The sequence below is a fragment of the Pyrus communis genome, chromosome 7 (assembly GCF_041283825.1).
Source record: "Pyrus communis isolate YQ-2024b chromosome 7, ASM4128382v1, whole genome shotgun sequence".
In the NCBI taxonomy this organism is placed as follows: domain Eukaryota; kingdom Viridiplantae; phylum Streptophyta; class Magnoliopsida; order Rosales; family Rosaceae; genus Pyrus; species Pyrus communis.
In genome coordinates this window covers 7,916,540-7,968,105 of record NC_142571.1, presented here as the reverse complement: position 1 = coordinate 7,968,105, position 51,566 = coordinate 7,916,540, and the positions used below count along the sequence as shown (strand labels likewise).

The 51,566-nt window shown below is 36.4% G+C and overlaps 5 protein-coding genes across 8 annotated transcripts; 2 read left to right on the top strand and 3 right to left on the bottom strand.

Annotated features, from left to right (window-relative positions):
• The first annotated feature begins 8,426 nt into the window (after window positions 1–8,426).
• Window positions 8,427–10,181, top strand: LOC148695625 (cyclin-U4-1-like). The gene is made up of 2 exons (XM_088696689.1): window positions 8,427–8,859; window positions 9,683–10,181. Exons 1-2 carry the CDS (start codon window positions 8,525–8,527, stop codon window positions 9,966–9,968), a joined length of 621 nt encoding a protein of 206 aa, XP_088552815.1. The 5' UTR covers window positions 8,427–8,524; the 3' UTR covers window positions 9,969–10,181.
• A 2,593-nt stretch (window positions 10,182–12,774) lies between these two features.
• On the top strand, window positions 12,775–14,866 carry LOC148695624 (uncharacterized). Its single transcript, XM_088697917.1, has one exon. The coding sequence runs from the start codon at window positions 13,509–13,511 to the stop codon at window positions 14,589–14,591; it is 1,083 nt and encodes a 360-aa protein (XP_088554043.1). The 5' UTR covers window positions 12,775–13,508; the 3' UTR covers window positions 14,592–14,866.
• A 300-nt stretch (window positions 14,867–15,166) lies between these two features.
• LOC137734167 (uncharacterized) lies at window positions 15,167–18,605 on the bottom strand. 2 transcript variants are annotated; one of them, XM_068473479.2, is made up of 5 exons: window positions 18,042–18,604; window positions 17,315–17,413; window positions 16,571–16,615; window positions 15,941–16,078; window positions 15,167–15,761 (listed from the first exon to the last, which is right to left on the bottom strand). In XM_068473479.2, the coding sequence occupies exons 1-5, from the start codon at window positions 18,423–18,425 to the stop codon at window positions 15,429–15,431; spliced, it is 999 nt and encodes a 332-aa protein (XP_068329580.2). In that variant the 5' UTR covers window positions 18,426–18,604; the 3' UTR covers window positions 15,167–15,428. The 2 variants fall into 2 exon arrangements, with proteins under 2 accessions (XP_068329580.2, XP_088554044.1); XM_088697918.1 differs by lacking the exon at window positions 16,571–16,615 and having other exon boundaries at window positions 18,042–18,605.
• A 5,244-nt stretch (window positions 18,606–23,849) lies between these two features.
• Window positions 23,850–30,412, bottom strand: LOC137733702 (uncharacterized). Of its 3 annotated transcripts, none has more exons than XM_088697916.1 (12): window positions 29,728–30,381; window positions 28,294–28,850; window positions 28,120–28,209; window positions 27,787–28,026; window positions 27,058–27,279; window positions 26,648–26,948; window positions 26,230–26,558; window positions 26,016–26,125; window positions 25,842–25,936; window positions 25,671–25,747; window positions 25,486–25,579; window positions 23,850–24,417 (listed from the first exon to the last, which is right to left on the bottom strand). In XM_088697916.1, the coding sequence occupies exons 1-11, from the start codon at window positions 30,044–30,046 to the stop codon at window positions 25,487–25,489; spliced, it is 2,433 nt and encodes an 810-aa protein (XP_088554042.1). In that variant the 5' UTR covers window positions 30,047–30,381; the 3' UTR covers window positions 23,850–24,417; window position 25,486. The 3 variants fall into 3 exon arrangements, with proteins under 3 accessions (XP_088554042.1, XP_068328960.2, XP_088554041.1); XM_068472859.2 differs by lacking the exon at window positions 23,850–24,417 and adding an exon at window positions 24,652–25,283 and having other exon boundaries at window positions 29,728–30,412; XM_088697915.1 differs by lacking the exon at window positions 23,850–24,417 and adding an exon at window positions 24,857–25,322.
• Window positions 30,413–39,558: 9,146 nt separating this feature from the next.
• On the bottom strand, window positions 39,559–45,284 carry LOC137735267 (uncharacterized protein At1g28695). Its single transcript, XM_068474681.2, has 3 exons — window positions 44,898–45,284; window positions 44,398–44,805; window positions 39,559–40,442 (listed from the first exon to the last, which is right to left on the bottom strand). The coding sequence occupies exons 1-3, from the start codon at window positions 45,228–45,230 to the stop codon at window positions 39,891–39,893; spliced, it is 1,293 nt and encodes a 430-aa protein (XP_068330782.2). The 5' UTR covers window positions 45,231–45,284; the 3' UTR covers window positions 39,559–39,890.
• Window positions 45,285–51,566: the final 6,282 nt, after the last annotated feature.

The following is a 51,566-nucleotide window of genomic DNA, read 5'->3' as shown; positions in this document are numbered from 1 at the left end:
TGAGAGGTGGCACCGGAGTCGACAATCCACGAAGAAGAAGGATTGGAGGTGCTAGCAGCCAAAGCCGATTGAGAGGACTTGGTATTATAGTGAGGATCCATGCGATGAGGACAGGCGCAAGCCTCATGATCAGATTGGCGACAGATTTGACAAGAGAGTTTCTGGGTGGATGAAAAATTAGGGCGAGCACCACGATGGAACCGCTGATTATTACCTCGATTAAATTGGGAAAACCTTTGAGGATTAGATTGCCTGAAGTTACCTCGATTATAATGATTGCTCCGATTAGAATTGTGATCCAGTCCACGACTGGAATTGTTGAAAGATGAAGAAAACTGAGCAACAGGACCTTGAGAGACAGAGTTGACAGGCAAAGGTAGAAGACCAGTGGAGGTGTTGTAAGCCTGAAAGGAAGATACAGGGGTACTTTGCTTGCGACTGGTCAATTGAATCTCTTTGCTGAGAAGCAATCCATGTAACTCATCAAGAGTTGTAGAGCCGAGACGAAATTGGATAGCATCCACAAAAGAATCAAACTCAGGAGGTAAGCCATGAAGAACCACATAAATTAATTCAGAATCTTCAACCGGAGCACCAGCACTGGCAAGAGCATCTGCAATTTCTTCAGTGCGTTGAAGATATTGTGCAGCAGTGAGATCGCCTTTAGTAAGATTCCGAAGGCGAGATCGGAGTTCATGGATATGAGAATGGGAGGCAGTAGCAAGTCGTGACTCCAATTTGGCCAAGAGTTCACGAGCCGAAGAAACGCCAACAGTATAGGGAATTAGGGATTCAGAGAGAGTGGAGTTGATCCAGATGAGGATGTTCTGATCATTTTCATACCAGACAACATATGCCGGATTAAGAGTGCGAGCACCGGAAGAATCAGTGAGAAATTGAGGCGGCGCCACCATAGATCCATCAATCAGCCCGGTGAGATTGTAACAACGAAAGATTGGAGCAAAGAGAGCACTCCAGGTCAGGTAATTGGTAGTGGTGAGCTTAATCGGAACCATAGATCCAATGTTCTGGACCGTAATCGAAGAATTAGGGTTTGAAGAAACAATTGGGGGAAAAGATTGAGATTCTGAAGCCGAGGAGGAATCAGACGCCATGATTAGAGATACAGAAATCAGAGGAGAAGACAAGCAATAGCAAAGGATTGCAAGATCAAAGACTAGCAAGAACAAGATCAAAGAAAGGAGATCGACAGAGAAGCGGGAAAAAGGCAAAGAAAAGAAGAGAAGCGGGAAAAAAATTTGGGATCGAAAGGTCGTGAGACTCAGACGGGTGATACCATGTTAGGAAATTATATTTGTATTTCACACTTGAATAAGATTACAATATGAGTATATATACTGGTTGTGAGCCAAAGCAAATCACAACACTTTCTAACTAAGAGAAAACAAACCTATAACAAATTAACAGTTTTCCTTAGTCACTAAGTATTATCCCTTGAAGATGAATTTACAATATTATCCTTAATACCAATTACATTGTAAATTTTTGTCATAAAACACTACATATGGTTATCAAACAGAACCTATGTATTTTAGTTTCTTGAAAAGATAAAACTGGTTAAAGTATGTCATGCATATACCAAACTATAAAGATGCCTTGCTTCCTGAATTGAACAGATGAAGTGAATGAGCAACTACAAGCTACCACCACCAAATTATAAAGCCCGCAAAGGCTAACCGAAATGAGGCCAAGTCTTACCTTCTTCATCACTAGATTTATTGCACACTTGAAGAACTCAAATTTAAAATCCTGGAATTATCCCAATATAGTCCAACTATCTTTTTCTTTTGCTCCAGGCATATCTAATGATAGCAATTAAGTCAAACATTAATCTTGATCCAATCAGAAATTTCACTAATGCTTTTGAATATGTGGCTAGTTAGCAGTACCTTTTGACGATGAATAATTAAATTACCCTTGATTATTGATTATGTCAGTCACATTAATAGTTAGTGTGACTTGAAGAAGTACTTTTTGCCATGAAAGTAATAAACAAGTAAATTAGAGATGATCTGGGTCTGTTTAATTTTCCTAATGCCTATCGGATTTAGCTAGATTAGGTTTAAAGCAATATTATTAATCAATATAATACAGTACTTTTTTTTTTTTTTTGTTATAATATAGTACTTTAATTTCCACTGATAAAGTATAAGAGCAGTTCCACCATGGAAAAGGTCCCCCAGGGCTATCCACTATTTAATCCACCTAGTGAATAGTAATTGCCTTTAATGAATAGTTATTGTCTTTTGCATCTCCACCCCTACACTTGAATAGCCCTGGCAATAGGTAAGTAAAATAATAGTATTTTTTGCAACTTGCTTGGAATTTTCCTGTGCACTCTCCACTCCCTCACGTCACTCCCTCTCTTTCCACTCATCTTTCTCACTTCTCTCCATTTTTCTGAAGTTCCTCTCTCTCTCTCTCTCTCTCTCTCCCTCTCTCTCTCTCTCTCTCTCTCTCTATAGAGCTCCTAGAGCTCTCACCCACTTTCCTCTTTGAAAATTAAACAAATCAAACTCCAAAACCACAAAACCTTAATCTATGGGACTAAAGGATCTTAGCTATACCGTTGCCTGCATCATCGGACCATCACTCAAACCCAGGTGAGGTTCTCTATGCAAATCTTGTTTCATTATGTCTTAATGTTGATTGGGATAAGATTTGTGGTGTTTTTTCAGTTCGAAACTAGAGATTTAACCCCCTCCAATTTCTCTGAAACCTTGACCAGTTTTTGGTCACCTCCTCGGAGCAAACTCCGGCAAGTTTGTGGGACATGTGTCGAGGATGCGGAGGACTCCGGCTGGGCATCGTTTTGCGAAGGGAGGAGGAGGCATTGGGGAGAGTGGTCGTCACCGCCGCCCATCCACTATGAGACGACGACATTGTTCAAGAACCATGAAGGTTGAGAGAAAGAAAGGGAAGTCCAAGTCCATTCACCACGTGGCTGACGTCGCCCAGACGTTAGCCTTGCGTCACATGCCCTTCGGGCTCTCGGGTTGGCAACTCCTGCCGGGCCTCTCCCTCGGGCCCACTTGGGCTCCATCGCCAGCACACGCTGGACCAAGTTGCTCAGGCTTTCTGGCACTGTTTGAGAGCCAGTCCACCAGACTATTGCCCACGGTGGAACTGCTCTAATAGTTTATCTTAATAAAATGCAGTGGAACTCAAAATAAATAAATAAAAGCAGTGGTTTTACTTGCAAATATATATACAGTTATGCTTGTATGTATATATGGTAACCTTAACTATAAGCGTGAGAAAATTTGCTTAAAAAAGACTGACCTAAAACTTAATCTATTGAAGTTCTAAGCTAGAAACATAACATTTACAGGGCAATCATCTGATACAGTGTCAGTACAAAATAAACTAGCAGGAAAGTTTGCTGTTGAATATATCTTTGACTTATCTAGGTTAATTATATTAGATCAAGATATCGTTGTAATTCTGCCCAGGTTGATGAACGATATTGATTCAAGTGTGGGATTATGATGTTAATCACTCAATTTCTTAGCGATTAAATTTCGGTTTTTGTATTCTTATCATTTTGGGTTAATATCTAGTCGCTTAATTTCTGTATAGAATATTAATTAGGTATGCAAATTTGACGGAATAAATTTTGAGGTCTACTTATTTTGGTCCATGTAGTTTTGCTGAGATTTCACACGTGCTAATTTCTCGAAGGAAAAAAAAATAATTTGATTAGGTAATTAAGCGATTGATTGTCCTTGAGTTGCAAAAATTCCTATATTACTGGTGTTAACTTGTGAAATAAATGTAAAAAAGTGAAACTTCGATCAAACAACTGGGATCAAATTACTTCCAAATCCTTTCCAAGCCAGATAACAGCCATTAGTTGAACTTATATTGCAGATTGCTGTACAGAAAGCATGCATATGATCATGACCCATGCACATTCTGCCATTCTTACTCTAATATTGTACGTATATGGAATACACACATGATAAGGATACAAATCCAAGTACTCTATTTGATTCAACAGAAACACTTATTGAGCAGTACTATAACAGCAACTTGCTAGCTAGTGACAAAACAAGCCACGACTCTTATTTGAACAGGACGACATGCGAAAAAGTTAATAAGACTAGCACTACGATCGCGCAACAGCAATACGCAGTGGCACTGAAGCTATTTCATGCTTCTTAACATTCGAAGTAGTATAAACAAGCCCAAACTTGAAAGTCTGCATGACAAGCCCCATGCTTAGCATCCTCCCAATTCTTGCATTATTTGTCACAGTTGTTCGTGTTGCCACACCAAAAGCGCAGACTTTTGTTTCGACCATTTGTCAACTGTATAACATGACTTATATACCCATGTCAACCAATACCGATAGATATCTATGTTATTATGTCTCTATATTTATTGAAATTAATTTTTATTTTTTTAGAATAAATGACATGAATTTAAAGGAATTTCGATATGCTAATTATAGAACCTTGCATATGCATATAATACAATGCATGGTTCCGACCCACCGGCTCACCCTTCGTTTTGTATATGTCAATACTCAATAATAGTGATTTTTAGTATAATTTTAATTAACGGAAGTCCTAGATCTAAGGCACGTACCAAGGGGTTCAAGGAAGTTATTAATTTTTTCTATATACAATAATATATTTACTTAAAGAGCGAAAAATAAATTAATATCAAACTCATCATCTACGATATTCAAACTAAAATATCTCATTTACAAACGAAGAGTAACATCACTAAATTGTATTATTAAAAACAAAAGTCATATTTTAAAGTTACATGATGCCCACTACCATGCACACAAAATGGAGAACATGTGGTAGTAGGGTTGGTCTTGGTTTTCCATGTTTATTTTTCGATTGCAAAGGGATTATTCTTTTTTCAGATGCCAAATTATGCTGGCAACGATGTAAATGTAGTTTTGGTTTTTATTTTTTATTTTTTCGGAGGGAGGGGAATAACATGAACAGAACATGTGTTTGGGAAAGCTTCCGAGTAATGATCCCAATAAATGCTGAGATGTTACTTTTAGTACTAAAAGAAGAAATATTAAGGATATTTTCTTAAAGAGAGATTTTTTATGGAATTTCTACCACCGTACAGTTTAACATGAATTTTCATGTCAACATTATAATTTATTGTGCAAAAAATATGAGATGTTAAAGAGTCCATGAAAAGTCTCATTTTTAAGAGAATTTCCTATCATTTTTCTTCGCTAACATATTTTGCCCATGTTTCACTCCAAGATACTCTATAAATACACGATTCCAGCTTGGCATTTGGAAATCTTTGCCTTCTCATTTCAACTTTACTTTTCTAAGTAAGCTTAATATACAGTATTAACTCATTTCCCGACAACTTGTGGATCATACTAAAAACCTAATTATAAGAGATTGCAAGTTTGACCATATAAATGGTGTAACATTGATTGTATGATGTACGATGATTATTATGTACTTGAAATTTTACTAATAACCTAAGCAATGTTTGGGACGTGAATAAACATGAGCTCTACATGTTCATGTATAAAAAGTGGGATTAGTGGCTCAATGATATAGCGGCTGGCTATTAACTAACTGATAGTAGATTTTAATTCGTCTATTTCAGATATAGTGTGTCTTTTTTTACCAAGATTGCTCGGGAGAACTGGTCTGATTAATCCCGATATTTGTTAACAGTAATTTCAAAAGCTCAAATAAGATTAGAAATGTTATTCAAGAGGTTGGAGGAAGGTCCTAGTGCAGTACTGTAGATGATGATATGTGCTTGCTTGGTTAGGACAAAGGTATTATGTGTGTGTGTGTGTGTGTGTGTATTATATGAAGGGATAAAATGCCAGAACGTGAGAAATTAGATTGTCTACAAAACAACTGATCTTTGCTGCAGCTTGGGTTATCTATATATACAAAGCTAGCCTTTATTTTAGTATGAAACAAAATTATAATTAAGAAGAAGAAACTATATATTTACTACTGTAAATGCATATCTTATTAATGGATTCTTTTGCCAGCATTTCATTGAGTTACATTTTTTTTTTTTTTTTTTTTTTTTTTTTTTTTTTTCCTGTGTGCAATGTAATTAACATTGTAATTGTAATGACGTGAGTTGGTGTAAAAAATTCCTGTAGAAAATGAATTAGAAATTGTTGGATCCTAAACTGATTCTGGAAATCAGCTCAAGGAAGGTGAAGAAGCAGCAGCAAATCAAGAAAGCTAACGGCTAGTTTTTTTGTTTAAATGTAACGCTAGTTTAATCTAAGTGATAGTTTTTGACACATGTAAGGTCAAATTAGAAGCTCCAATGAAGCGCTAAGATTAGGATTGTAGGAACTGGGTTGGTATGGTTTTTGTCAGCTAGCTCCAATGGAGATAAGGGCTGACTAAGCTTTCCGAAACCCTCCTCAATGATATATATGTGTCAAAGAGCTGCTGTAAAATGCAGTCTCCGATAGCCGACATTCTCTTCTGAAATTCTGTGCAAACATCACCATTTTTGGTACCTTCCATCCTTTCCAAAACCAGCATACAAAATCACTATTCTATAAAACACTCGCAGAAATGGCTAGTTACAATTAATCATTTGAAATACATGTATTTAATAATTTCATTCCAAATACACACAATTTTTCATGTTCTATCACAACTTTTTTTGAAGAATCATGAATCATCACACTAATAGGACAATGTTATACAATCCAACTTTTTTTTTCTTCCTAACTTTTTACTTGGCATTTAGCATTTGAATTCTATAGCATTTTAAACTTTTTCCCTCTTCATTTCGTGCAATAATATTACTACTGTAAAGTCGACTACAAAGAGAGACAAAATTTGAACTTGAGACACATTGCAATGAAGAGAAAACCCTATATGTTGGGGCAATCCACCCATCATCTATCAGTAACGTATAAGATTGCGGGATTAGATCATTAGGGATTTCTGTAGCTATAGAAATTCAAAAGTCATGTCGTTTGGTTAATTAGGTAACTTATTAGGTCAATGACCAAACAATCGGAAATTTTATATAAGTAGACCAATTATTATAAAGAAAAAATAAACTGAGTGAAGATGGCATTGGCAAGTCTATATCTCTTTGCATATAATCATATTCTTTGTTCGGCCATATCGCTATAACCATACTCATACCTCAAGCTATATGCATGCTAGATTGAAAGTGTCCAAAACTTGCCCTTCTTCTATAGATTTTGACGTTTTGTTTTGCTTTGCTATTTGATTCACAGACAACAATCCCATGTCAATATGGGTAACTTTTAATCCCTATCAACGTATTTTTGAGGTAGTTAACCCCCATAGATTGAATCTGTGGCAAACTTTAATTATTAGAAGCGGTTGTCACTAAATAATACAACAAAGTTTCAAATTTGAAAAAATTATGGGCGTCGTTTGCTTTAAACTAATTAGTACGTATAAATACCAATGAAATGCGCATTATTTTTTTTTTGTCAAATAATGACATACACATTATTTGCTAAATACTAACGGAATCTAGCATTATTTATATTAGTGAAGCAAAGATTCGGATCATTTGATCCAATCTTAAACCCAACCTGCAGTCCCTAATTAAATTTATAATTTGAAGCGTGCTTATTGCTTGCAACAAAAGTAGCAAAATATATTATATGTGTGTGTGTGTATGCGAATCACACCACATGCAAAGATGCAAGATCTCTTATAAAATATTGGGACCCCCATTTTACAGTCACAATTTCCCCACATGTAATCACATGATGGGTATGGCATGCCATCACTAGTGTCAATTTGTCACAGCAAATAACCGGAAAATCCCACATTCACTATTGGAAAAGGACACCATTAATCCACCGTTAATTCGTCTTTCTTCCCTCTTCAAAAGGTTTGAAATTAAAAGGAAAAAAAAGGTTTGAAATAAGATTAACTAGTTGGTTAGAGCATTCTGTTTCTCTTTTGCATTCAAGTTGAAGTACTCTTTTGGTAGTTAAATGAATTTTAACGTAAATAATCACTTAGATCGGTAAATATTTGAAATGAAAAGGGAAAAAAGCAAGAAAATCATTGCCCAACTCAAAATCAGTACCTTTGAGTTTTTAAAAAAAATTGTGACAAGTCACAATCCCACTATACAAATGAGGGCACATAAAGTCATAATTCAAATTGTTGAGGCCATTTTTGTTTTCTGGTTTTTTTAGTTCAAATAATAAGAAAATGGGAGACAAAAGAAAAATAATAGTTACATGAAAAACTAAAAAAACCAGTTTTGACTATTTGTTTTGTTTGATACATATTTACCCTCCTTTCTCTTCTTTGACCTCTATCATCTCTCATGTTCCCTCCTTTCTTTAACCAAAAAAACTAAAAATAAAAAATAAAACACTAATTCCCAACTGTCCACATATATATATAACCCAACACAGGCACTGAGCACCAACAAAAATTCAAACACTTGAGAACCCAAACTTGCTCATCATCTCTTTCCAAAAAAAAAAAAAAAAACAAAAAGCTTGGTCATCATCTCAATGGCAGAGCTAGAGAACCCAACAGTGATGACAAAGATCATAACTTTCCTCTCTTCTCTGGTTCAAAGAGTGGCGGAATCGAACGACCTCAACAGTCATTTCCAACCCCAGAAAATCTCAGTCTTCCTTGGTCTAACTAGACCCACCATTTCCATACAGAGTTACCTAGAGAGGATTTTCAAGTATGCTGATTGCAGCCCATCTTGCTTAATCGTTGCATATGTTTATCTGGATCGATTTTCGCAGAGGCAACCCTCGTTGCCAATCAACTCATTCAACGTTCACCGGTTGCTGATTACAAGTGTCATGGTGGCTGCAAAGTTCATGGATGACATGTAAGTCTTGAAGCTGAATTTTACTAGCTCATGAACAAAATTTGGAAAGAAAAAAAAAAAAAATCTTTGATAATGTTACTCAAAAAGATTTTGCAATTTTTTTGGTGGCCATATCCATTCACTTGCATTGTGTTCATCAAATTGTTCAACTTGTAGATATTATGTTTCATGCATGAATTGTACATGAAAAAAGAATATGAATTCACTGGTATTTTTCCTTGATGAGTTTTACCTTATTAAGTGTTCTGTGTCTGTGGTATAGAAGTCTCACTATTTTCGATCTGGGTTTTGCTTACTTTCTTGCTTTTGTATCTTCATAAAAAGACTTTGTAATTATTTGGAAAAATTAGAGGCAGTTAACTCATACAGAATTTTGATTCCTTTAATGATTAATTTGGAAAATTTTCAGAACTAAAATGTATAAACGTTTGGTTTAGGGCTGTAAAGCTTCCAACAATGTTCTAAAATCCAACTAAGTCCAGCCATGTGATACCCTGGCTTTTCCTATATAAATGGAGTATCCACCTAGATGCACATGGTGACCTAATTTAATCAGTTTTGGTCAGTTATATAAAGTCAATAACATTTATAAGGAAATATGGCTAATATGGGGAAAATTTTTGGATGTCACTGTCGGTTGTATGCTCATACGAGTTATTAACGTAGCGATATCATCGGTGAGAGGGTAGAATATCTCTTTTATATGCAAATCATAATAAGCCTCATGGTCAAAATTATCTCCGATGTTTTGTAATGATATGTATATATATTGAAGAATTAACTAGCTTATATCCGTTTTGATTTATCTGGTGTGAAATTTCAGGTACTACAACAATGCATATTATGCAAAAGTTGGAGGAATAAGCACAATAGAGATGAATTTTCTTGAAGTGGATTTCCTATTTGGTTTGAGCTTCGACTTAAACGTGACCCCCTCAACCTTCACCACCCACTGTTCGTATCTCCAGAGGGAGATGCTTCTATTGCAACCACCTCTAGATTCTGCAGATTCTTCTCTTAGTTTAGGCAAATCACTAAAGCTCCACTTGTGCTTTGATGAGGATGAAACCTCCCATCAGCAGCAACAACAGCAGCAGCTAGCTGTTTGACATAAAACCCTTAAAGGGTGTCCAAAAAGTAGTTGTTGAGGTAGTGATTTTGTAAATTTTGTTTTTTTTGGCCTGGCAAAATGAACATTAGATTTTTGTGTAATTCTTTTCTATTCTCTTTTCTTTATGATTTTCAGATAATACTTAGCTATAAGCCATTTAATTTTACATGATGTCGTGATAATATTTACCGTACAAACATCATAAGTCGAATTACTCATTCTCTTATCATCTTCATCATCTAAGGATTATTTCTATAAATTTCATTCAATTTAGAAATCTCGTCTAGTCATTCACGGCATCTTCACGATGAATCGTCAATTTGTTTGATTCATATGGATGACTAAACCATTTCCAAATCAAATGAATTTTTAAAGAAATAATTTTTAGATGATAAAGAGAATGAACCGTTCTTATTACAACATATTACAATAAATAACAATACATCATCATGTAAGTAGGTAAAGAGCTAAATAGTGTCATATTTTTTAGTTTTAAAGTTGAGATTTTGAGTCTTTGAATTTACTGTTCGGAAATCAATGCCACTAAACTTGCTTTCATGGTTTTCGTTCTTATCGATACATGTTAGGATTCTTGTTTTAACAATAGGGTCTGCCAACATAAAAAAAAAACATAGGTGGCCATGCAATGCAAGGCAATTTGCTCATATTAATTTACTCGGTCACAATTTGGAAGGAAGATGAGTGGTGAGTTTTAAACCTAATTTGGTCACATGGGTATCATATATAGTTATACATGGTGTGACAATTGTAATTTTTCGACAGTTGTCTTGATCTTGAGATGGGAACAATGAACATGTGCATTCCCCGGGCCACGTACTGTTGGAAGAGAGAGAGAGAGAGAGAATTCCTACTAGCCAAGCAATTGACACAAAGTTGGTACAGAGTTGTACAATTTGTCATCAAACAGTTAGCATGTTATTTTGTAAGATCGTTAATTTGAATGACCGACATTTAATCGAAAATTTATTCAATGGTTAAGATGGAAAAGTTTGATTAGTTAGCTTTGAGAATGTAAGTTTGTAGTCAGAATAATATTTTTACGTTAATTAATTAATGCATTAGGCAGTTAATTGAAACGACATTTGAATAAGAATTCATTTGATCAATGAAACAAATTAATGGATTAGGATTTTATTCAGATTTCCTTTGTGAAGATTCCGAGAATCACTTGATGGTGCCTGTCCATTTGTCATCCTGTGGTCAGAAATCATTTTGAATTATTTTATTTAAAATTAAACACAAACAGTACTTAACAAAAACTTATCGCACGATATACGATAAACAAACACAATAAAACGATCTCCGAGATTCCCACAGAGAATTTGAGGAAGATCATCATCCCCAATTAATACTCTAAGTTATGCATTATGACAACATCACTGAGTCCTTTTTCAAATCGACAACTTGTTGGCGTGTGCAGGGAAAGTGCATAGAAGTTAACATAAATCAAGCGTGTCTTGTCCTCCTAGCTCTTTGTCTAGGATCTGAGGGATGAATGATGCTTGGACTTTGGCCAGCTAGTTGTATAATAACTAGAAAGTATCTTGTATTTGTTACATAACAAAATCTCAGCTGAGGTATATTGTAATTTGTAATTCCTACCTCTGTAAAAACTCAAGGACTAGTTTCAATTACACACTTCAAGTTCCATTCGTTATTATCGATCACTTTATCATTAGAAAAACTTATCTGAGATGATTCATGTCACTTTTTTGAGTCCAACTTTAATGCTACGTAACATTGATATTACGAGTGTTTTAATCGTCAGACTCAATCATAATTATTAGATCTTTTATTTTTAATCTTAGCCATTTAATATTATTCAATATTACGTGTCATTGAAGAATTTTCTCACTTCTCTCTCTCTCTCTCTCTCTTCACATAATTTGTACATATGAATAGAAGTGATATGAAACAATAACAAGTCACAAGAAATGAGAGACACATAAATAGAAGTGATGTGAAATCAGAACACCTAAGTTTGTATCCTCTACTAGCAATACATAAATTGCACATGCTGTATACATTTACAACACAAAACATTGCGACATGGACATCACATAGGTTTAGACCGCCATCCACCTAAAAAATCACGATATTTGATTTATCTACAACTAATTGTATGTGATCATGTTCATCTATCCGATCATTCCAACAACACCCATTTATGTTTGCCGCTTGGATAAAAAAAAACCCATAAATTTAGAAAGGGATAACAGCATCAAACACTGCAGAGCCAAGTCACAATCGTAGAAACAGTGGCTACCTATACCTCAAAATGGAAAGGGAACTTAGGAGTGAGTAATATACTTATGAACAAGGTATCGTGTGAACCGTGTGAAGCCGAACGGCTAGATTCTCTTCGTCTACGAGTGATAATTCAACACAATCCACTGCACAGAGAGCAACGAACTCTCTCTGCAAGTTTTCTGGAAATTCTTCTTGCTTGCTTCATAAAAATTCTTGCACAACTATTTTTAGTTATATAGAATTCAATTCAATTCTATATGAAACAACGATAGCAACAACAACAACAAAAATAACAGTAATAATAATAATAATAATAATAATAAATGCAGGGTAGAAGCCTTCTCCATCGACCATTGTCTTTGAAAATAAGAGGGGTGTTTTTTTGAAAAGTGATTCAATTGTTGGGTTGTCAATGGTAATTCCACCTTTTTTTGGGCAACAGTAGTATTTTCAGTTTCAATGTGAACTTTATTCATGTTTAATCACAAGCTTGCCCCCCTATTTTTGCTCCACACGTGTTATCCGTGTGATATAAAACAATAACAACTTCCCCCCTCCAATTTGTTGAAAGCACCAACCAAAGTCCCCGCAAAATGCTCTCACATGCCCCATTAGAACCAAGCTTTCACGCCCTAATCCTATTGCTATTTAGTACCACCACAGCACCGGCTCTTGTTCCCCAACCTCCGTCCCCCTCACGCTCTCCCACCGCCCCTAAACCCACAAGGGCCATAACCCTAAACCCACCACAACCCAAAGGCCCACTATACAAAAATGTCCACCTAATCACCACCCGCCCACCGTCACACCAACACCACTATTTTCCCAATTACAAATTTCAAATGATGACGATGATCGAAGAATGACAAGATAATGGGCAAAGTCAGACTCAGGTGGACCTGCCCCCACCTTCTCCCACCTCTCTCTCTCTCTATTGGGGTGGTGCGCGTAGGTTAACTTAACCCAACCCCCACCCTACCACCCTACCACCCCTGGCGCACGTTAGCCACCTCACCCCACACCTAAGCGGTGGCCTCATCCACCGCTCATCTCACACGCCCACCTTTAGATCTCGAAATCAGCCGCACACCCCTCCACCCACCCTCTTAAACACCCTACCCACAGCCACAAGCATGCTTCCAAACACCACTTTCTCCTCCTCCCTCCTCCCCCTTTCCTTTTTCCTCCTTCCCCTCCTCCCTCCTTCTATCCTGCGCCGCCCCCTTATCCTACATCCCCAGATCCCACCCTAAACAAAACAATATCCATGGCTTCTCCACCGTCTTCCCCGCAGGACGACTCCATCCTCCCTCTCCAATCGGACCCACCGCAGGCCGTGCCGCTTGCTCTCCCGGCCCCACCGCTGACCCTATCCCAGCAAACACAGCCGAACCCAACCCCGCCTTCCTCCCGCCGCCTCCCTCCTCCCTGCTGGTCCCACGACGAGACCGTTGCCCTCATTGACTCCTACCGCGAAAAGTGGTACTCCCTCCGCCGTGGAAACCTCAAGGCCACCCACTGGCAGGACGTGGCCGACGCCGTCGCTCGACGATGCCCGGCTGCTTCTCCCGCGAAGACCGCCGTTCAGTGCCGTCACAAGATGGAAAAGCTCCGGAAGCGGTACCGGACTGAGATCCAGCGAGCCAGGTCGATGCCGTTGTCCAGATTCACGTCGTCGTGGGTCCACTTCAAGCGGATGGACGCCATGGAGAAGGGGCCGGCAGCTGGGAAGAGGGAAAATTCCGAAAGTCCCGGCGAAGAGGAAGAGAACGAGGAGAACGAAGAGGAGGAGGATCCGGATCAGGAGCTCTATGAGGAGCTGAGATACGGGTCGAATATGAAGAGTATGAGTAAGTTGTATAGGAATGGAGTTGGGGTTGGTGGCGGAAGCGGTGGCGGTGCTGGTGCCGGAAGTGGGTTTAGGATTAGGATTCCAACTGGGGTTAGTATAGCTCAGCCTGGGACCAAGGTGTATCCGAAGATGGATCAGAAATTCGGGATGAATTCGCATCCAGGGTCGAATTCGGGGTCGGTTTATGGGAGTGCTAAGGTGATGAGAGAGGGTGGGAATTCGGGGAGGCCCGGATTGGGGAAGAGAGAAAGGGATGGGGGGGAGAGAGACCCCGTGGCGGAGATGGTGTCGGCGATTAAGCTTTTGGGAGATGGGTTTGTGAGGATGGAGCAGATGAAGATGGAGATGGCAAGGGAGATCGAGGCAATGCGGATGGAGATGGAGATGAAGCGGACGGAAATGATTTTGGACTCTCAGCAAAGAATTGTGGAGGCTTTTGCAAAGGCGGTTTCGGAGAAGAAGAAGAAGGCCAAGAGAATGCCATCCCCTGAGGCATAGATGGTGGTGCATTTGGATCATAGAGGGACTAAGTAATGTGAGCTTAATTAGTTGTAATTTCGTGTTTAACTCTCGTTTACGAGCCACTTTTTACAATTTCCTTTTGTTTTCAAAGTGTTGAGGGAGCGTGGAACTTGATCACGTTAGCTTGGTACTAGTAGAAGATTGTAGCTTAGTCTTTGTAGCCTGCAGTCTCGCGTAGCGGAAACTATGTAGATTAGCTTGTAGTCTTGTGTAGTGGAATCTATATATTCGAGAAAAATGTTCTCTTGTCAGACGGTCTAGCAGATTCTAAATCTAGCAACACAAGCATGGTATGATTGGAGAAACCGAGTAGCGATTACGCGCGATGCAGTTTGCTTGGTATCGTAAAACACAAAGCTTAGATATGTGTCTGCATTATGCTTTGCTTGGTAGTGTATCGTACTGCTCGATAAATATGATTCCTGGAATGATACCGGTTAGTGGTATGCGTTTTATTTTTCCAGTTGGCATACTCCTCGTCGTTACATCTTCATGCTTTCTGGCCATAACTAATTTACTTATAACTCGTTAGTTTCGAAAACAAAAATGAATTCAAGAAGAATACCAAACATACTTGCGCGAGGACTATAACGTTCAAAATTAGAGAATCAATTTCTGGGAACTCTCTTTATCTACAAATTGAATAGGCAACAAATCTAACTAGTAAGGACGAACAACTATAAACTTGCATTTTCTTCGCCGACATGTGCTTTAAGTAGAAAGCCCAAGAAAAGCAGCATCACACTGAGCACGATGCGTGTTTATGTAGGCATCGAACCTGGCAATGTCATTATTCCGGCGAACCTTGCAACATCATGATTCCGGCTTGATTCTTCGGAACCATAAAGCGACAGGACTCTCCAAGACGGAGACATTGATGTTGCTCCAGACCTCTTGTTTGGTCGGAAGCTGGGCAAGTTTTTCGGTGATTTCCATGTCTTCAGGAAGAACGGAACCAAACACAGTGTAAGCTTTTTTCCACTCAAAATGGTTGGCTAGGCTGATGAAGAATTCTGGACCGGAACCAATCCAGGCAACCGATCCTCTTCTGATGGTGCGAGACACCTCTGCCGGAATCTCCTTAAATACGAACCCGTGAGCTGCAAGCGTTCCTTGTATTAGCGCGAAAGGCGGGCCAAACGGAGCCTATATAGCTTACATGAGAAACTTCTGAATGAGAAATAAATACCAAAAGCAGATATACACGAGCAACTATGTATAACGCGGATATATGCTACAAGATTGGAATGACGGGCACTCATAACAAGCAAAGCTCAAAACTCAGACAAAGCTGAAAAGTTGCAACTTCTGAGTCCGAAACTTACATTTTTTACATGGTTTCCTTGTGAGTCCCAAAAGCTTCCCCGGTTTTCTGCACGATAAAATTGGCAGCCTGCATAATGGGGCACTTGCAACAGCTCAAGAATGTAGGCAACAGAATGAGGGGCACAATCAGGACGGAGCTGCATAAATTTAAGACCGAACGACAGTTTAGATGCGGTAATCATACAGTTTAGTTTAAAAAGATTACATGAACATAACAACTTATAAGAAAAGAAATCCCATCAATTGTGAAGGAGGTTGACGGAGAACAATGAAGAATACCCCTAAACCTAGCAAGTATCGATCAGTTAACATTTTTGTTTTCAAATGAAACAGTGTTTTCGTTTTATCAACATTCAGATACTAGTACGAATCCTTATTTTCACACGAGAAATAGTAATTTTGTTAAAGCTTATAATGAGCCAGCTCATAATCATGTTAAAGCTTATAACGAGCAGCATCAATGGCCGCTAGAGTTTCAAATTCATGAAGCTAAACAGCACATTGTGAACAAATATGCAGTCTAAACTTTCGATCACTACAGTATCAGCATAACTTAACTGAATAAGATTTAGCTTAGGGTTTTAAGAGATCCTAGATTATGCATCTACTCCTGAGGAGGAAGAATTAACCTTTATATGAAGAGTCCCATACTCTGTTTCCAAGCCGACAATACCCTGTGGAAATCGAAGGGGGTAGATACAAGCCATGTTATGTGAACAGACAAGTAGACACAGAAAACAGAAATAACTTTTAGTCTAACTTCCTTAAAACCGCTCATATAATATACGAAAAAATCTGCTGCTACTATAATACACATCGATCTTTCACGTTATGCACTCCTCTTTGAAACTCATAGAAAAAACCGCAAATGCCAAATTCTTACATCCCCTCCTACAAATACTAGAAATGTCTTCTAATTTTAACAACCTCAGGTAACCAACCCAAGTCAACTAAGCCTTCTCCCAAATATAATTACAGTCAGCTAAAAGCATCAAACGGAAGCCACTCTCGAAGCCAGGTTTCAGATAAAACTAGGTCGGTTTTGTTGGCTACCCCTGCTAATGTGAACAAATCAAACTGTAATACAGATGTTCACTGATTCAAAGTGTAGTAATCTCCAATAAAAAAATGAAATAAATATAAGCCAAACTGCTTTTGGTAAAACTAAACATAGTAACTACAATCTTAGTTACTCTGATCTGAAAATGCCTGTGAATCGTTTTGTCCCAAAGAAGAAATGTTCATATATCAGCAACGAAACACATCAATGGAACCCTCGGGCGCATGAGTAAACACTTACCAAAACTTGACAACATAATTAGTAGTAGAATTACAACCAAAGAAAGGTATTATGACAAACAGTAAATATTTACCTCTCCTTTTCCAAAGACAAGTCCAGAAGTCCATGCAATCAGATCACCTGAGTCTTTCCGATCAGGGTCCAAGGTATCCTTTTGTTTCTTTAACCAACACTGCAAGCATGAAGAAGATAGGCAGCTTAGAACCCAAACCAGTTAATTCAACCAAAGGATTTATCAAGAATGTAACAACCAAAAGTCATATTGATGTGCAAGATGCTAATTTCGATAATGCTCTCGTTCATGTTGATAGATATCCACATCTCACTCTTCCATTAACACAATCTGTCTCGAGCCAGGATTGCCATGAATTTTTAAGAATAAATAAGAAGATTATGGTAGAATAGACTGAATAGTAGCCCTAAAAGTTGCAAGCACCAGAAAATGGACTACACACAGTCTCAAAACTTGCTAACTATTCACAATCGTCACACCGAAACTCCTATCTTATACGAGTCTTATACGAGTACAATAAATTCTTGTACATTATATGAAAACTACACAACCACGCTACGAGTTTGCATCTACATTATCTTCCAAAGCTTCCTTAGAATAAATAAACCAAACCATCATGGGAATTTACGCATACATGGGCATAAACAAGTTGGCTACACGCTCTAGTGTAATTCCCCTCCTCCGTAGTTTAGATTAAATTAGAATACCGCTCGATTAAAATGAATTTACCCAAAAATAAATGTTAAATAATAAAGAGCAGATTTGATGAAACGGAGAGAAACCATACCTCACCATGTCTAAGTCCACAAGCCTCTCTATCCCCACAAAACACCCAACTGTCACACAAACAATGCCCATCTCGATCCCCACACATATCCTTACAAGCCATGCAGCACTCTTTAGAAGAATTCACCTTAAACTCAGAACCCCATTTCACAGCATCACCCCAGAGCTCCAAATTCTCAATCCCTCTGCAGCATTCTCCATCTTCTTCTCCACTCCTCCATCCAACGTCTCCGAATTCCGAAACCGAATCAGCTGTTGTTATGCCGCTGGGTTTTGAGGCCACAGCGAGGAACAGGTACACCATGCAGCAGAAGATTGCGCCGATCAGGAAAAGGGCCAGAAGTGCGAAACGGCCGAGTTCTGAGTCGCTCTGCCGACGACCCATCTGAGATTTTGGACTGAAATGAAAGACCCGGAAATTGTTTTTGAGATAATTCGTCGGGTTCGTGATGTTGGTTTTGGAAAATCTGATGACGTTGGCAAGGCATTGAGAGCACGAACAAGACGGGGAGTGAAAACGACGGATGGAAGTAGAGTTACAACCGTTTGGTCGATGACACGTTTACGTATGGAACCTTTATATCCTCTCTTATTTTTGTTCTGGTCTGTTCTGTTCCACATGAACAGATTTGAACCAATCAGTAATAATATCGTACGAAAGATTTTTTTTCAATGTATTCGAAACATTAGTCATACATGTATATTACATATTATAATACAAATGAAATTACACTAAAATATATATTTATTCTCCATTTATATTATAACACGGGATCTACAATGCAATACATGAAAAAGTCTCTCAATACCAAGTAGTAAATTGAAAAGTTTAGGGTTATTTGTAGGAGTACCAACTTAACTTATAAACATGTGCGATAATACCTCTTGAACTTTCAATTTTTATTTTTTACCACATGGCCTCTCTTAGCTGTTGGAATGCATCACCAACATTACTATATATATATATATATATTGCCATTAAAACATGGGAACTTTAACGAAAAATTCCTGGTACTGTTCATTTGAACGAAAAACCATATTTTTATACTAAAAAGTCAATCCTGATACTATTCACTTTACCCTTTATTTTGTCCTTATCGTTAAAACTCAAAGTTTTTAAGCCATTTTCATTAGTTTTTCTTTAAAACATGTCATTTGTAAAGATATTTTCGTCCATTAACTTCATTGGATAGACTAGAATCAAATTGGTTCCAAAGTAATATTGCATGATTTAATATGGCACCAAAATTTGAGATTTTATAGCCCTAATATGGCAATAATTCCCCCATAAAAGTTTAAAAGTTAATATATAAATAAATTAAGGTGCACCACACACGCACTTGCTAATTACAAAAAAAAATCTTGAAAATCACTGTAAATAAACAACTAGATTTTTGCATAACTTTAACTTCAATTGTTTAACAACCCTTGCCAAAATCAAACACAAAATCAACTTCTCCCTTTCTTTTCATGACATGATTCCAACGCCGATACCAAAAAAATATCTTTTGTCTTTGTTCAAATTGATTTCAGCGAGCCATAGGAAGTGAAGTGACGAAAATATCCCTCCACGTGTGGGGCGAATGACATGTTTTATTGGTACAATTGATGAAAAATCACTGTAAATAAACGACTAGATTTTTGCATAACTTTAACTTCAATTCTTTAACAACCCTTGCCAAAATCAACTTCTCCCTTTCTTTTCATGACTTGACTCCAACGCCGGTACCAAAAAAATGTCTTTTGTCTTTGTCCAAATTGATTTCAGTGAGCCATAGGAAGTGAATTGACAAAAATATCCCTCCACGTGAGGGGCGAATGACATGTTTTATTGGTACAATGGATGGAAAATCACTGTAAATAAACAACTAGATTTTTGCATAACTTTAACTTCAATTCTTTAACAACCCTTACCAAAATCGAACTCAAAATCAACTTCTCCCTTTCTTTTCATGACTTGACTCCAACACTGCTACCAAAAAAATGCCCTTTGTCTTTGTCCAAATTGATTTCAGCGAGCCATAGAAAGTGAATTGACGAAAATATCCCTCCATGCGAGGGGCAAATGACATGTTTTACTAGTACAATGGATGAAAAGTAACATAGGTGGTAAATTCCAACAGTTAAGAGAATCCAAGTGGTAAAAATGAAAATTGAAATTTTAGGCGGTATTGAAGCATATGCTTGTAAGTTTAAGTGGTTACAACCTTAAGTATTAATTTTTAATTTTTAATTTTTTTTGTGAATCATAAGTAGTAAATTGAAAAGTGGAGTGTTTTGTAATTGACTCCAAACATTAGGGTTATATTTTGAAATAAGCTAAAACTTTTATGTAGTTGGGAATTGGGAAGATCAACCCTTCATTATATGGTTCTTTTATATTATTTTACTTTTTTGTTTTAATTTTATTTATTTGAAATATTATTATGCTTTATTATTATATTTTGAAAAATAATTAACTTACTAACAAAATCTATCGTTTGATAAAAAATTAAAAAATAAAAACATCTTTCAGGATTTTTTTAATTTAATTTTTTTAAAGGAAGCTTTATATATATAGACAAAAAATTTCACTATATTTCAAGAAACTCCACTAATTTTTAAATATGTCAAAGAAAGACAAAAATATAAAAATTACTAAAGCCCAACCCAAAAACTTAGAAACAATGTTTAAAAATACCATTCATATCCCTAAGGCTTTAGGGTTGTTAATAGAACCTAGCCTTCACAACTCCAACAAAATAAATATGTGCAATAAGCTCAATCCATTATAGAATATTTCTATAGAATTAGTTTAACTCGACCTCGACAATTTTTGCAGAATCATTTCCACCCGTCCCAAACATTTTTGCAAATCAATTCAACCCATCCTCAACTATTTTTGTAGTATCAATTCAACCCGTCTTTAACCATTTTTGCAGAATCAGTTCAATTAGTCATCAACAATTTCCGCAGAATCAGTTCAACCCGTCCTCGACCATTTTTACAGAATCAGTTCAATCAGTCTTTGACTATTTTTGCAGAATCAGTTCAACTCGTCCTCAACCATTTTTGCAGAATCAGTTCAATTGGTATTCGACAATTTTTGTAGAATCAGTTAACCCATCCTCGATTATTTTTACAGAATCAGTTCTACTCGTCTTCAATCATTTTTGCAGAATCAATTCCACCCGTTTTCTACCATTTTTGCATCAGTTCAACCGCACTAACGTCTGCTACTTCAAGGTCAAGGACTCGGCCGAGAAGTTTCCCATGCTTCACTTCGATATTTGCCCCTTTCGTTGGGACTTCTTTAGGGGTTTCTTGATTGCTCATCTATATGGGTCTTTTGCTTCTTCCTTCTGGTTTTTTGTTTGTGCTCTGTATGGCTGTCAATAAAGTGAGGAAGAAAGTAAAGTACAAAAATTTAGGAATTTGCACCTGCAACACGACCTAGACATCAAATCAATGAAAGAATGGAGAAATCAAAACAAAATTGAACTGGATGTGAGAGGCTTCTCGTCGATTGCCAATCTTTCAAGCTCCGCTCCAACTTCACATTTGGCCTAATATTAAGAGAGAAAGGAGTGACCGATGAAGAGATGAAATTGTGAAAAGACTTTGCCACTATAAATAGTACTTTTGTAATTGACACTAGAAAGAAAAAGACTAATAATGTCATCTTTTACATGTCTTAACTTTTATCCCTCCTTAAAATGTTTAAAAAGTATCGTCTCAATTTAAAATTAACTTTCCATATGCAGACTACACTTGTGATTTTTGAATTGCATCTAACTTTTCCATTTATAATTTTCCTAACTTAGAATTTAGATATATCAAATTTACACATGCATTTGCCAATACAGTGCCTCACGCGCCCTGCCCACTGCCCAAGTGTTATACAAATTATTTTCCATTTTTGACCAAGCTGGGATCAACAGTGTTTTCATCATATGACTAGGCTGTAATTTTACAATATTTTCTTTACGAAATTAATAAATTTACTATTTAGAGGAAATAAAATGATAATAGGTCAGAAACCAACCAGTTTTCTGACTGGTTATCAGATGGCGACGAACCCGCATGGATGGTGGAAGAGGACACAGCATTTGGGTTGATGCAGAAGCGGCCATGGAACTTATGGGTGGAGAAGATGGCAGAGGGAAGCGGTGGAGCTTTTTGGTTGGCATGATGGCGTTTGCAATTGTTTTGCTAGAATTAAATCTCAACGGTTGATTTATTGTATAAGGGCCATTTTTGTAACTCACTTCAAAGAAAAATAAAACCAATAATATCATCTTACACATGCATTAACTTTTGTCTCTCCTTGAAATGTTTAAAAAGTTATCTTAATACAAAATTAAGTATTAAAAGTATACTCTATATATAATTTTTCCTTTATAATACTGAAATTGCCTCTTCTCGTATTAGAATATTATAAAAACTTCACCAAACTGGTGTGCTCCTTATATATACATATATAAGATGAACGCTTTGCATTTAAGATAACAGTCATTTAGTACTACGGTCTAGTGATATTCTTCTTTACTTGCAAGTGAGATATCTTAAGTTCAATTCAGAAATTGTTCATGAATGAAAAATTAGCAGAATATTGAACGGAATAAAACAATTTCAATGAGTTTTTAGAGAAAAGAAAATTGGTACAAATTGGAGGGAAGAAGATCAAGGGTTTGATTGATTGATTGATTGATTGATTGAGGAGTTGCCATAGCGCGGTGCATGTAGAAGGCGTTTTGATGGAGGCCGGTTTCCAGCTGCCAGCCATTCTCGTCATCTTCAACTCTATGTTATTCAAGCTCCAATGACTTTTGGCAAACTTCCAGTTGTTGGGCCCTCCTACATACACTCCTCTGCTCTTGGAATTTTTATCCATCCAAATCTAACTTCTCACCAAGATTCTGTGTCCTCTTTCCAACTAAGCAATATTTTAAGATATTCTAATACAGTGGAAGCAGATTCGAAGTCGCGGGGGACAGAAACACACTGCACTTACCAAATGGAATCAGGAGAGGAGATCTGGATCCCCCTGATCTACTAATACAGACCGTTAGATTTTGATCTAACGATTACAAATAGAAAATTCTCTTAAAAATTATAATAATTGTAACCGTTGGATCAAAATCCAACGGCCCGTGTTAGTAAGTCAAGAAGATCCTGATCTCCTGCTCAGGAGAGGATCCAATTCCCTTACCAAATGGCCTAGCAAACTTGCTCATCGAATTCGTACTTGTCCCTAGACACCTCCCCCAGTTTTTATTTTTCCAACAAATTAATTGTTTCGTATTCAATTTGAAATAAATTTATAATTCTCATAACCATCCATAAATGTAACTAAATAACTTAAACACTTTTTTTTTTTTTTTTTTTCAAAAGATCCAAGAAATATAACCTGTTTTCTGCAGTGTCTCCGTCAACAATAATTTCAATTGTTTAAAGCAGTTCTTTTTCCCACGTCTAAAACCCAACCAAATCTTAAGCCATCGAAGGTTTGTTAAGGTTTCCAAGAGGACAATGCAAAAACAGAAGCGATTACAAATTTGACTACAAAATTTCGAAATAGAACTAGATAAGCGTACACAAGATGCGCAAAAATCGTGGTTTATATACGACCAGTATGTTTAACGTCCTTCAGTTTTACAATGACAATGAATTTCTCATTTTACTGGATGACTCACACCAGAAGGCGCGATATTTAAGTTTCATTCATTAAATTCCTATTTGACCTGTACAAAAAAACACATCCAACCATTCTACCTTTAGAACAATCACAATCCCAATCGAGAGAGAGAGAGAGAGAGAGAGAGATAAGAGTCCTGCAAATTTTATACCAAATACAATACATTGCCCATTAAGGTTTTCCACACAATCAGCTTGTCGTATTTCACTAGTGAAAACAATGCTATTATAACTATCCATTACTGAACACGAATAACATAAAGTATATGGCACCTATTCAAATCCAATCCAGCGTTCAGTTGCATCCGAACACCGATAGGATATACTGGCATGTATCAAAAGCATATAAAAGTAAAACCGTTCAAGTGAAACAACTTCCAACCAGCAACTAGCCCTTGGATACACTAAAGCAATCAAAATGAGTTGATCAAAAGGATTTGAAAAGATTTAAGCTGTCATGACCATAACAAGCCCTAATGAACAATACAAGGACAAGGACTCAACTCAGGTACTAGTTACCTCCAAGTTCCTGAAGCTTTTAATCTGCAAGAATTGCTCATAAAGATAAATCCAACTTTTAGACTCCGTGAACGTGCCAAAGTGATCCACCCACACTTAGTATGGGATATTCCACATTAAGACGTGCTTCTACAAAGTGGAATACTTGCCAATTGCATCCCTTCTTTACAAATACCGACTTTCTGCAATCCAGATAACAGTAGCAAGAGTGTTCTTTCAGTGTTTTTCAGTCCTACTTTTGCTCTCAGGTCACTCGCACAGTTCTTGGTAGAGGTTTGCAAGGAACTTAACAATAATACTTTAATCGAGATATTAGCAAGCAATGTAAGATAATTTTACTCGTACGCCCATGCTCCTAATGAAGTGAAGGAATATCTGGTAATATGAACTAGAGTCCTACTCATTCTTCTTTGTAATTTCCCAATATGTTTCCTTAAATATCAATATATATGTCAAAAATGCAAATTTAAATCACGTGGTAACTAAAACTGTACACACCAGGCAAGAGATTCCAGGTAAACCTTCTTGGACCACAATCTCGTACAATTCCAAGCAAGCTTAATCTTTCCTTATAGCCTTCAGTTCCGTGATAACCCACTCAATGATATGGAACTGAATAGATTAAGCGATCTAAAACGGCCAAAAAGGCTTTTATTATTCAAACCTTTCCAAAGGATTCAGCATTAAAAATATCCAAAATACCTTATAATCACATTAAGAAAATCCTCTTCTCTTGTTATAGTCTTATCTATTCATACGAACAAAGGATGCAGCAGGACTCCAAATTTTCCGTCAGGTGGAGTTCTTCTAGCAGATGAAGTAGAAGACACGTCATAAACTAAACACTTGCATCTCCGAATATCTTGAGTTTCCTTGCAGCAAAATAACTACAGCCTGGCACAATATCCAATCTCTGGAAATCTAAGAGGGCGGCTCCTTGGCACATACATAGGTTCTTAGGGAAATTCTGTGTCCATAACTCTAGGCATCATAATGGAAAAGCTTCATACAGTCCACATCCTACGGCATCCTCTTCATCATGTCAGATCTGTTCCATAGACAAATTCACTTGTAACCATATATTGCTCTGTTTTCACCAATGACCTCTTAGAACCAAAGAAGAGATGTCGTGCCTTCGGAAGAGAATAAATCTCCCGCCGGAAAATAGTAATAATGACACACGCATCGCTCTCATAATTACGCACACTTGAAACTTAACAAAACATGAAAAACACAACAATCTGAATTACCTCAATAGTATGAACCAGAACCACCTGAACCCATATAACTGCTTCCACCCGCACCACGGCCAGAGTACATTGATGAGTAAGAGCTACCTCCAACCTACAATAGAGAATCAAGATATAATGATAAATGAGACAACTAAATAGAACACCTATTATTTTCATTTAACCAAATCAGATTAGGTGCATACATCACTGCCACGAGATATATAATCACCACCATAGCTGGATGAGTACATTCCACCAACATCACTGCCACCATAAGAACCTGAAAAAGAAATTAAAAAACCTTAAGACCTTTAATTCTATGGTTTCAACAATAAAAATACTATCTATCAGATAACCGGAAATTACAATCGCACCTCCTCCATAGCCCATGCCCTGACGACTGCTGTATAGTCCATGAGAATCCTGACTTGTTCTGCTGCTTCCATATCCCATACTAGATCTCCCAAGTCTATGATACACAGCAAAAGGTAAGTTGCTGCATCCACACGAGATAATAAAAAGTTAATGTTACAATTCAAGGAACAAACCTGTCACTATAGCCATCACCATATTGAGACGAACCACTTTCATACTCATAGTCTAACCGTGCCCTGGATTGGCGGATGCCCGCATCAGCATAACGGGGAGGAACATCATCCTAGAACACATGGAAGAAGAATTTAAGCCCTATTTCATATCCTACCAGAGAAAACCAAGTAAATTGCATTTCCAGCTATAGAAAATGTCGTCATTAACACTAACCAGTGCAGAGTAGGCACGTTTTGAACCAGAAATAGTGTCATAATCACGAGCACGACCTTCACGGTAACTTGGAGGAGGAGGGGGAGGATGCCTTTCATACCGCTGTCCGTAACCTTCATCAACATAAGCTCTCCTTCCTGTTGTACGAGATGTACTTCTTGGTGGATCAGAGTAGGCAGGACCACGCTGAGCGTAGTCATCTCTGTACGATTGGCGTCTTTCTGGAACAGCCCTTGATCCATAATCAGGGGCTGCTCTACTCCTTGGAGGAGGAAGGTCCTCATGCCTGCTATATTCCCTCCTGAAGCTACTTTTTGGGTATGCAGGAACTGTTAAAAAAAGTATAGGAATATTATTATGCACAACATAAAAGTTATCACACAACCCATTAGCCGTTGTAAATTAAAATATTGCATACCAGGTGGCCTCCTGTCATAGGACCTAGATGGAGGAGGCAAAGGCCTGCCTCTTGGTGGATAAGATGACATCACATGGTGTCTATCTCTTAGCGCAACAGGCCTCTTTACACTGGCTGGTGGGATTCGACTTCCAACTCCCCTTAACCCACTACGCATAGGAGGGAGAGGGCGTGGTGCTGGGTGACCCCATGAACTTCTAACAACTCGTCCAACCCCCCTAGAAGAACGATAATCTCCGCGTCCAACATGTTTTCCTTTACCCCTCTGGAGCGGTCTTGATAACCTCGCCCTGACTTTCGCCTAAAAGTGACGATGATTATTCATAAATTCATGTCCAACAAATGCCAATACATAAAATACTTTCATCAGTAATGTCTAAAATTGAAATAACTGTTATCAGCCAACACACCTTGTTGTCTCCTTCACCTAACTCTGCATTGTTAATGCTTTTAGCACAAGTAACTGCAGCCTCATGAGTGTCGAATGTAACAAAACCAAAATCTCTCCTCTTAGCAGAGGGCATGTTCCGCGCAAGCTCAATCTTTTCAACATTCCCATATTCCTTAAGAAGATCTTGGACATGGTCCTCATCCCATGAAGCAGGTAGGCCATCAACAAACACAGTTTTCACCTGCATCTCAAGATATTTGGTCAGCAGCTCCAACAATCACCTAAACTCCTCTAAATTGCATAAAACACTATATCAAAGAAACACAATCACAACTGCTTTCCCATACATAACTAACTTTATCATAGTCAATTGAGGAGAAAACATTAACAAGATTTTAGAAAACAAGTAACACAAAATTAAGATAATGTTACCCGAAAAAAACAACTCCAAAGAATCTAATATTCTAATTCAGTATGTTATAGATGCTATGCTAATTTGTCAACAAACTAGAAAAATTACTTGTTCAAGAGAACATCAATGGGCATATTGTAACTCTATCATCTCCCGTAACATAAAAAATGAGCACAACAGCGAATTTATCCAGGACTCCATACACTCATGGGAAAAATAGACGTTACAAGGACCTTTGTATACGTTCATTCACCAAAACACAAGAAAATATCATGAGAAAGATAACCCATCCAGGAATCCTATTGTTCCTATAATACAGCAGAAAATATACGTTACCTGTGCCATGATTTCATCACCAGGATCAATGAAGGAATCTGCAAAAGAAACTTTTGCAGGCCTATCAACTCCAAACACAATATCTCTTTTTTGAAGTCGCTTAAAAGCATCCATGGCATCTGAACGAGAAGAAAATTCCAAAAAAGCAAAGCCTCGATTCATTCCCTCATAGTTAGTATCTTCGACCAATGTCAGACCCTCAACATTATCTACTCCATAATGTTTCAACTTCTCTCTCAACTGAAACCACAGCCATCAAAAGAAGTCAGAAATTTTTAATCATCTCCTGATAAGTCAAGAGAATTTTGAAATGATGTAAGCCAATATACTTACAGCATCCTTTGTCCATGTCTTGCATATGTTACCCAGAAAAAGAGTATCACTGTCTTGACTTGGAGTAACACCACACTGTTTTCCATTAATCTGGAATTGCAATCATTCAGAGAATAGAATTTAATATGTGAAGAAACCAGTTTCCGCTCGAACTACAAAAGGATCAAAGATTACCACTGGATGTTTAAGCTCTGCAACTGCTCGCCTTGCTTGATCTACAGTTGCAAAACGCAAGAACGCAAATCCCTTGTTCTTCTTAGTCTGAGGGTTCATCATCAGCCTGACCTCAGTAACTTCACCAACACCAGCAAAAGCTTTCCTAAGATCAGCCTCACTTGCATCCTTGTCTAGACCACCAACAAATACTTCAAACTCCTTGCGCTTCCGTCTCTCCTTTACAACTTCATGGTGCTCCTCTTCCTCGTCAACCATCTCTGCATGCTCATGCTCATGCTCCTCGCTAGCATGCTCCTCAAACTCTTCACCCTCGAGTTCTTCGTGGGCATCTTCCAACTCTTCCTCAGCCATATCACCTTCTTCTTCACCTACAATCTCCTCAGGTTCTTCATCTCCTTCATCCCCGAGCTCCTGGATATCCTCTTGTTCCATTTCCTTCTCATCATAATCAACCCCACCATCTTCTTCAGGTTCATACTCAGCTTCATTATCCTCCAGCTCTAATTGTTCATCTTTTTCATAATCATCTATAGACTCCTTAACCTTATCTTGTTCTGCGATAAATTAAGGTTGACAATACCTTAAGTTAAAAGAGACTCAAGTTCTACATTATGATCAAGCAGAGTTCACAATTTTATTAAGACGGTCCTTGTCCATCTCAGATAAACACAAGTACAAAGAATACCATGATTATATTAATGCATAACGGATCCCCAAAAAAAGGCATGATCTACTTTTACAATGCCTGAAGTGTCATTCTATACTTAATGCTTCCATATGAAACAATGTCTAAACACAAAATTGATCCAAAACTCAGTCACAACAGTATGATCCCACTTAGAAGGTTTAAACTTCCCTTCTATGCTCTTCGCATAAACCAGTCTGAGCTAAAAACAAAGAGGAAAGAGTATGATCCATGTTTACACTGTTTATACTGTCATCCTTGATCCATATATTAACCAACTTTTTGACACATAACCGAGCAAGAACTAAGTTAACAATCCACTATGCTCACACCGACTTCTAAGCTCCACTCCATAACTAATTGCTCTTGAAAGAAAAAGCTGGCCACTTCTATTAAAAGCCACCAAAGTGCATGGAAGAGCAAGCATTACCAGATTTACAAAAACGTATTCCTCAATGGATTTCTGTGTAGACATTTATTCTTCGGAATCTTTCTAAATTATTTCCCTTAGTTGGTTTTATTGTTTCCCTAAGCTCTATACAACATCCCACATAACAGAAAATTAAATATACCACTTTTACCACAACAAAAGCCACATTATAGACAAAAGATTAAGCATTATTACCACAGTCCCTTAAAACATATATAAAATCATGCAAAAACATAGAGCGGTGGAAAATCAAGAGCAAATTACTTAATTCAATCAAGCCCCAACAAAATTACATAATTCGGAAAACAAAACTTACTTTTTAATCCGTTCTGCTCTGCTTTCGCTTCAACTTCCATCTCTGAAGGCCCTGACTGATCAATAACGGATGCCTTTTCATCAACAACTGGCTTCTCCTCGACAGCCACCAGCTTGTCCGCCGCAATTGGCTTCTCCTTAATCTCTTCAACATTGAGATCCTCTTTAGATTCCACCATCGGCACCGCATCCTCGGCCTTCACCAACTCATCTGGAGCCTCAGGCTGGACCTGGTTCTGGGCCTTGTGCGTCCCCCTGGTGACTCTCGTCGTCCTCTTCGCTCCCGCCGCCCCACCTCTCTTCACCGTCCTCGGAGGCATGGTTTCCCCAATCAAATTCTCCAAAACTCCACAAATTCCCCAAAATCAAACCCAAAAAAAATACCTCTTTTCAAGAATTAAACAGGGAACGATTCAGAAAACCTAACTCCACGATCACAGTTGCAGAATAGAAGGAATCAGAATTCTAATAGGATCCGGACCGAAAGATGAAATATTTCAATGCATACTATTTATAGAGAGATAATTGCAGCGAAAACCCTAGATTGCGTAATTGCGAATCGAACAAAACCCTAGAAACAGAGAGTGAGAAGACGAAGACCAAAACAAAACCCTAATTAAAGAAAGGTGGAGATAGAATTGCGACCTTGCGGGTTAAGGCTGAGGGATTGGTGGGCATATATATGCGAAAGAAAAGGAGGTACTTTGGGTGTAAATACTTGGACAGGGATTGTTAGTGTGAGCGAGTTACTTGACACGTGGGAATTAGTAATTGGTTGGACAATGTAAGATGAGGAACATGGGACACTTGGCATGGTATCAAGCGATTCGTAAAGTTTTAGAAAAATGATTTTTGATGAATTTTATTATACAAAATGAGAACAACAAAAGAATTTTGCATTTTATGAATAGAAAATTTGTGTCGTAGTTTAATTCAAAAATTATTTTTTAGAAAGAAAATATTAGAAACGTGTCTAGTACTAAAATCATCTTCAACTCCTAGGTTAAAACTTAAATTTTTTTAACCCAAAAATAATTTTTCTCCTCTCACCATTCTGGATTAAATTTTTAGCCCGATATTATTAAAGAATGAATTTAGGATATTTTTTTTTTTCTTAAAGTAATTTTGTTTTTTTTTTAATTATGTAGATTATATTAATTTAATTTATGAACATTATAACCTAAAAATATTTAGATTCTGATGAATATTAAAAAATCACCAAACCTACACTATGAAACTCGTGGAACACTATGAAAGAATATGAAACACATAGAATAATTTTTTTTAATTACTTTAGCCGTTGGATTTAATAGATCTTTTGTTTTAATGTTAGATTTAATTATATTAGATCTTAATTGTTAGATTCAATGAATATATAAATATAAAACTAAAAAAAAAAAAAAATACACATATATGGTGATCCAGCCCCACTAACCCAGGGGAATCCTAGGCTAAATTTGCCCCATAAATGAGTTTTTGGTTAAAACTCATATTTGCCCCAAGAGTTGGAGTAAGTTTAGAATCTAAAATTTGAGTTTTACTTCAAGGGTTGGAGTAGGTCTAATTGTGGTTGCATAAAGGATGGTGTTGGTGGCCACGATGGTTGGGGTGCCTATGGTGATGGTGATAGTAGTAGTAGTGATGACAATGGCAATGCGATTAGGGTATGAGTGGTGGCAATGTGGGAAGGGAAACAACAATGGTGGTGGGAGTGATGGAGAGAGTGGTAATCGTAGCAGAGTGGTAGTGGCGCCGATGATAATGGTGAAGGTTGGTGGTGGTAGCATTGATAGTGAGAGGTTGTGGATGCAATTAACATATTGGGGTGGTGGGAGTGATGGTGGTTCGAACAAAGGAATTGTTGGTTGCCATGGTGGCTAGGCTGATGTTTATGGTGATGGTGGCGGCAATGGTGGAAGGCAATAGAAATCAAGTCACAATTGACCTCGAGCACGCTAGAAATACATAGCCAGCTTCTGAACAAAAAATTTGAAATGCCCGCCCACCTGCATCCAATTTCATGAAAGTCTACAATGTGGTGTGCTGCTTCAGGTTCAATCAAGGTTCTATACTGCCCTAGGTGATAGTTTGTCGAAGAAGAGGACATTTGCGCAAGGTTTATTAATAACCCTAACACTGTTAATAAGGGTGTGAAATGAGAGAGTTGGGGTTTGATTAACTTCCAAACATGTGATTCTTCAAATATCCCATAAATAAAGGTAGGGGTAAGACTAACAAGCAAGAAACTTGACTTGGAAAGAGAAAGGGGTGTGCTAGCTTACAAATAACATAGGGCTTTTTCTGCTTGACTGGAATCTATTCTATACAAGAGCTGACATTAAGAAGTAATGTGTTGAAAACTCAAACATAGTTACATCGACTAGAATATGAAAAACTATTGAAGTGGAAACTGTCCATCAATCTATCTAACTTGATGTCACGCATCTTTTGTGAAGTATGATTTCCATGATTTCTTTGAAGACAACATCTTGCTTTACCTACCAAGGAAACGAAGAAATTTCAAAAATTGCTCACAAAACCTTAATTTAATCCAATATGGCTTTTGTTGATAGTAATTCTGGAGATGGATTGATGTTGGATTGAATTGGGAAGAACAGTGAAATTCGAAAAAAAAAATTATGTAGCCGAACCAACCCAGTTGGTGGTCCAATTGCACAATGACTCGCATTCACACCCCAACTCCATAGTTATCCAGCTTCACCTGCGCGCTTCAGCACGCACAGCAAGCAGCAATAGACCAAGCATGTTGGCCCAGTTAAGTTGTAGCAACATCATCGAGGAAGGGAAGAAGAAGGGGGAAAATTTTCTTACTTGAAATTTTCTCTATGAATTCTCTACGCAAAGCTTGAATTTTAAAGTAAGGAATTTGCGAGAATTGAAGCTAGGGTTATCTCTTATTTAAACTAAATCCTTAAAGAAAGACAAAAAAAAATAAATAAATAAAAAATTCTACAAAGACTTGAAGACCTACCTTGTCTTGGAAAAAAAGTTCTATACAAATAGGAACTACATCTCCTTTTGTTTCCCACTTAAACTCAAGCATATGTGGGGTATTTATAGAAACATAAATTAATCACATCTAATAGGACACGTGGACTATATACTCCCTATGACAGTTTTACCACGTGGACTATATACTCACTATGATGGTCTTAACATCTTGAGCATACACATCTTACCTCAAGGGAATGTGACATTAGTCTACTCTATGGGTAATAGGCTTTTAGGCCACCACCATATCACAGGTGCTTCAAGCCCATATTATGTCCTGCCATCGGGCCATACCCAACCCAATGGTGGCAGGAAGCCAACCCTTTGGAGTCTCTCCTTGGGTGTCCAATACGCTAAGTGTAACGCCCAGCCCCGAAATATTTATTTTCGGGAAATAATTTCGCTGATAGGCCCAATTTAAACTCTTGCTTAATTTACTACCATGAACCACGATTCTTGACTTCAATTCCTTAATTCCACACAAAACTATATCCATATTTTAATTATGAAAACATACGATTAAATTATCAATTTAATCCCCAAATTTCTTCTATTAACTTCTCAACAAAAGATTAATTCTCGATTATTTAGGGGTACATCTAACCCCTATTAGACTGCCTACATACCCTTGAGCGGGATCAAGCCCTTCGTAGTTCACCATTTCATTTTCTATCTCATTCCGAAAAACATTCAAATGACTAACAATCACTAACTAGGTTCAATCAAGGGAAACACACCAAAAACATATCAAATATGGATTCAGAAAATCGAAATTAGCTTAAAAAAAGGGCATCGGCTTACTCGCCACGCACCGCCGCACGCGCCGCTGCAGGTGGCGATCGGCCGCCCTAACTTGCCGGAAAATTTCACTATTTTTAAAAATTCCCAAATTTTACAAGAATGTAGAGCAAGTCAAGGGGAACAACTTTTATACCTGGGCCAAAGTCCAATTCGGCCGGAAAACACCTGAAATTTACTACAAACCGTCAGAACCGTAGAATTTAGGTGTTCTTTAATTCGACCAATCCGCAACACCACCGCCCCCTAAAACTATTTGGGATTTGTTCCTGGCCTTAGGAGAAGTGGTTTGATGGCGGTGATGGTGGTGGTCGACATTACTTTCACAATCGCCAGATTTCGCTGTGGCACCCTTGGAAACCCACGAGTTCCGTTCTACCCAAATTCAAGCTCAAATCCAATAAAATTTGGGTGAAAATGGAAGAGGGAAGGTTAGGGATTTGTTTCCAAGTGATAATTCGGTGCAATTCGCACCAATTTGGCAGAAAGTGCATCGGAAACCCTTGTTTCCATCACGAAAAGGGAACGGGTCGAAGGGATCTAGTGTCCCACACCTCTTTCCCTTCTCTTGTTTCTCATTGGGCCTCTCTCTTCTCTTTCTCCTTGATTGGGCAGCCCCACCTTCTTCTTCCTTCTTCCCTTTTCTAATTTTTTTTTTCTTATTCTCTCTGGTTGGTTCCCCCTTTTCCTCCTCAAACCATAGCCACCATGTGGCTTTTCTACACCCAAACAGAACTCCAGCAAATCTGAAGCATTACAAATTCATGGCAAAATGACCATTTTACCCCTATCTTCGTTCGTTTCTATTTCATTCGTTATAACTCCGTTTGGCGAACGGTTTTCGCCTACACGCTCGTAGGGTTGTTCTCTATTCAATTATGTCAAGAAATAGGATAAAATATATGAGGATAAAATATATCCTCATATAATTTAATTTCGCCAACTAGGGCATTTTCATCATTTCATTTTTTTGATAAATTTTACGGCATAAATTACAATAATTTCCGGAAACAAAACTTTAAAAGTTCTCAATTCAATTCTTCATAACCATAAATTGATTTATTTTCAATTTTTCTCCACATATTCATATATTTAAATTTTCAGGATATTACAATAAGCGGCCTGCAACAGGGATCTTCAGGATTAGTAGTTGGGATGACTATGAAGACTGACATGCACTATCAAAGACTGCCTAGTATGGTTTACAACTTCCCCTCTCAGTTACCTACTAGGGTTCAAATCTCTATAAATAAACAGAAAAAACCATAATAGCCACTTACTACTCAGAAGTCTTTTAAGTTCTCTTTTCTCTTTGCAACTTTTCTTACTTAGGCATTGTATACACTTTGGTGAACACCTTCCCAATTTTTTTTTTGAGGTATTCATCAATTAGACTAATAGTGTTTGTTCTCTTGTAAGTAAAATTTTGTCAAATTAGTCGTGTACAAAATTTGCACCTACAAACTTGACATATGATGAAGTCAAAAAATGAGAAGAATAATTAAAATAGTCAATACTCATTTTAAAATCCAACATAAGATGTGACTAGTTCAACTACAATAAGGCAGAAACTATGAGGCAAAGTCTATATCCTCATAATTACATAACAAAAACTGCAATGCAAAGTCTAAAGTCTGGACTACTTATTCCAAAATATATAAAATTTAAGAAGGGTTTTGATTGGTTTAAAATTAAAGATCCCTTAAAAAAAAAAAAAAAAAAAAAAAAAAAAAACAAGAGAACTTTCGAGAGCTTAAGGAAGGTATATAACTTTTTTTAATACATTTGATATTATCTATATTAAGAGGTGGATGAGCAGTAAAACCTCACGATGAGCGAACTATATTAATTTAGTTTGAATTTGCTTTTGGTGAAAATCCAACTTAAGACATTTTACGTATAAATGGAAAAAAGTATCACTAGACTTTAATATTAAGTGACAAAAAAGGTAAATAGCTTGAAAGAAAGTTCGTTGAGTGTCATCAGATGGAAGTTTCAACTTTTGAAGTACGCAATACAAAATAAAAAGAAAAAAAATGTAAAAGCAACTCTTAAAGTATTACATGATCAACAATGAACACTAAATATTTACAAACTTTTACACCATTTTATCTCAAGAGTATGCATTTTAATATTTTTGAGGAATAAACTGCCGATTTCCTCTTGAAATTTCAGCTAACTTCTGATTTATCCCCTAAATTTTTAAATTGGAAAATCAAGGACTTCAACTAATTTTTTTGGCTGATTTCCCCTACCCTTAGTTTTCCATAGATTCCATCCAAATTAACGTTAACTTTTATCACGTGCACACCACGTGACTCTCATTTGAGAACAAAAACGACACTTCGCTAGACCTTCAGTCATAAAAGCTACATAATCACACAGATTTGCACAAGTTGACATTTTAGAAATCTAGGGTTTTCAATTATTTAAAAGAACGAAGCGACCAAACTGTCACGCCCCGATCCCAACATAAGTCCAAGATTGACACGTGACGTCACTAAATATCCGTATCTCAAACATACCTTGCCTCCGAAATATGACAAAACATAACTTAAGATCCAACTGCGCAATAATTCTTCGTAGACTTTATGACTGCATCTAACATCCTCGTTAGACTGCCTACGTACCCTAAATAGGGATCAAGCCATTTGTAGTTCATTACTTCACTGCACTCGAACATTCATCACATAAGTCATTATCTCCCAACAAAATACCACAATGCATATCATGCAATATTTCAAAGAACAAACGACGAAACACAATCATATTCTCTCGCCATATTTATCAACAAGTCTAATCATAACAATAACAATGATATCCAACATAATAATCCCACATGACGAATAACATTTCCACTTCATCCATCACATAAATCATCACGTTTTCCACATAAAATCACAATTCATACTGTGTAACATATTAAAGAATTAACAATGCACAATACTATTCACTAGAAACATTAATCAACTAAAATAATCATAATAACAACACTCATATCCAACGTCATTCCACAATCCCGTCAATTAATCAATTCGTGAATCAAAGATGCACAATCTTAGCATTTAATTACATTAATCAAACAATGCGATAATAAAACATTTCACGAATTTAACCAAGGAACTCTATATAATTCCCCATTTGGATTATGAGTAATAAACATGTTAATTCTAATTTATATTCACAATATCAATTATGGATAATTCCCATCCACTCGAATTTAGGATTCTAAGATAACCTTACGGAAATGAACAAGAGCAAGGATTCCGAACCACTCAACGGAATCCAACAACATCGGGTTCTAGACCACTCAACGAAACCAAAATATCAAGCGGTTTCTTGTAATCTACCCAGACCTGTCACATGTAAAATCAATGCTTACATTATAGGAGTGGTACACTGGTAAATCAGGCACTCAAATAAGCTGTGAGGCTCAAGTGAGTGACAATAATACAAGTATATGATATTCAATAAAAACAAACCAACGATCACAATCTATAAATATCAAGTATAGACTCATACTTTATGGAATCATAATCAAGTTGCTGAAAACTCCGTAGAACCTCAGACATCCAACGATTTTTCCAATTCAAACCACAAGATTCCCAAAAATCATCGTTCATATATACATTAAAAACTAGGGCTAGAGGAACGCAATTCGGCCGAAGACTACATCTCTAGAAAAAAGGGATTTCGGACCACCCAACGAAACCAAGACACCAAAGGGGATTTCGGACAATCACTCAACGGAATCCAAACCAGGATACAATTCCGGACCATCACTCGACGAAATCGCGAAGTAGAAGGGATTCCTGACCATCACTCAACGGAATCCACACCAGGACATAATTCTGAATCATCACTTAACGGAATCGCGAAGTAGAATGTATAACACCAATCAATGAAACATGACATGGATCAAGTTAGGTTACTCAAGTTACAAAGACTCACCAAAACAAGAAATGAAATAACGACACGAGGGGTGAAACATGTTTCGAAGCAACAAACCCCATGCCAATGGGTTAACGGTCCACTACTAGCCCTCACATTTCATCACATCAATCCAATCATACAATACAAACCAGATTTCCAATGCACAAGTCAAATCATACTTAATAAAAATAGATCGATGGCCAGAAATAAAAATAACACTTCAATAGAAAACACATTTAATAAACAAGTATAACTCAATATGGTGCCACAAATACATATAACAAGACACATGTCAACTGGGAATGACATGTCATCATGATGAGCCAACTAAGCTCCATCAAGCCTCAACAACAAACTAGAGACAAACGACACTCTAGAGTAGAGTCTGTTGACTAGAACGTCAACTGTCGATAAGGTAGGTCCATTAAGATCAACAATTTAAGGTTATTCAATCCGGAAGATCCACACATCGGATTTCCGATCTGTAAGTTCTCAAATGTCTAACAATTGATAATTAGGATGCTCACAAAATTGTATGACGATCCAACGATCAGATTGTCGTCAATCACATAAACAAGTGGTGGTCCATTTTGATCACCACACCAAACAATTGAATTTCGGGAAACCGAGCTAGACATAGCTTCGTAGGGTCACTAGAAGGTATTTGGTACTTAGACAACAATCGTGGACGATCCCACGCACCGCCACACATGGTGGTAGCCAAGGTGGAGGGTTTAGAAAACCTGAATTTTCAACATTAACTAAATGAGCTCAAATTTACGTGGTAGCTAGAGCTCATCAAAGGAAACACTTTTCACAACTAGGTTGACGATAAATTCTAAACAGAAACCGTCCAAATTCACCGAAGAAAACCGGATTTCTAAGGTTCTAAACACCCAACTCTAAAATGAATACGAAAGCACAAACTAAGCATACCAACTTGAAGATTATGAAGAGTAGATGAAGTTTCATACCTCACTCGAAGCAAAGGGTTGCCGGAATCACTGGAAAAATGATAAAACCGCTGAAAAACTCGTGGGCTTTGTGGCTTCAAACTGCAAAGATGGAAAAGAAAATGGGAAATCTAACACTACAGAGATGTAGGGCTCATCAAGAGCTTTCCATGGACATCAAAATCCCCAAAACGGAGCTCGGATGAAGGAGATACAAGTGGGTCAAGTTTGTGGGTTAACCGGTCCAATTCACCCCCAAAACGGGTTAGCAGCAGCCCCTTTTCCTTTTTTTTTTTTTTTTTTTTTTTTCTTTTCACTTTCAGAATTCAGAAGCCTTCCCCCTTTTTATTTGATTGGTCCTTCTCCTTCTAGCTGATTGGGCCTCTTATTTTTGCTTAAATCTGATTAGGCTTCTTCCTTGTGGAAGTTTAATCGATTTAAAATCTATAGTTTAGTAAGACAACTTCAAATGTCCGTAACTATACCGTTAGAATTCGGACTCACAAACGGCTTTTGTCTTTACGTTCATGGTTTCAAGATCTATTCGAAAATATAAATTGTGACCTCCAAAGGTCTACGGATTTTAAACAATTAATTTTCAAACTTCAAACTTTGTAACTAGTTTAGTTAAAATCAAATTTGAACAATTTAAAATAAATTCTCGAGAAATAATATAAAATCTCAATAATACAAATACGTATATTATAAGAATAAAATCCAGGAACGGGATTTCACAAAACTACCCTCATATGTTATGCATTCATTTAACAGAAATATGAATGGAACGAACAAAAAACTAACAGCAAAGGGGAAATGGGCCAAAAAATTAGTTTAAGTCCTTGATTTTCTAATTTTAAAGTTTAGAGGGTAAATTCAAAGTTAGGTGAAAGGTTATAGGAGAGATCGGCAGTGTACTCTATATTTTAGATCTTACAAAACCTTAATGAAAAAAGAAGTTCAATTTGCGAAGGTCTGGTAGTACTCATGTGCTCCAGCCACAAAATAAAATGCAATATTTCAACATTTATTCATACAATATTTGACAAGAATCACATTAGTAATATGAACCGTACAATGTGATTGATAAATGTGCGTCATTTGAGTTCAAACCAATTACTAAAAATTACACAATATGCTAAGAAAACCCATATTAAGACATTCTAAATCCTTTATACTGCTTACATTTTTCGATACATACCTTTGAATCGCATACAGATTTATTTTGATAATCTTGAAACAAAAAAAAAATAATGAGACATAAATTTGAATTTATCGAACTACTTTGTGGGGGCATATAACTCTATTGGTGGAGCATTTATCCTCAAATTTTAAACGACACTGTTCAATTCTTCCTTCCTTCACCTGAACTTTCCAAAAATAAAATAGAAAACTATTTCCTTCCCGTATGATTTACCCTTCTCCTTCTTTACTAACGTCTTCTTTTAAAAAATAAAATAAAAAAAATTATTCATGTCTTATGAGTTGCATTACCAGAGTTACGGGGAACGGCCCAGGAATTCCAACATCCAAAGTGCCCAGTCCATTGGAAACTCGTCGTACTAGTACCAGAACTCCTCTTGTGGGACATGAACCTCTTGAACCGCTTCCAATCCCGGAGGACGGCTTTCAAGTCCTTAACTTTGGCGACAATACTCCGGCAACAATTGGCGTGGACCGTGGTCACTTGCCCGAAGTCCTTGCTGTTTTGGCAAAAACCACTGAAATAAAGGGTGTCTAAGAACCTTACCCTAAGTCCCAACTCCCCGGTAATACCCCCTCGGAACAAGCTCAATAGGACATCCTGCTCTTTCAGTCCTGTGGCATTGTCCTTGGAGGTGTACCATCTATCAAACAGTGCTATGGTCTTGTTATTGGATCTGACGTAGTAGAAGCCAGTGTTGATCAACTGACTTGCGTTCCAAGGATCCCCGAAGAACATATCTGTACTCATTTGTAAATCTTCTGTTTCGTTCTTGCTTAGTTTTGTGAAGGGGTCCCTTAGCCACACAACATCGGTATCCTGTTACAAATGAGAAGCCCAAAGAATAAACGTTAGTGATGAAATAAAATCTTCGGTTTCAGATGTTTAGTATTAGAGGATGAATCGTCGATATGGTATCAATATATAGACCGATAACATTGATTACAAGTATTGATGATGAAAATATATGTCAACGTATGTATAGTTATTAAACCATAAGTATCGATACAATTATTGACACTACTGATACCGACGCGATCGAAATAAAATCCTTCCTCCGACCCACGCCTTACAGTTACACACACAGAATTTTCACTCCCTTAATTATTCAATGACACATTAATTGTTACTTAATATTACGGTCTAATGATATTTTTCTGCATTTATAAGTGAGAAATCTCATATTCGGTTATTGCCAAAAACGAATTTGAACAATATTATTATTAACTTATTGTAAGGCTAAATTCACATTCTTTTTTAAATATTGATAACATCATTTATTTAAAAAAAATAACACATATTAAAATGGGTTGAAAACAGAAAATATCTCCTGCAGTTAATGGGTTGAAAGAGTACTGTACATACACTCAGAAAATATCTCCTGCAGTTCATGGGTTGAAAGAGTACTGTACATACACACAGAAAATATCTCTTACAATCTAAGTTTCCATTAATTTTGTCTGGCAACTGGCAAGAGTGATCGATGTCAACTCGATGTGGTGACAGTAATTAATACCAGTTGTATGCCGACCACAAGAGAGACTCACGGACAAAAGAATAGGAAAATGAATTCTCTTCCGATTTCTTCCACTAAATCTACTAAATTTATTAATTCGAACTCTTAAAATTTGATCAAACGATTAAAAATAAGAACCTCTTTTGAAAATTATAATAACTTTAATCGTTAGATTAAATTTTAAATATCCGAATTAATAAATTTGATGAATTTGATGAAAGCGATCCCTTTCCAAAGGATAGTACAAGGACATGAATAAACATGTTCAACATTGGGAGAAAGGGGAAAAACGAAATGGGGTCCTATACTCTTATTTTTCAAAGATAAAAGTTGAAATGTCATCACCGGATCATGGCTCAATTATTGGAGAAGACTTACGTCCAAGGCCGGGCTTGAGATTTTGGGGGTTGGCGAATCTTCAAAGTGGACCCTAGAGTTATTTGACTTCCAACTCTTTGTACATTGATATGTGTAAATTCTTTTTACTAAATACATAAAAAATCTATTTCTACATCAAATATCTTTAAAAGTTAATATTGAAAAAAGAAATATATACAAACATTACTCAAATATTACTCGTCTTGCGTTTTTAGATGCAAATGCACTTATTAAATTTACATAATCTAATTTTTCAACCAACTCAAACCGAAAGAGAAGTCCCTAACCATTACTCCAAATTCCAATCATTTTTGTATTGTTACAATGTTACTTATTACATTCAATAAATGAATGAATGATTGAATTACAGAAACAACATCTTACAACTAGGAAAAATGCTAGAGTGAAGATGATCGTAATTTTCGTATACGCGCCTAGACAGATGAGGCGGATTTGGAAAAAAGCTCAAAAGATAATTGGTTGAAGGAGTGTCGGCTATAGAACATATAGGCAGATTCACATTTCCAATGGAAAATTAGTATACAAATATGGTAATGTCTAGGGTCAGATGATTATCCCCACATTATGTTTTTATATATGTTACTTTAATTTTGGACTAGTATAACAATTAACAAGAATACACAAGCGACAAAGGAAATTAAGATAATAATTTATATCAAATCTCAAAGGCATGCTGAAAGACATTTAACAAGAAACTTTTTCAATTTTATTTTTGTCAAATAGCAAAAATTTCAAGTTTATTTATTTATTTTTTTCTCAACTAGAGATTCTTGTATGTTATTGAGTTTATGACCTATTTTTTTTTTTTATTGAGAATTAATTTTCATAGAAATGTTAGAATAAGAGTCAAATTCTTGTAACAATTATTTACTACTAAAATAAAAAATTCACAAACTTTTAAATACGAATAATTTATCCTTGTTAAAAAAATACAAATAATTTATCGTGAAAAACAAAATGTACCATGAACTTTTTAGAAAACCACATCAATAATGAAGTGGTAGGCCATCCCTTCGTACCACTTCATTTTTGTCTTCAAACAAAAAAAAAAAAAAAAAAAAAAAAAAAAAAAAAAAGAAAAAAAGAAGAGGTAATTCAAAGTGCAAAAGATGGGAAGTTATATAAAATTGGATGGTGTCTTCTCAATAAAAGCAAAACCAACCCATTAGTGCGGTTTCACGTTAGGCGAGGAAGGTTAGCTACATTCATACGACTTCACTTCCCAACTTCAAAGAGAGAATAGAAAATCAAACCTACTCACATCAACCCCAACACGTCGACTTAAAATCAAATATTTAGATCCACTAAAAGGCATAATTTAGGTTGGTGAATGTTCAAACTTCAAGACCTATATAATTCAGAACATAAATAGTATCGATTGTCGTGGATGGTTTTAACCTTAATTTTTTTTTTTTTTTTTTTTTTGGGTAAGAATTTTTTGTTGCTTTAAGTTATGTTATCTTAATTAAACTAACATTTTTTTTTTTTTCATTTTAAACCCCACCAACCAACTTAATTCAAATTGTTTTCATTCTTAATTTATGTTCTTTAGGTAAACATACATGCGAATGATCTTTACAAAATCACAATTATGCAAATGCACATCAAAATGTTTGTAAACTGTTCAATGTGTTTATTTTTCTCATGTTTTCGTAAGGGAGTTTCTTACCCTCCATTTTAAGTAACAAAGTCATTGTCACCCTAAATTCGAATTTCCGTCTCATAGTTTAATTAGGATATTTGTTTTAATAAAAATAATCCTCTCCTATAAAAATGAAATGAGTGTAATCCTAGTTATATCTTATTTGCCTATACACAAAAAGATAAAAACGCATGGTCAATAAGCCAATCAACATCCTTGCCCTTGGCGTTACTAACTTACTATCATATCTAAAAGTGGTCACTGGCAATGGTTTCCAAACTTTTGGAACTACTGACAAACAACCATTATTCTAGTCTCTAGGAGAGATTTTCTCGTATACGTAGTGACAACATCGATGACGTAAATAATTGTAATGTGTTCAATAGTATTATTTGTTGTTAGATATTTGGCCATGCGTGCGAACCCAATTCACAAGAAAATCATACTCTGGAGGGGCACGTGGCGTCACCTCATAATAGTTCAATGAAAATCCATGACACAACTGGTCAGTGCACTATATTCCCTTCCTCTTTTATCTATAACAATCAAGACTCGCATCACCAAAAGCTTCAATTAAACGGGCATGCATTTACTTTTATTTTGGTTACATTAGATGATATTGAATTCTAAATCAGTTATAATTTTTTTGTACAAGTTACTATCAAAACTCTAAAACGGATGCTTATTAACATCATACATATAATCGGCACATATACTCCTAGTGAAGGAGAACATTTTCAATATATGGGAAATATGATTTGGTGCACTAAGAAAACTTGCAAAATAAAATTTTTTAACTAATTATATTATTATATTTGGTGTATCACACCATATTAACAACACACTAAAAAAATCTCTCATAATTAAGGGAATCGTCATTCATATTCTCATAACAGACGCACTCTTAAGCTTCCATGTTTGTTTTTCGTTTTAATTATTTCCTGTTTGTTTTAGATTAACTAAATGGAATTCACCCACGTTGGGGAAAAATCCATCGACAATCGCTTTCACTTTCCTAAACACAACAGAAAGAGAGAAGGAAAGAGAAATGTAAGGGTAAGGTCCATCTAAAACAGTACACATTCTAATCAGTACTTCCTTTCCCTTTCCTATAATGTATATACCATACCATACCATACCATACCATAGCCGACACAATTAGCGTGATTGTTTAAATTATTGATTAAAGAAAAAATAAAATGAAGATTAGAAGTTACCGTAAACACGAAGCTGTAGCCACGCTTGAGAACCTCCAACAGTAACCAAGTTCTCCTCCACATCATCTTGATAAAATCTTGAGACATGAAAAGCTTCTCTCCCCCAAAATCCACACCCTCCGTTTCCAACCGGTAGCAATTCAGCCGCAGAAACATGCACCGGTCGTAGGCGGTTTGATCAACCGCCACGAGGACGAGGTGGTCGACCAACGTCCTCGTCCCCTCCCCTTGCCAAAAGCTCTCAATAAAAAGGTCAAGCATGGTGGTGTCTGCCTTCACATCTTGGACTGCATATGCCTTGTTGATAACGGCAATGATCACGGTCTTGTTATCCATCGAGGCCTTGCCCAAGACGGTCTCAAGCTCGTCTTCCACCACATTAAATTCCGTGGTGGCGGCGGCTGTGGTCTGCCAAAAAAAAACATAGAAACAAAGCAATTCAGAAAATTAAACATACCGGTGATGGTCGGATGGTTAAAAACATTGAACTGATGACTTACTGTTTGCGACGCACAGTCGACGCCACGCTTCTGAAAGGGAAAGAGAGGGTTTATTAGAGAGGAAGAAGACGACCATATGCAAACATAAACAACGCAAGCCAAGAATAGAGCGAGCAAGGCAAGATTGGATCCGAGAGAGGAGTGTTTTGGGTGATCCATTTGAGGGTGTGTGTGTGTGTGTTTTGCGTATATGCGTGGGTTGTTTTTGGTTTTGGGGTCTAAAAAGAGTGCTATGTTTTCGGGCGTACGGATGAGGTCTAAGCCTCTGAGAGAAGAATGAGGCCGATGGATGAGTAGGTTCGGTAGAAAGGTCATGCAATGCTTCTGAGACATTCGATGCTATTGATCTTTTCATGGCTTATAAACTTTTGGGCCTTGTGTTGGTGGTCTAAAGTCTATATTTTTTCATGTGTGGAAAATATATAAATGATTATCTTATGTTTTCTTTTGGGTTGGTACCATACCTAATTGAGTTAATTATATTTAATCCATCATTATATGTGTCAATTTGAACGAGTTTCTAATTTTTATGAGAGAATTTCAATGAGGTGACTATTCCTATTTGTTTATGAGACAAATTTAACTAGTTCTAAGACTTTGGTCGAATGGTAGAGTGTCACGTTCCACTAACCTATACTGAAAGCATTATACGTATCTGTACTGAGTTTGATCATTTTAAATGACATATTGTGTTATAACTTTATAGTCCTTCCCTAGTACTTCCCTTTTTTTTTTTTTTTTTTTTTTTTAAATGACATGTATCAAATAAAAATTATCCTACATCATTCGAATTCTTATCTTTGTTTGTGAGAATAATATTGTATCCTTATACAAAAAAAGTGAATCATGCATCAAAATAACGTATTCATCTCAATAGTACATTACCATGACTTGGAAAGTAACGAAAAGAAAATTACACAGAAGACCTTTAAACCAATTACATGTTTTATTATGAAAGTTATCATGAATTGTTTTTTTGACAAATGAAAGCATTAGTGTGTTTAATTGTTAAATGTTAGAAGAGGAAAAAGAAAATTAGTGGGGATCAAACCCAAACCAAAGTGTATATGCATTATTATTTTTCCCTACTGCAATAAAGCGCCATATGCTATTATAGATATTATTTGATTCTTCATTACAATATCTAGAATGAGAAGAAAACCTGGTTAACCCTATTTTTCCTTACAGTAAACACACTAAGCCTTTTTTATCGCCACTATTCCTAATGGTATCTACAACTCATATAGGTTGTTTTTTAATATACGATGACATCTACAATAAGAGATGAGATAGTGAATTAAGCTTCATAATGGATTAGTCATAATAATTTAGTTTGGATTTGCATTTAGTGACAATCGAACCTAAAACCGCTACTTACAAGTAAAAATGATTACCACTAAACTGTGACATTAAGTGGTGGCATAGGTTAGTCTTTTTGAAAATTAAGAAAACCTTCTTATACTTGTATACTTGGCTGTTCCGCACTTGAAAAATAACAAAATTAAGGGTCCCCTTAATCATGCATATGAGGTGATGTACCCACCATCCACCTACACACCCTTTTCTTATTCTTTTGTTAATCTACACACCCTTGTCCTTTTCTTATTCTTTTGTTAATCTACACACCCTTGTCCTTTTTCTCATTCTTTTGTTAATCTATAGAACTTCAGAGTGAAACTTTCTAAATAATGATGAGCAATAATTGAAAGATCAATAGAAAGATTAAGCATAAGCTTGGGTACTCAAAGGATAAGTAGGAGCTTCTACTTAAAATTATTCAGTGCAGATTTATAAAGGTTAATATTTATGCTCGAAATCGTTTATATTATAAATCACTATATAAAGATTATTTATACAAAAAATCAATTAAAACTAAGATCATTTAGAATATCAAATTGTACAAAAATAGATGGATGAAATTGGTAAATTACTACAATAAATTAATTAAACGACCTTATTTATTTATTTATTTTTTTTTTTTTGCAGAGATAATTTTTACAAAGTGATTCATAATATGAATGATTCTTATCAAAAGCACAAACATTTTTAATTCAAACACGAGGAATTTTAAATAAAAAATTTCTAATTATCTTTGAGCAGCTGTTCAAAATTTAATATACTCAAACCATATATTGGACCACCTATAATAGGAGACTCCGATGGCTTAAATTTCAAAACGAGAAGTCAAATTTGCTGGAATAGTTGGTGGTTCGAGTCACTAAAAAATTGGCCGTACCGCACAATTTTAAACATATTCGTGATTAACATGGTTCAATGTGCAGCCTGTACATACACGTAATCTATTATTTATTTATTTTTTGTTGGAACGTTTAATCTAAATTGAACTTTTCTTGCTAAAGAAATTTATTTCCAACAAGTAAAGCCACATGTTTAAAAAATAGAAATTTTTACAAAATGTTATATAAACGTATATATATATTTTAATAAGAATTGTTACTGGCACTCCAAAAATCTCATTTTGCACTTCAAACTTACTATAATTAGAAAGAAAAATACACTTGTGATGAGTGTATAATGAGATTTTTAGAGTGCTAATAACAATTCCCTTTTTAATTTGTCATATGAACATAAATTTTAAACAATTTGTTATATAAACTAAAATTTGAACCATCCAAAATAAGTTTGTGTTAAGGGCTGTGTTTTTCTAGTTAAGGGTTTTCGTGTCTTCATGCTTTTCATTTTGTTTGGCTTTTCACTATGTCTCGAGGAATTGCACAAATACCGCCTAATCTTTAAAGGGTGCGTGCAATTATCATCAAAACAATTTTTTAACAAATTCCCACCCAGACTGTAGCTTTGGTGCTCATTGGCCACCTCTATTAAGTTCCATCAACTTTTCTGTTAAGTAATAACAGAATTTGAAACTAATTGGTTCTTTTTATTAATGAAATATACTTGCAGTACAGAATTAACAATAATGAAATAATTACGAAAAATGATACTAACTTAATTGACAGATAGAGGTTAGCAATGCTATGTTTTTTGAACAATATTACCGGCCCACTCTTGTGCTTATTGTTCGATAATGTATGTGGAACCAGAATACAACTATCTAACCCTACAATATGCACTGGATTGTAGAATTTTGCGAATTGCTTTGTGTTTTAACTATGTGAAAGTTTTTGTACGGAAAAGAAAGACATGAAAAAGATAATTGATGTTGGAAATGAAATTTCATTTATACAGGCTATTTCATATCTAAAACCATTATTTATTCAATTTAAAAGATATACACAAAAACCAAAGGGCAATTAGATCTAAGTGCATAAAGTGACTGACTGTATGAAAAATTAAGTCAATGAAGTGAGAGATTCATTATTACCTCATGCAGATGTCACATTTAAGAACGCCATGAGCCCTCGAGTTAGTAGGGGACACCCACCTTTAAAAGGTGCATAACAAACAACAATTACAATCTCATATTAAAAAAAATATATCAAAAAAATATTATTCCTGCTAATTGTCATTATTTGTTCTTTGTATTGGGCAAAGTATTTTGTTTAACTTGTTTTACTTTAGATAAAATACGAAGAAATTAAAATTTTGAAATGGACGGAAGTGGTACATTAGGGATTTGGACCCTCTCCTGAGCTTAAGGAGATGATCCTCCTGATCAAAGGACTTGGGCCATTAAATGAAAATTCAATGGTTATAATTATTATAACTTTAAAGGGATCCCTCTGTTTGTAGCCGTTATATTTTCATCCAACGATACAAGGTATTTGGTTAGGAGGATCCTCTCTTTGGGCTTAGGAGAGGATCCAAGTCCGTACATTAGCATCAACATCAAACTTTTTTAGGCGGTAAATTGCTAAGTTTTTTTCGTTGGGTGGTAATTGCACACACCCTTATCAAAGACCAGTCGGTTTTCTGTTCATGGATTTCCATGACAGTCACGAAAACCAGGACCAGGTGTGAGGGAAGAACTTTATTAGATTGACAGCATATATTTATACCAGACAAAGACGCAACTCGGTTAAGAAATTAAAGTCGAAGAATTTCACCATATCTTAAGTACTTCAATCTCGTTTAATGGGATAGGATGCGTGGACTTTTAGCTTGTACGAAAGGATGACAATGGTGTGAAGGAACTATGTCGTTTCCAAAGCAACAGTCGACATCTAGTTTCAGTAGGACCTCATAAGCCTTTCACATTTGGTCTATTGTATCAATTCACTCGTGTGATTTTTGTTAAAGCATATACTTGGGGGGTGGGTGCAGGACGGATGATTTCAAAGTAGACTCTCCATTTGTTAGATAGAGAAGATCATCAGGATTTCATGATCCACTGCCGAGCTTATTCTAAGTTAATGAGCATTCTCATGCCTTGATGAGGACTCAAACCTCCACTCTTTAGCACAAAAGTTTGAGTTTCGCGTGTCAAAGTAACATATTACAAAGGGTGCACAAGATAAATGCTCTTGACTTCTTATGCCAATAATTTATTTTGATACACAAAAATTATGTTCTTTGGTCTCAGATCAAGGAGATGCGAATTGCTGCTCTCGAGATGTATAGGTATTTGACTGGTGCGACTCTCGAGCATGCTGCTACAGATGCATCCTACAACAAATGGTGCAAGTAAAAGGCGAGTTGACTGATTCATAATGTTATCAACACACCTATTTTTTACTTGTCACACATTTTTTTTAATTTTTAATTGTTAGATCGAATGAATTGAAGATGATGCTAAAAATTAACAAGGGTGGGAATTCCAGGGTGGTTGGGGAATCGGAATGGATTTTTCCTCCCCATTATACTCTCTTATTTCTAAAATTTTAAGATTGCCCTTCACATTAACCTAACACCAAATTTCACTCTCAAGCAAAAACAAAAAAAAAAAAGAAAAAAAGAAAAAAAGTTTTTTTTTTCACAAAATAAAATAAAACAAAGTTTTACTAAATAAATAAGAATTAGCATATAAATTAAGGTGCATTTAGATCTGGATCAAAAAATTAACATGATTATTGTGTTAAGTTTAGTATTATTTTTTTGCAAATAAAAAGTTTAGTACTGTAATTAATACAGTAATTGTACTGAACCCATCCTTAAATTTGACAACATATATTAATGCCAAACAAAGACTGCAACTCAGTTAAGAAATTGAAGTCAAAAGAATTTCACCATATCTTATGTACCTCAATCTCATTTACTGGGATGGGATCATGGATGGCCTCGTAGTTTGTATAAATTTGCTTGTACGAAGGGATGATGGAACTGGATCCCTCCTGAGCTTAAGGGGTTGAGCTAAAGATCCGGATCGTTGAAATTTGATATAACAGGTATAAACATGAATTTGTATAAAAATTATAATAATTACAATCGTTGTATCAAATTTTAACGATCCGTGTAATTTGCTCAAAATACTTAGCTTCCTAAGTTCAGAAGAGGATCCGGTTCCAAGGATGACAACGGTGTTAAGGAACTATGTCGCTTCCACGCAATAGCCGGCATGTACTTTTTAGTAGGACCCAAGCCTTTCCCATTTGGAGGTTTGACATTTCCTCTTATTGCACGGAAGATAGAGGATGCGCAAGATAAAGATAAAAGCTCTTGACCTTTTAGGCCAGTAAATTTTATTTTGATGAACAAGATTTGGACTGATTTCCCTTATCTTGTATGTTGTAATTTATCCTTGATTATAAGACTGTAGGAAAGGAAAGATATTGTATAGGCTACTTACTACGGTCTAAATTGTTTCATGTATAATATATAACTCTTGTACCAATTCAAAGTGGTAGTATACATAAACATTTCACTTTCAATATGGTATTAGAGTAGGTTGTCATTGGTATGAAGTCTTACAACCACATGTGCTCCACATCGCCTGATTTGTGTTGTCCACTTGCTAGGCTTGAAAATTTGCCACACGTGAGAATGTGCGTTGAGAGTTAATCCCACATCGAGAAATGAAAGACCTTGCAAGTTAAGTAATTGGGCTACTTCCATATAGCAATTGGTTTTATGGTGGAACATTTGCTCTTGGCACTGTTTGTCTCCTACTTGCTATGGCTACCACTCAAAATTGGCATCTCCACCAACTCGAAGGAAACAATGCCTTTGTGCATGGCGACCTTGACGAGGATGTATATATGACAGTTCCACTGGTTTAGGACGAAAGGGGGATGCATACATATGTAAATTGCATAAATCACTACATGGTCTAAAGCAATCATCCCACCAGTAGTTCAGTAAGTTTTCGACATCCCTCGAACGTGCAAATTTTGGACAATCCAAGGTGGACTACTCACTCTTCATCCGTACCATTGACGAAGCCAATGAAGGCTCATTGGGGACAGATGCCCACACTCAAGTAATTTGTTTGTTTAGCTTCAGACTATAATTATATAATGGCTTTTTAGCCAAAATAGTTTCTGAGATTTTCATAACACATAACTTTGGTTTTTGAAATTTAAAATCAATAGAAATCGTCCCTAAGATTGTCCACTATCCATTATTTTGATCATTTCATTAAAAAACTCTATTTAGTGGTCCCTGAGCTTTTTAATGGAAGGACCAAAATGATGGATGATGGACAATCTCAGGGACCAAAGTTATGTGTTATGCAAATCTCAGGGACCAAAATTATGTGTTATGCAAATCTCAAGGACCAAAGTTATGTTGTCACGCCCCGATGCTGACATACGT

What these genes read in the sequence shown, in the direction of transcription:
- LOC137734167 (XM_068473479.2), bottom strand. Translation starts at nt 18,425, where the DNA reads ATGGGTCGTCGGCAGAGCGACTCAGAACTCGGCCGTTTCGCACTTCTG. An exon ending in TTGTCTTTGGAAAAGGAGAG is followed by an intron (nt 16,616 to 17,314) that starts GTAAATATTTAC and finishes CGATTTCCACAG; the next exon opens with GGTATTGTCGGCTTGGAAAC. An exon ending in ATGGGACTCTTCATATAAAG is followed by an intron (nt 16,079 to 16,570) that starts GTTAATTCTTCC and finishes AAATTTATGCAG; the next exon opens with CTCCGTCCTGATTGTGCCCC.
- LOC148695624 (XM_088697917.1), top strand. Translation starts at nt 13,509, where the DNA reads ATGGCTTCTCCACCGTCTTCCCCGCAGGACGACTCCATCCTCCCTCTC.
- LOC148695625 (XM_088696689.1), top strand. Translation starts at nt 8,525, where the DNA reads ATGGCAGAGCTAGAGAACCCAACAGTGATGACAAAGATCATAACTTTC. An exon ending in GCAAAGTTCATGGATGACAT is followed by an intron (nt 8,860 to 9,682) that starts GTAAGTCTTGAA and finishes GTGAAATTTCAG; the next exon opens with GTACTACAACAATGCATATT.
- LOC137735267 (XM_068474681.2), bottom strand. Translation starts at nt 45,230, where the DNA reads ATGTCTCAGAAGCATTGCATGACCTTTCTACCGAACCTACTCATCCAT. An exon ending in TCGACTGTGCGTCGCAAACA is followed by an intron (nt 44,806 to 44,897) that starts GTAAGTCATCAG and finishes TTTTTTTGGCAG; the next exon opens with ACCACAGCCGCCGCCACCAC. An exon ending in GCTACAGCTTCGTGTTTACG is followed by an intron (nt 40,443 to 44,397) that starts GTAACTTCTAAT and finishes CATTTGTAACAG; the next exon opens with GATACCGATGTTGTGTGGCT.
- LOC137733702 (XM_068472859.2), bottom strand. Translation starts at nt 30,046, where the DNA reads ATGCCTCCGAGGACGGTGAAGAGAGGTGGGGCGGCGGGAGCGAAGAGG. An exon ending in GGTGATGGCTATAGTGACAG is followed by an intron (nt 25,937 to 26,015) that starts GTTTGTTCCTTG and finishes TGTGTATCATAG; the next exon opens with ACTTGGGAGATCTAGTATGG. An exon ending in ATATATCTCGTGGCAGTGAT is followed by an intron (nt 25,580 to 25,670) that starts GTATGCACCTAA and finishes TCTCTATTGTAG; the next exon opens with GTTGGAGGTAGCTCTTACTC.